General features: G+C 39.1%; 8 protein-coding genes across 8 annotated transcripts in view; all 8 read left to right on the plus strand.

Annotated features, from left to right (window-relative positions):
* hoxd13a (homeobox D13a) overlaps window positions 1-414 on the plus strand; it is a gene marked incomplete at both ends in the record, with an annotated part of 847 nt that extends 433 nt beyond the window's left edge. The window contains one exon of the mRNA XM_083682116.1: window positions 167-414. Coding sequence (XP_083538242.1) covers window positions 167-414 — 248 coding nt within the window. The remainder of the gene's footprint in view (window positions 1-166) is intronic.
* A 3,217-nt stretch (window positions 415-3,631) lies between these two features.
* hoxd12a (homeobox D12a) lies at window positions 3,632-4,702 on the plus strand (the record flags this gene model as incomplete). The annotated part of the gene is made up of 2 exons (XM_083682261.1): window positions 3,632-4,202; window positions 4,464-4,702. 2 exons carry the CDS (start codon window positions 3,632-3,634, stop codon window positions 4,700-4,702), a joined length of 810 nt encoding a protein of 269 aa, XP_083538387.1.
* A 4,091-nt stretch (window positions 4,703-8,793) lies between these two features.
* Window positions 8,794-10,472, plus strand: hoxd11a (homeobox D11a; the record flags this gene model as incomplete). The annotated part of the gene is made up of 2 exons (XM_083681341.1): window positions 8,794-9,588; window positions 10,240-10,472. Exons 1-2 carry the CDS (start codon window positions 8,979-8,981, stop codon window positions 10,470-10,472), a joined length of 843 nt encoding a protein of 280 aa, XP_083537467.1. The 5' UTR covers window positions 8,794-8,978.
* Window positions 10,473-14,869: 4,397 nt separating this feature from the next.
* On the plus strand, window positions 14,870-16,737 carry hoxd10a (homeobox D10a; the record flags this gene model as incomplete). Its single annotated transcript, XM_083682718.1, has 2 exons — window positions 14,870-15,726; window positions 16,463-16,737. The coding sequence occupies exons 1-2, from the start codon at window positions 15,000-15,002 to the stop codon at window positions 16,735-16,737; spliced, it is 1,002 nt and encodes a 333-aa protein (XP_083538844.1). The 5' UTR covers window positions 14,870-14,999.
* A 2,432-nt stretch (window positions 16,738-19,169) lies between these two features.
* hoxd9a (homeobox D9a) lies at window positions 19,170-20,421 on the plus strand (the record flags this gene model as incomplete). The annotated part of the gene is given in 3 exon segments (XM_083681702.1): window positions 19,170-19,232; window positions 19,234-19,786; window positions 20,103-20,421. Coding segments are annotated over 3 exon segments (861 nt in total). The 3' UTR covers window positions 20,348-20,421.
* Window positions 20,422-26,877: 6,456 nt separating this feature from the next.
* Window positions 26,878-46,769, plus strand: hoxd3a (homeobox D3a). The gene is made up of 4 exons (XM_083681443.1): window positions 26,878-26,965; window positions 42,295-42,357; window positions 44,311-44,848; window positions 45,159-46,769. The coding sequence occupies exons 3-4, from the start codon at window positions 44,407-44,409 to the stop codon at window positions 45,905-45,907; spliced, it is 1,191 nt and encodes a 396-aa protein (XP_083537569.1). The 5' UTR covers window positions 26,878-26,965; window positions 42,295-42,357; window positions 44,311-44,406; the 3' UTR covers window positions 45,908-46,769.
* Window positions 33,406-36,393, plus strand: hoxd4a (homeobox D4a). The gene is made up of 2 exons (XM_083681444.1): window positions 33,406-33,829; window positions 34,261-36,393. The coding sequence occupies exons 1-2, from the start codon at window positions 33,421-33,423 to the stop codon at window positions 34,560-34,562; spliced, it is 711 nt and encodes a 236-aa protein (XP_083537570.1). The 5' UTR covers window positions 33,406-33,420; the 3' UTR covers window positions 34,563-36,393.
* A 3,026-nt stretch (window positions 46,770-49,795) lies between the features above and the next one.
* On the plus strand, window positions 49,796-51,567 carry LOC310813639 (homeobox protein Hox-A1-like; the record flags this gene model as incomplete). The annotated part of the gene is made up of 2 exons (XM_083682701.1): window positions 49,796-50,360; window positions 50,462-51,567. 2 exons carry the CDS (start codon window positions 49,796-49,798, stop codon window positions 50,797-50,799), a joined length of 903 nt encoding a protein of 300 aa, XP_083538827.1. The 3' UTR covers window positions 50,800-51,567.
* Between the last annotated feature and the right edge of the window lie 20,522 nt (window positions 51,568-72,089).

A 72,089-nucleotide genomic window follows, 5' to 3' on the forward strand; every position in this document is an offset into this window, starting at 1 on the left:
TTATCATTTTATAATGACATTATAATTTTCGGCCTAACAGTTTTTCATATTCTTTTTGTTAGAAACCGCCTTGTTCTCAACATAAATTTCAATAATAATATCATCCCGAAGTGTTCCTCTCCTCCACATGCTCTTTTCAACTTCTCTTCCTTCTAAACGTCTGTAGACGAAGCAGTAATGAACCAGCCAGATGTCAGCACTTCATACCGACGTGGAAGGAAGAAACGCGTGCCCTACACGAAGCTGCAGCTCAAAGAACTTGAACGAGAGTACACCATTAGCAAGTTTATTACCAAGGACAAGAGACGACGGATAGCTTCTTCCACCAGTCTGTCTGAGAGACAAGTAACGATTTGGTTTCAAAATCGCCGTGTCAAAGACAAAAAAATCTGTATGCTAAGTGAAAGACGCTGAAATATATTCTTGATTTGTTTTTATATAGGAGTTGTCTCAGGAATCAATTTGAAATGTTTGTAAATATTTACTTTATTGTAGTCGCTGTTTAAAAACATGTTTTTATTTTTGTGCTTATCGTTTTAGTAGGCTATAGGCCCAGATATAATTTACCTGCTATGTTTTCTGTTTAAATTGTAAGGATTTTGTTATTGAAGATATTCCCAGGGTCACATGTTGGGTTATTTCTATGCCTTCCAAGTGTGTTCGAAGAATCACTGACATTCCCTCGCTAGGCCTATATATTTTGATGATTAGCCTATGATTTTGCGCTAGGCCTATATATTTTGATGATTAGCCTATGATTTTGCGCTAGGCCTATATATTTTGATGATTAGCCTATGATTTTGATAGGCTTAAAGGTTGTGCTCAATGTATTTTCACACATCTTACACTCAACTTGAAATTACGTCCAGAATACAAATGATATTATCTTAAAATGTAAATGAGGGAGGGGATTGATTAAGAGGGAATTTGGTATATGGACCTTGCAATAAAATACAACTGTTAAGACTAACATGTTTGAGCCAGTTATTTTACATTTGTTTTGCACCTCAGGATATATGTGCAATATATGGATGTACTATACATTCACAATTCTAAGTAGGCTGAATTGTACCATTCATAACAACAAGGTTTGTCTGTGGGTATGAGAGCAGCATGCACCCTTGACCAGAACTCTTCAGTTATACGATTATCCATTTAATCAAAAAGAAAAAAAAACTAAGCATTCACAGTAACATCACAAGACGGAAATTGTCTAACCGATAGCCTATACTATAAGCCATGAGCAGATGTCAATTTTCCGCCTGGACCGAGATGTATTTTTCTATGCTCACAAAAATAGTGACTGTTTGTATAGAAAGAAGATAATAGGCATACGGGTTGTTATGCCATCAAGAGGACCCTCGTTCCAAAAGTGTTCAGGCTAAAGTCGACAGCCACAATCATTTTCATTATTATTCTTCATGACAATTTTATTTACGTTATCCTTCTGAGCTTATACATTTACAGACTATGACCTCACTTTCAAGAAAGAATAATACAATGTCAAATGGTCCATTTATGGACTTGTTTCGCCATCTACTGGATTAATCATGCAACTACTGCACAGTGTTGGTTCATTTTCACATGCATTTATCAAGACTAGCCTAACATTGTAAAGTATGCGTTTATTTGAAACTCTGTAGATTATCGAAATCCCGTGTAGGCTTCTAACGTTTTGTACGGAATTATTTAAAAAAACTATTCTGTGTGAACGCAAAATATAGCCTTTAGCCAACCCACCCCACCCCACCCGTCCAGTCACTAAAGCGACAAGATTTTATATAAAATCCGCGTTACAAGAGCCATTGTTTTTTATTTTATTTTACGTGTGATCAACCCTCATTCAAATGTGTGTGTTTATCTTTCATAAAGGTCCAAATCAGTGCCGATTTCTTCGTTTTAAGAAGCGAACAAGCATCTCTGGCGAGAAACCCAAAACAACCTACTTAACATGTGCACTTGGACTTGTTTTGCTTAATCTGAGCTCTTTGGACTTTGACCTTGAACTATATCGATATTACACACTTACAGTAAGTAAAATGGTGTTTTTTGTAATATGCAGATATCTGATATTTGGTTCTCTAGTTGTCTATGTATCGGTGGCTAAAAGAATGTCGTTTTAGGGTATTCTTGTATTTACAGACTCGTAAAAGATGGGAGGCCATGCTGTCGCCTTTCTTTCCGGAGACGTAGGGTTAACAATTGTCCTTTTCTCTAGTCCGAGGATCCTCTCTCGATGTAGGCCTCTATATCTGGTGGTGAAACTTAAAGAAGATTTTTTTAGGTAAGATGATGACCCAAGATCCAATAAGATAAAAGTGATGACAGTACCGTAGGCTACGCTACAGAAACCAATACGCTATTTTGTGTTGTGAAATAATCAACAAAACAGTTCTCACTGTATTCCAGTTGCTAATGTAAAAATGTGAATTTTCACTCTGTTAAATTTACTATAAATTTGCTATATATTTTCATATTTTATGAGGTTATGATTGTCATACAAGTCGTAGTTGTTCATTTATAGGCTACATTTGAGTTATATTTTTCAACAATACATGATAGGCCTAACTAAAATGATGAAGGCTATCAAAAGGATTTCGTTCGTTATTGTACCGTGTTTTCAATGAGAGACAATTAACTAAAAGGAAGCCTATATAGGCTACTATTTTGTTGGACTATCGTGTTTTATTTAGTGTATAGCCTGTGAAAGATAAATTCGTTATAGCCCCTGACTTTGGATCTCTGAGAAACACTTCTGAAATGTTGAAAATGAGGACAGTGGGCTACATTTTCCTCTCTGGGGTCAGAAGAAAAAAATATATATATTTAGGTGTATTTGTGAATTGTTCATAAAGCTAGATTATGATCGAGGGGTTAATAGTTTGCCAATATAACTGAACATTGATTTATTGAGATTTCGTGAAAAATACTGCATGCATTTTTCTTGGTCGTTATTGCTTGTGGACTTGTAGCCATCATACCCCGTAGCGTGTGTTATATTTCCACATGTGAGATGTTTCATTTAAGACTACTTATTAAACAATGGTTTGATTCTAATGTGTATAGTTTTTGCATGATCATCTCAAAGTTGTAGGCTAGTCGTTTGACATTCCAAGAGAAGTAACGGTTTACTTATCTTGGAATGTCATACGACTAGCCAACATATTATCTGCAATAACGTGAGCAGATAATACCTGAAAAGACTGGCTTTTATTATAATAAAAAATATATATTTCTTCAACAATAATTACAAAGCAGCCTAATAATGAGCATCATCAAAATTATCTAAATAATTCTAGGCTAAAGTGATGATTCTGTATTGATATCGAAAGGGGTTTCTCTGATTTCAATTAAATCCTCTTGGGCAAATGTTCTTATATTTACACATATATATTCTCTAGACCCACATGGTGATATATACAATGAAATTCCCATATGATTCCCATATGATTTTTCTCTTTACTTCAGGTTACCTTATGAAATGTCTTGGTTTGCAGTATCAAGGGCAAGGGTGGGACTGAACAACATGCTTTGCATATCACGTGATGCTGTATTAACAAATCAACAATTACCTTGCCTTTATTCTTTAGGAGTAGCTAAAAGGGTTGTAAGAAGCGTTTGAGAGAGCTCCATGGAAATGTGTGAGCGAAATCTTCTAAATTCTGGCTATGTTGGTTCTCTTTTGAATTTTCCCAACCCGGAGTCGTTATATTTCCCGAATTTACGGGGCAATGGAGCCCATCTACCCGGGCTTCATCAGATCTCCTACAACCGGAGAGAGGTGTGCTCGCTCCCGTGGACTTCCCCAAGTTCGTGCACATCTTCGCAACAGAGCCGCGCTTTCAGTGGCTACTCTCCGCCGTTTCTATCCAATTCAGTGCCTGTAAATAGTAATCCCAACCACCACAACAAGGGACCACTGGACGAATCAAGTAAATACTATTTTCAGGACGTAAACCACAAGCCAGAAGAATCTGGTGGACACGCGCAGGCCTTTGCTGGTGAACATGGAGTTATAAGTTCCGGTAGCTTGAAATATGAATTTTCAAACTTGGACAGACGGTCGCATAATTCGACCGCACAACAGGGACTGAATTCCACTCACCAGGCAATTGCCGCCGGCATCAAGCAGTCGGCCAATTTAATTGCCCCAATTCAACCATCTTCAAGTAATGCATGTTCTAGGGCGTCTTTTTCTGATGGTAAGCAACTTCTTTCATAACGTTTTTCTGCTATTAAACTTTGGTGAATTATGTAGGGTAATTTAAAGATAATTTGAGTTTTGTGTATCCAGGACAATTGTTTTAGCCCCACATCAGTTGTTGTTGTTTTAATAGCCCTATTTGATCTTTTGCAAAGGTAATTTCAGACCATGCATGCGACTGTATCCGTCAGCTTGTTGATTTTCTTTCCAGGTTTAAGGCCCTCAAGTTTCTAAGGACATGTTTTTTTTCCCCTCTCAGGTGTACCCTGGTGCTCTTCACAAGTGAAACCCAGAAAGAAGAGAAAACCATACACAAAGCCACAGCTTGCTGAACTTGAGAACGAATTTATGATGAACGAATTCATAAACAGACAGAAAAGGAAGGAACTATCTGACAGGCTGGACTTGAGTGATCAACAAGTGAAAATTTGGTTTCAGAACCGCAGGATGAAGAAGAAAAGACTGATGATGCGAGAGCATGCATTCTCCATGTACTGATCATGACCTCGTGAGGCTTCCGTTCAGACAAGCACAACGATTTCAAGACTGCCTCCAGCTACTGAACATAAACATATGAATGATGAAAAAAATAATTGTTTATATTTTTCCAAATATAAAACCACACCGCTCATTGTAACTTTAGATGCACAGACTGATACAGCTGGTTTACAAAAATCTTAAAATGTATGTTTGAGCATGCAATTTCTTACAATTGTTAGGTTCGTAAGTATTAAGTGGAAAAAAACTATTTAATTATTTTCAGAAAATCACGTAGTAAACTTTGAACATGAGTGTTTTGTTAAGCATGCGGTTTTATTATTCTGTATTTGATGATTTTACTCAATCACCCAGTATTTCTGATGGTGCCCCAATAATAAGATGACATAGGCCTAAATGTCAGTTGAAACGTATGTAGCCTAAGCGTTCATTGAATGTTATTTATGATTTGATATTAAACGTTATGCATTGTATTATAGACCATGTATGGGAATGTAGTTTGCATTGTTGATGTTGATATTTGTGGTTTGGACCGGACAGTCCTTGAGAGCAACCAGAAATTCTCTCTCAAGCTCAAGTTCGTGTTTGTCGGTGGAAGGGTGAAACAGTGGAGTGCATTGGTGAAAATGTTGTTTGCATGTCTATTGCATGAACGTCTTAATACAATTTAATAAATTTCATTTTGTCTTGTACTTTAATGTTGTGTGCTAGTTTAATGCATTACTTTTCCACATGGTGTGTATATTATTTGAAAGTACTTGGGTCCATGTAGCCTATTGAAATATAACGGCATTCGGGGTCCAGTTGATAAATGTTGAGTACGTCATATTATAGGCCTACTTGTCCATATTGTTGGCATTTCCCTTTTCTTGAGAAAGGTTGGAGATTATCACATTAATAAATTCATGATTGAATTCCACGAAACACCTACAGTGCATTTTGTGTGCTTGAAACAACTAGGACTGTGGTCCTATCACAATAATATCTTGCCCAACAAATGTCTATGTAGCTAACATTCAAGCACTTGGTGTACTTATCATTCTGCTTTAGCTCTACATTTTGTTTGTATATTTTAGTCTTTCCTCCTTGCATACTTTTTTCTTTTTTTGTGAACTGGACCTTTTCTAGACGTTGTAACTAGACCAGTTTTTTAAGTTATTATTTTTCAAGGGGTATGTAAGAATATAGATGTTCATCCTAAATTACCGTGTCCAACATGATCGCTCGCAATCTTTTGTGCACCATCATTGGGCTAAGGTTGTGTTGGCTTGTTATAGGCTATTTGGAGGAGTTAGAAATGAATGTGTGGCAATGACGATATGCGAGGTTTATGTGAAAAATATAATAACAACGATACTGTTTTGATCTTTCGTTTAATTGTTTTAATACGGCAAACCACCATGGATGTGGTCACATGAAATGACTATTCAGAATGGCTAAAACATGTAGATCTAGTTCATTATGTTTGTTGAATTGCAATATTTTTTTAACGATCAAAGGGAATAATGTTGCTTTTTCGTCCTCCAAGGTCTTTTATGAGAGCTTGTGCGACGTCAGCTCACGCTCTCCAGATACGGGGGCGCCAAAACAAAGTTTAAGGTCAAAGTTAGTGTGTAATTTTGCATTCCAAAATGCGTACACAAACTTTAACAGAATAGTAGGCTGCACTGAACTCTCTTGTAATTGTCTTGTTTTGTGCAAGAAGGAATATAGCCTGCTTGATTATAGCCATGAGACAGGCGTGGAAACAAGGCCCAACTCGCCCATTTTGTCAACAAGTAGGCTATTGCAGCTTAGAGGCTACTCGTCTTGGCCTCCTTAGTAGCCTATAGCCTCTATGCTGGACATTTGAGTAGTCTATCTATATGATTTGTTCAGAGGGAATCCATCTTCCTACATTGGAGTATTTGAGATAGTTTTTAATTTATATTATTTAGACTATTGTTGTGTTTTTTATTTGGGAAATTTGTGGGCTTTTGTTTGTAATGTGTACTTAGCGAATCCTTTAACATTAGCCTATATCCGTTTCACAATTATCCGCCAAGATACACTGTCATAAAGGCTAATCGAATTTGATTCACATTCACTCCGAAGTGAAGGGATTTTTTAAATATGCTTTTTAGGGGAAATGCGTGCATGGGAAAAAAACAATGTTATAGAAAAACATTCACAGGTTGACCCGAATGTTCGCCCTCCCTATCAGTAAGTGTGTTGTTGTTCCCAGGACAATGGTGGGTGTCCACATATAGACTAGCCTATGGCATAACTACCATAATCAACCATATTAACTGCGTGCTTATAAGTTATCAAACTAGTTCCGTCCATATACAATCTTTCTGCATACATGCATAGTTGTTATCATGTTCCCGTAGAGATTTAGAAACGGGCATATACAAAATAATCAACAATATGTGACAACGTTGATTCCCAATCAACTACTGCAATGAAATATACGAATGTATTGGGACAGAAAATGGGACGGTGGGGCCCATAGCGATTTATTATCGCCTAGTTGCATGTAGACCTACCATTTACTTCCCTCACACGCTTTTAGATATCGATAACTATGTATCTATTAGTCGAAAAAGCAGGACATTTAGAAAATTAAACTATATAGTGTAAAACTTAGGCCTATAGGCCGCAAAGAGCTAGCTGAAGGAGCATGTAGACCTACCATTTACTTCCCTCACACGCTTTTAGATATCGATAACTATGTATCTATTAGTCAAAATAAAGCAGGACATTTAGAAAATTAAACTATATAGTGTAAAACTTAGGCCTATAGGCCGCAAAGGGCTAGCGTTGATACATAAAGTAATCACCTCCCACCAAAGTGTTTTTCTCTCCACCAGAGTTACACGATACACTTAAACTAGAACGCTTCCTTTTGTCTGTGCAATAAAATGATTTGAGTGCCGACGTTATTGGTGATTGCTTGGTGCACATCGTCTTAGACCACAGACGGTCAAAGCCAGCACAGTTGTTTTGTACTTGGCAGTACAAAGCTTCCTTTCAGTCAATCATGCTGTTGGAACTTCTGATTTTAACCGACATTTTGGATTATGTATCCGAAGAACTTCTTTCGGACGAGAAAATGAAAGGTGCCTGCGTTGGGGGAGAATACCAAGGTAAAGGAGCATTAATGATTTTCAGTGATTTTAATGTGCCATTTTGTTACATAGCATTTTTTTTTCAGATTGCAAAATAGCCTTAAACATTTGCCTGAACATTCTGTGAGTTGCCTAATATAGTAGACATTCAAAATAAAGTAGCAGTAGCCTACCTGTACATTTTCGACTACCGTGTCCAATATAACATTCAACCAAACTATATAAAATGGCCTTTGTCTTACGTTTTGCGCACCAACACCATCTATGGACTATCCCCCTCTACTAGTGTTTACGTTTATTACTTTCTTGCTTGCTTTCATTCTCTTTTTCGGCAGTGTGTTTTTCTGCCATTCACTTTCTCTGTTTTTGTCTTCAGATTTTGACGTCTACTATAGACGTCTACTATTAAGTGTGTACTGTGCGGGTTCATGTGTTGGTGTGTGGTATGGATTCGCTTGAATTAATGCACTAGGGTAAGAAGTAGCCTATATCGTCTATTTTTGTCCTGTTGTCCAATTAGGTCTACGCGCAACTTTGCGCGCAATAGTAGCCGATTGTGTAACTTAAATATAGCCTTGGTTTGAGGTAGGCTTATATTCAGCCTCATCAGTGAGAATTCGACAACCTTTAAGTTGTGTTGTAAGTGGAGGTCAACTTCAATGTTGCCAGTCTAACATGAAATTGTTGATGGAAATTAAATCATGCTTGTGCGTAATTCGCAAAATTGTATAACAATTCGCACATAAAGTCCACGGATTGAATACTGACGAATTTTGTTATTACTATTCTATGACGCTGCTTGTTGCACTACCCTTTGATTACATATTTCAGCGATTGTTTACTAATGTCTATTTCGCGAGCCAGGGCAAGCGGAGACATTTACATAGGAGTTGCTTCTAAACCCAGGCAACCAATGAACTGTCGTGTGCGCTCACATGAGTTTCTCCAGACAGTTCTTAATGACTGATATTGATATATGGTAATTTCTTAACCGGATCACATGACACAATTACCTCAAGAATCGATCAAGATGAATTGCACGTCAGCCTACGTTTCCGATTTTTTCTCCCTCGCGAATCCTTTCCACACGCCTATGGTGCAATAGATGGACAAAGTTTAACACACTGAAGCTGCCAATTCCTTTTTGCTATCGCAGAAGGGGAGATATGACGGAGTACGATGAGCGTAACAACTGCGCGTCAAATATGTATTTACCGAGTTGTACATATTACGTTTCGGCGCCTGATTTTTCATCTGTCTCCTCGTTTTTACCACAGACCACTTCGTGTCAAATTAATTTTCCTTATTCTTCTAACGTAGCTCAAGTCCAACCTGCTCGAGAAGTGGCTTTCAGGGACTATGGACTGGATCACCCAAGCAAATGGCATTACAGGGGCAATTATGCATCTTACTACTCAACGGACGAGATAATGCACCGAGACTTAATCCAGTCATCGAACAGGGCGGATATGATATTCAAAAATGATTCCTTGTATGGCCATCACGGCGGGACGAACTCGCCATGCAATTTCTTCACCAATGTTGGCCGAAATGGAGTTCTTCCACAGGGGTTCGACCAGTTTCTTGAGATCGCTAACTGTGAGAAGCCCAACCCTGAACACTCAAAACAAAAGATAGAGGAGAGTGTCCCCGGAGATGATGCGTGTAATAAACAGACTTCAGAAACCCCAGAGCAGCCTAAACGAGACTCAACTGAGAACATAGATGAGGATTCTTCGATATCAAACTGCGCGGGGGACAAGAACAACGGACCAAGTAGGTACAAGCATTAAATGTAGTTATAGTAAGTCCACTGCTTTGTCGGTCTGCTTTTATGTGCCGCTTTATAAGCACGCAAAGGTTTTATATATCCCAATAAGATTTACTTTACTGTTGTAAAAATATTTACGATGGAGACGCAGTTTAGGTGAGCTATACTCCAATAGTTCTGGCGTATTGTGTGTTTTCGCGTTAATGAAAGTGATCTGATTCTCGAAATTGCAATACATGTATGTTTGTGTGACCTATATGTTTGACAGTGATTGTATAATGCTTCAAGGGGTGCGATTGGGAGGGTTACGCTTTTCTAGCCTGTGGTAGGATATGCGAATATTTGGTGTGTTATTCATTAGCTGTAGTCTATGATTTTTACTTATATCCGAGACGTGGGTTTCAGGAGACTCCATATCCGCGTGTATGTGTGTGTATTTGTGTGTGTGTGTGTGTGTGTGTGTGTGTATGTGTGAGCGCGCTCACAAGTGCTTGTGCACGAGCATCTGTTTGTGTTTTTGCTTGTGTAGGCTATGTTTGCGGGTAGCCTACACGTAGGGTAGCAATAGGCTGTTTATCCAACTTGATGTACACTAACTTTAATCTGAACTGTATTTTGCTCCATCCATGTAATAAAACAGTCGTTTTTCTCTGTAGGTTCTACAAAATCCAGAAAAAAGAGATGTCCCTACTCCAAATTCCAGCTTCGAGAACTTGAACGAGAATTCTTTTTCAATGTCTATATAAACAAGGAGAAACGACTCCATTTGGCAAGAATGTTAAATCTAACAGATCGACAGGTGAAGATTTGGTTCCAGAACAGAAGAATGAAAGAGAAAAAGATCAACCGGGATCGGCTTCAGTATTTCACTGGAAATCCCTTATTCTGATATTTTGTTATTAGGATTTAGAACGGTTAAATTGTTCAATGCTTCACAACAGTAAAGATGTTTTGGGACATTTGATCCAACGTCCAAAAAACAAAATGCCGCACAAAAAAACAGAACATTTTAAATAGGTTGGATCTATCTATGCAAGGCTTTTGGTATCTTACACTTACCTCAGTGACTTTACATGAATCCTGTCAATTGAAGTAAAAATTCAATCCAGTGAAGACATCAGCAAGGAGACCTCAATATAATGTATATTTCTAGCGCAGTATGGTAAATAATTGTAATCTAGGCTATGTATCTTACTTTTTTTTATTTATTTAAGTTTACATGATAGGCTTTGAGAGATTCACAAACATTGCAGTTATAGCAACACATAGGCCTACTTTGATTACAGTAATCAGCCATGCAGTATTATAAGTAATTTATAACAGTAGAATTGTGTATGCACTTAGTAGATGCATGTGATGTATATTGTGTTATCAAATAAAGTACACGTGGAAAATGTATGTATGCGTTACTTCCTATAATTGCCGTCCCAAGAGCTTGCAGTTGTAGCTACATACGTGGTCAGTGTGTGTGACTGAAAATTGTTATGTGTAATTTCATACATTTCAACAAGTTCAATATTTTAAGCAGATATTGATGTCCAATCATTGATGTCCAAATTCAAATTGTTGCGTTTGTAAATGTACACATGTTTAGCTAGGCCTCTGCAGTGCAGTATGCCTGTCCGTTATTGTTGCTTTGGCAGTAGCGCCTTTCATTCCCTTCAACTTCAAAGTTTAACGTAGCCTATATAGACCTTGTATTTCCTTTATGTTGTCTTACACTAAGGCTGTTTACTAAACCTTGAACCGTCTAGACAGTATAATAAACACTAGCTGTAAATGTCTAAATTGGGGGCTATTGGACCCTCTGGCCACTTCAAATGCGTCCCTTCCCCCAAATAGTCGAGAAGGATGCTGTTGTGTTGTCAAAGAGGGTGTGGATTAAGCAAAATGTAGCTATTTGCAAATATATTTATCAATTTAATATTTGAATGAGATTTGCATGTCAGCTGGGGCAACCTCCTTTCAGAAAAGGCGTACTATGCTATAGCGTGATATGACGATGTTCCCACAAAAAGTGGTGCATTTCTTTATGGTACAACTTTGTGAATGGCATGTTAGTATTAAATATACTAAATCTGAACACAAATGTTCTTTTCTGTCTTTGAACTTCCCGTAATGCCAAGGTCGTCACCTTTCACCTTATCGTATAAGTATAGACGCCTTTTGGCTGAGAAACGACGCCCTCTGAATAATATCTGCACTGCAGCAGGATTCCAATATGGCTGCGAAGCTCTGGGGTTTCTTTAATTGAAAGCAAGCAGATATAAGGAAAGGGTTTCTTCTTGGAAATGTATATTCTTCCTCTAACCAATTCCTCTAACCAATTACATCAAAAGTCATCTGCAATATTCTAACGTGGCAGCACATTTGCGCACTATTTTATATAAGAATAAACCACAGTCTTGTTTTAATAATTAGACCAAAGCACACACTTTTCGTAATCAATGTTTTTATTGTCATCCGATAATTCTGTCTATTATGGCTACGATTGAGTTATCAAAGCAAGGCAGCAAATGCATGAATTCTGGAGTTAAAGACAGAACTCCTTAATTGTTCTTTGTTACTGTGTAAGTGCAACAGTTAACTTAATTTAGATAAATTAAAACAAAGTTTTATAAACCCAATTAATTGTGGGCCATACTGCAGCTTTTGTTAATCTTTCTCACGTTTGCGTCTCTCTTGTTATAGTGTATAATATCTGGTCACTCGAATTATGGGCTGTCATCTATAAGTAATCAATCAATGACAAATTTATAACTATGTTAGATTTTCACTATATTTTGTTGTTTTTGTTTAGGCTGTAGTTGAAAAAAGTGAAGGCCTATTGTTCTTTCCCATTCTATCCACACGAGGGCAGACGTGTAGCAAGTTTGGATCAGTCCATAACTAGAGATAGGCTGAATTACAGTTGTGATCTGAAATACAATGGACAGGAATTCTTTTTTTGTTGATTTTACCCTTGTGTATGACAGAGGAAATGTATGTGATCTCAAAAATGATGTCTCTTGTGTTGGCATGTTCTCGCTATAGTAACCAGTTTGGCTTTCTTTGCATAGTAGCCCAGTTGGTGCTCAACATGAAGCCTTATTACAACAAAGAACATGATCGCTGTGCCCTTTTTAACAGAAATAGGGAAACAATTTCAAAGTGGATTGAACTATTTTATGTAATATATAGGTATATATATATATATATATATATATAGTGTGTGTGTGTGTGTGTGTGTGTGTGTGTGTGTGTGTGTGTGTGTGTGTGTGTGTGTGTGTGTGATTTAATACAAGACTAGGGGTCGATTCCATTTATCTAGATTAAGCCTACCATTGGAATAAATTGCACTCTATTCAACAATTGCTCATTTGGTGTTTTGGACATGGTGTGAAATATTCCTGGGCTGTGGTTAATATTTTTGATATTTTCACATTTCCCCGAAATATGTGTTGTCCAAGGTTCATAAAAACATACATTTAGGTTTTTAGAAACTAAACCAGAATTAGCCTGTGGGCCTACTTCTGGATTCAGGATCTTAGTCTTTGTAGCCGGCACTTGGTTCTAAATTGTGGTGTAGAGCGATCATCAGTAACTGACTGATTTTGTTGTCTTACGGTCATTTCTGTCTGTTATAAAGGTACAAAGGAGGAGAAGATGCGTTGGTTTTGTTGTCGACGTTGAGAAAACGCAATGTAGGCTACTCCTTCCTTGCTTATGTTACAGAAATCTTCGCTCAGATAATGTCTATGAATTAATATAAATTATAAACTGATTCAACACTTGGTTGAACTTGTTCATGTGGGCCTATGTTCAAACATGCAATGTTCTTTTTGGATATATTCCTATCATAATATGTTCTCACTAAATTAAGAGCTATGGAATGCTGTACATTCGACATATTTAACCACTTTTTTAATTGCAGCCTTTAAGAGTTTTTAACTTTTGAAATATTTTTGGCCGAGCAATAATATTATATATAAATATTTCTATTTGATGTAGCCTACAATTTCTAGGCCTATGTCTATACAACATCCGTTTAATTCAAACGATATCATGACTTTTTCAGTTGAGAAATCGATTGTGTGATATCTCTGATATTTATCATGAAGTCTCAGGTATCGACGTGTTTTATTCCTGCAAAAACATATGCACATGATCTCCATAATCTATTCTGCACAGGTTTCCTGAACGCAAGCCTATTCTTAGATGTATTGTGTTTTCTATTAGGATTAGTCTCCTAAATGGTATGTAGTTTTTATTAAAGAAAACGGCGTTGTTTTTAACTTGAACATTCCTCATTTGAACAGTTTCTAAAATTAGTAAAAGAAAAACACCTTCTAAAATTAAGGTTTTAAAATAGTCTGGGTTTTGCCTTTGTACAGGTCTTTGTGCTGTGCCGTACATAAACCAGTAAAGGCATACGGACTCGTATCGTATTTTCAGCGTATGAGGCTGTTATTACAATTAATATAATTTAGTGTTAGTCTCTGACTGCTTGTTAAGTGGTTTGGAAATCATCTATTAAATTCAATGTGTAGGCTAAAAAGTGTCAACATATCCTGCTCATTCCCAGACCGGGGCTAGACTGCGGTGAGATATACGTTGAGAATACTTTGAGACAATTGTGTTTTCTTGATGAAAAAAGGGAAAACATTTTCCCCGTGTTACTCTCCCCTGAATTCCGCACGTCGGCTATAATACATTTGTGAAACAGTGTTTTAAACATAGAAACAGGGCAATCGATACCTCCTATAGTGGGTTTCTCGGGTAATTTTCATTAACTAGACACCATTTGGAGAATAACATTTCAGTGAAGCCAGACATAGAGCTATCTAAATAAGAACCACATTGTGTATCTACAAAATACATTAATTACAATATACAATAATTATTTATTTTGGTAAAATATATAGATATAGCCTGTATACTTCCTAAATTGAGGATTGTGCACGAGAACGAGTCACATCACATTATAATTAGATAATGATTCCTGCGTATGCATTTGATATGAGTTGGTCTAATATTTTTCTTGAACTTGAGTTGACACCAACGTGTCGAAGTGAAGGCATTAACGCTTGATACAACTTGTAATTTCCTTCTCAAAAGACCATGGCTATCTTTGTGGTTTGACTTTATTTATTGAGTTAAGCAAAGAGAGTAGGCTAAATGCCCAAGATGTCCTTTGTGAGTATTTGAATCAATTTCAAGTCCGTGTTCTAGGTGTCGCTGTTGACCACGTCTGCATCCTAGTCATGAGTCAACGCGTCCATGTGATGGGAAAAGAGGCTGCGTCTCAAGGCCATTTTCAAATTTCATTGGTGAGCTTGTCATGTGGTAGAGAGGCATCCTGAGTTGCACGGAGATTGTTTTGCTAGATATGTCAGCCTACAAAGGACATCTCTCTCTTCTTTAAAACTTCTCCAAAATGTCATTTCCCAACAGCTCTCCCGCTACAAATTCTTTTTTAGTTGATTCGTTGATTGGTGCTTGCAGGACTGACAGCTTTTATTCCAGCAGCAACATGTACATGCCGTCCGGTGCAGAAATGGGAACTTACGGAATGCAAACCTGTGGACTCCTACCGTCTCTCGGTAAAAGAGGGGACATCAACCACCAAAATATGGGTATGAATGTCCACTCGTACATACCTCAAATCGATAACTGGACAGATCCGAATAGATCGTGCAGAATAGAGCAACCATCTAACCATCTTACTTTTTCACAAAACATTAAAGAGGAGAGTAACTGCTGCATGTATTCCGACAAGAGAGCAAAGGTCAGCTCGTCAGATGTCCCCGCATATTCTAACATTATCCCCGAATCTTGTTCAGTCGATGGCCCCGAGATCCCAGTTCCGGGGTATTTCAGACTGAGCCAAACTTATGCGAGTGGGAAACATCAGGACTATGGCCATGAGACGACGAGTCCAAACACCACATTGATGCAGCTCAACAGAGTTACTCCCAAATCGCAGTTATCTTCCTTTGTCGAGGTGGAAAAGAAAACAGCCGACATACCGCAAAACCGAGAGACCACCAGGACACCCATACCCGTGGAAAGCCCAGATCCAAAGTCGAGCGCGCAGGAAGAGAAGAATTGCTCCACTGAAGCTTCAGTCTCCAGCCCAGAGTTGCCACAGAAGGAAACGAAAGGTGGGTACAATAAAAGGATTAATCGTGTCGCGGTGTAATACGAACGCTCCAGCATCATAAAACCCAATATAAAACACAAACAACCCTAAAGTCGTAATGTTTAATGAGAGCCTTACTCAGGTTGCAGTAAAAGGCTTTTACAGGAAACGGTTCGTCCACGCACCAGACATGTTTGCATTGACATATACTGTTTTGTTTTTACTTTTATTTTCATGCTTTGTTTCTTTGTCGACAATAGAACATTTATTTAGCTTTGAGAAAAAAACATGCTTTATTTATTGAAACAGGCTTTAGTAAAATGTAATACAAGATAATACCTTTGAGAATTAATCTTAAGGCAGTTTTCATTCATTCTCAATGTTGATAATTTCGTTTCTATTGTTAGGCTATACGCAATTGGCTTCACACGTTTTGCAATGTATTATGTGTCTAAAATATTATTATATCCAAAAGAGTATCTGAATGTTTTTCATTCTAGGTTATTTCTGTATAGCAGGTGGTATTAATTAAATGTAGCTTAGCTAGAATATATGTTTCACCTTTGATCATAGTGTTGAGGCATAACAGATTGCGATTTGCCTACAATAGCCCTAATACACACATGAAAGTACATTTGGATAATGTGTGTATTGTATTCTAAAAACCCTAAGAGATGTGTTTAGAGTGAAATCCTCTAAATTGGTTGCAAAGCATTTGCAATAGGAATTAATCATGTGTTGCTTTGTTTCAATTCCAGACTGCAAGACTGATCCTCCAACAAGCAATTGGTTGACTGCAAAAAGTGGAAGAAAGAAAAGATGCCCTTACACAAAGCACCAGACGCTGGAATTGGAGAAGGAGTTTTTATTCAACATGTACCTGACTCGAGAGCGCCGTCTAGAGATCAGTAAAGGTGTCAACCTCACCGACAGGCAAGTCAAGATCTGGTTCCAAAACCGCAGGATGAAGCTAAAGAAAATGAGCAGGGAAAACCGAATTCGGGAACTTACCTCAAATCTCACCTTTTCGTGAGCATGCATATGAATACCTGTTTTGTTGTCTATTTCCTCCTCTCTTCAAATTGATGATATGGGAGTATAGGACTTATTTTTTGTTTTTAACTGAAACTGTGACTGTAATTGCTACTTTATTTTATTATGTTATTTACATGGTGACTCATTATGTATTTTGAATATATGTTTTATCACAGGGTACAAGTAGGTCCTAAATTATTACATGTAGTGGACATTCATTATTGGACTGTTTGGTTGAGTCTGAAGAAGTCGCAAGAGCGACATTTTTGGAAAGTCATTATTTCGTATATGGAAGCACATTCTCTAATAGTGATTCAATAGTGAAACATAATTCGTTTAGAATTGAGCCCCATCAGTTTGCTCAATCGTAATATAAACATTTCTGTATAGTAAATGGTGTGAGCAATGTTAATGTATAAATCTAATGCATGTGTGTGGCATGTATCCTGCAATAAACTGATGTGAAAATATTCAAATATGTTTCTATTGCACTGTTTTTATCAATATTGTATATATTGTATACAATATTGTCCTAAATATGTTGACATTTTCTAACAAAACTATTAGGTCAGTTTAGCTTTGTGCTGGAATCTTTCAACAGCCTACGATATTAGGTCCACCTACATTTAATAAGTCGCCTGATTCCAACCCGATATCAGCGCTTGTATGCGTTAACAGGATGAGTTCACCGTAACTTTCTTTTCCTTTGAAAAATCACTTTACCATCATGATAGCAGCCTTAGGCCTCAGAATGTATGATGACGTAGAATATATAACATATCATAGGTTCGAGCAACTAAAACGCCAACCTGTATATTTTGATCATTATTAACTTAATAAACTAATTGAGATGCTTTCCCCCCCAATTACATTTTGCATTCCATTTTCAAGTTGATTAATAGTAAGCGTGTTAGACTATTATCAAAGTGTTCATATCAAGCTTAGAAACATGAGAAACATGAGAGCGACCATGAACTGTAGACCGGATAGAAGGCCTATCTGCCTCTGGTTCAACGAGAATTTGAATCAAACCTAACCTCAAAATGGGATACTACAAAACATTTGGTTATGATGTAGGTCTACTGATAGTTCTATGAGATGGTATCCGTTGGCCACTGGCCCACAATTACACATTAAAAACATTACTGACACACACACACACACACACACACACACACACACACACACACACACACACACACACACACACAAACAATCAATAACAGCATAGTAGGCCTAGTGTTATCAGTGTCTGCTCTGCCGCAGAATTTTGTTGATTCTCATGGGAACCAATGTTTCCCTTGTCGACAGTGATGTTCAAGCACAAATTCATTGGTATTTCACTGCTGATATGCCATCAAATAAACATTCTTCCGATAGTTCTGTTCCCTTTTTCTTTAAGATCAGGTTGGTGTGGCGGAATTTGTTTTCAGTACAGCAAGGGGAGCTAGCATTCACTGGCATAGGCCTAGAGCAATCAATAGGCCTACAACATTTCTGTATTTGTTTTCGTCTTTTTATTTTCGTCCTTATACTTTTTTATAAATCCGTTTTGAGGTCAATTCATAGATATTACCTATTTTTTATAGGTCTCAAAGATTTTTGTTGTGGTGTAAGTTTGCATTGTGATACCTCCATGTGCTTCTGTGAAAGGCTTAGCCTATAATACGTCGGTGTTCTCAAAACAAAGTAAGAGAAGACCGAAAAGGGCTCTCTAAAATCCAGTCTTTCAGACATCAATCTGCACAGATTCACTTTGTTACGCCAAGAGTCCGTTTTATTAAGGGCACATTGATGTATAATCAAACGCACCTCATAAAATGTTTATTGATACACATTAAAAAAGCATTATGGCTCTCTAGATAAATACAATCAGTACACAAATATGACTTCCTGGTTGTTTGGTTATAAGGGTAGCCAAACTAGTGAAAGTGACTCAACATTAAATAAACTCTAACAATATAAACGCACAATCCGTGCGGAAATGGTGTCTCGTTATTTTACAGCATGTTATTACTTTTATTTTACGAGGACTTACAACTCTGTAGTCTATAAAATGTTTTACAAGCATTGAGTGTATGACATACCTTATGACGATATCTTGTAAGAGTTTACTTACACTATAATGTGTTATGGCATCAATGTTGAGTGGTGGTTGTGAAATAAATGTGTGTATTAATCTCTCTACGTAAAAAAAATAGTCCGGCAACGCCTTCAGCAATGTGCATGTTTAAAATGGCTACTGTAACACAAAATGACCTTAAAGTTAGATATGTTCTGTTTTCAATAACTTTGTTTCGCTGGCATTCAAGAAACAAAAATGCAAATTAAACATACCGTTATCAGCGGACTGATTTACTCACTGTATTGGTAAATATGATCACGTGATTCATGTAACCAATCCCTGAAGATGAAGCCAGCAAAAATAGTATGATTGTTCAGAGGGAAGGTTTCCGTAACAGTGTAACCTTTTATATGACTACGAAGGGATCCAAAAATGTCGACCAGTAGCACTCTAAGTAACTATTATGTGGACTCTATAATGGGGCATGAAACGGAGGATGTGTACGGGGCGCGCTTTGTCCAAGGTCCGCACACTACGAACTCAAGACCATCAGGTGTAGGGGACAATGCAGATTTTTCCTCCTGCAGTTTTGCACCCAAGTCAGCCGTTTTCCCATCGTCTTGGTCCTCGGTTCACCCGCAGTCCACCGCCGCAGTGTCAGGGATTTACCACCCTTACGTGCACCAATCCCACCTCTCCGCCGCAGACAGCAGATATGTTCGGTCCTGGATAGACCCTATATCTAACCACGTCTCTTTTTCCGGTTTTCACTCCAACAACCGGCATTATGGAACAAAGCCCGAAAGTTTACCACCGAAAAGGACTGAGAGTGCCACTTTCGAAACAGAGACTCCGGTCGCTTCTGATTACGCTTGTGGAGTCTCCGAAAGCAAGGAAAAAGTAACCAAAGAGAGCATTGGCAGTGATATTTCGAGTCACAGCGAGCCCAAAGAAGAGAAACAAAAACAACAACTTGACCCAAGTAAGTAAACGAAATTGCCCCGTGATTTACAACCTTAACTGTACGAGATGGGTGTGTAAAACTGGAGGTTTTACTAACCTATAAAAGTGTCTAGTTTAGCCTACCACGGGACTAAAAAAACTGCTCACGGTTGTGAATTGGATATTAAACATAAAAGTACAATAATAGTTTCAACCACAAATTCAGTAGTCTATTTTCCAAACATGCAGTACAGTTATTTATCGTGATGCTCGTGTCGCCCTGCCCTTTTGTGGTTGTTTTCCTGATAGCATACGAATGCCAGGCCTTTAATTCTTGTGTGCTCTCTCTTTTCCAGACAACCCAGCAGCAAATTGGATTCAAGCACGTTCAACAAGAAAGAAGCGATGTCCATACACAAAATATCAGACATTAGAACTGGAAAAAGAATTCCTTTACAACATGTATTTGACAAGAGATCGGCGTTACGAAGTTGCTCGCATTCTCAATTTAACGGAAAGGCAGGTCAAAATTTGGTTCCAGAACAGAAGAATGAAAATGAAAAAGATGAACAGGGAGAGGGGCAGTAAGGATCAATTATAACTCGTACTGGGAATAGTCTTCCGCCCAGCTGATGTATGTGATATCATATTGTTGTGATTAGAATAAAAGTTTGGTTGGCCCTTGTGTTGACATATCAAAGAAAGGTTGACTCAACATGACCGAAAATGTTATTTCTTTCATATTTTAAAATATTTTAACCAAGTAAGTGTTTAGGCTTAATCTAATGGCAGTTAAAGGTTGGGCTTGACTGGGCTTTAAACCCCATAATGCCAGTGTATTCATGCTATGCGAACAATCTAAATAAAGCCATTAGGCTAAAAAGTAGGCTAGGTCCACAATTCCACCTCCCCCCCAGTGCATATTGTAATTCAGGGACAGAATCACGCAAATTCAAGGTAGAGGTCAATTATGTTTGTATGTATTTGCCTAGCACTAGAACTTGAATTGAAAGTGTCTGTGATAGCCTTGATAGCCTACTTCATGAATGGCTATTTCTGTGAGATTCTGAGAAAGAGAAACTAGGGCGTAGGCTTACAGTTATGATGCGTTCATTTTCATTATCCTCTCCAGACTGTGGGCTATATAACCTTAAAAAGTTATTACCACCGCTTTTGCAATAGCAGGCCTGTATCTATTTTGTTTTATTTTAATGTTTCTTACATTTTCTTTCCATTTTAGATGTATAACCATTAGACGCTCTGAACACGGAATTCATCAGCATTTATTATTCTTAATAAAATAATAAAAAGCAAGTTTCAGGTTTTCACGTTTTGGGGGATCTTATGTGATCCAGTGGGTAACCAGGAAATAAACTATTTTCATTTTATTGGTTGCAAAGGCAATTAGCTCGATGGTCGAGATTCAATTATTGGAAATTTCGTTCGTGAGATCTTTCGCAAAATACAAGTATTAAAGTTGCTGTGGTTAGCCTATCTGCAATTTAGGTGGTCTAGTTTGTTCATAGTATTAATTAGGCGTATGTGAGGGTGTCTGAATTTCACTTGAAACGTATACGGAGAGGGCTGCATTGTTGAAGGAGACTAGTAATAAAGTGTTTATGATTGGGAGAGGTGTTACACGGATTTCGAATTTATTGTCAGACCTGCACATATAATGACTTTAAAGCAGGAAGAAATGTGGTCCAATAAAGCCATAGAGATGGCTAGACGTCTGGTCTAAATGAGTTTATGGGCCAAGTCAGTAATCTCTCTCCTTTGAAACCTTCTTACTTGGGTGTTTGAGTCTGTTGCTGACAAACACAAATGCAGACACTTTTCTACAGGGTGTCTGGTAGATAAATTGTCTGTCTTCGTGACTGAGAGGAAATCACCCCCACCCAATGTATAGAAAGTCACGTTTATTCATCAACTGCATTTCCTATTGAGAGGGCAAAACTTCACTTTGACTGTTCAGAAAAAGCCGTTTGCTTTTTGGTATCGTTGGATAGTCGGAGCAATGATGGATTTTATACCTGAAATAAATGTGTAACTCAAATTTCTGTGTGCCTATTATAACGCAAAAACAAGCAAAGACAAACAAATGTTTTGTAACTGCTAGGGGTTTGTAAATATCTGATGAAGTTGGATTTGTATGCGTAGCCTATGTTTTGTTATCTGTTTGTGTAGTTTAATGAAATTAAATGATGACTGCCATATATTTATCGCCGCGCCCTCGGTATCCATCAAGTATTAGATAGTCTTATTGGTTATCAAAGAGACATTACTCTATCCTTATAAGACACCTTATTATTATTATGAGATTCGTTCTGTCATTACGTCTGTTGGACAGCAAAAGCGCTAGAGGGCGTTGTTGATCTACAGAAGACAGTTCCTCTGTACATGTTTCTCTATCAACAGTGATGGCATAAGGCTAGGCTTCTACGTTTGTTTCAAATATTGATATTCAATTTGATTAATCAAAGTCATATCTTGTGAACACGGAATAGAGTGGTGCTTTTTATTACTCCCATTCGTCTAGATGTAGATGGTTATATGGCATGAGTTTGACTCAATTTAGTATCTCAAAATTGTATCTTCAATTTCTCCTTCAGTTTTGTCTTGTCAATTTTGTTGCTGTAAGATGATGGTTAAGAAGTGAATTAACAGACAGGAAAAACTATAGCCTAAATTTAAACAGGCTGTAATTCGTTTTAATTCAAGTAATACGCAATTTAATAATATAATTTGAGGCTAATGTAGGCTAATGAATATGACAATAGCAACAACCATAATGATAAAAAATAATAATACCAGTTATGCAAGAATTACTATATCTTAATGCATATCATGTTGATTGTAAATGTTATCATTAGTTTGGTTGAAATAATTAGTGATAAAATAGTGATGAGTAACTTAATAAATTACTACATGTTTTGATATTATTTGTTTTTAATATATAACCTACATAATACCAAGCTCTTATCGGTAAATGAATACTGAGGACAAAATATCCTAACGTAGATTAAAATGTTTGTAATTATTAATAATCTAGTAGTAGATTATATCAATCGATTGAACACGAGAAGAAACGGATAGCCTATGTTTTCCTTCTCCTTCCAAAGCGTCTAACCTTAAAAATAATTTGTCTATCTTTTTCATCATTTAGGGGGAAATGTATTTGGTGATTTATATCAATAAAAGAGGAAACCTTTAGGCTATATTACTTTGCTCTATAAATGTAGTTAAGATGTAATATTATACTAAAGTTTGTGTACGCATGGTGTTAGTAACGGCTTTGTAATTACATGGTGATGGAGTAGAAGTGGAAAGTGGAACAGATAATGATTAACAAATAATAATTATAATAATAATTATAATAATAATTATATATATATATATATATAATGTCAATTCCACCAAGTATTTACGATTGAATTACAATACAGTGGATTTACTTTGTTAGTAGCCTACAACATGGTTAGGCCTACTGCAATGGGCTATGTACAGCTTTGAGCCTACTGCGCTAGTTGTATTTCGATAATAATATAACACAATTTAGCCCATAACATAAGCTAGGTCTATATAGGAACTATTACGAAGCAAAACATTATCCAGCCCACTTTCCTTTCATGTCCTGTGATCAAATGAGACGGCAAATGTGTGTAGGTGTGCTTGATATATGTTCAGCACTCCACCGTTCACTGACACAGCCTATAGACTGCTTGATGACAAAATACCTTAATAGCCTACTTTAAATAGATCAATTGGCTTAAAAAAACAAAATCAGACGGGACAAAGAAATTCGAATCGTTTTATTATCATAGAACCAGAAAACCCTATCCAACCAGAAAAAGCATTTCTTCCAACTATAACATAATCACACTTTCCAAGGATATATTGGCTAAGCAATGTTTAGGCCAGGGGCAACTTTGATGGGGCCGCAATTCACACACACACACGCACACGCACACGCACACACACACACACACACACACACACACACACACACACACTCTCTCTCTCTCTCTCTCTCTCTCTCTCTCTCTCTCTCTCTCTCTCTCTCTCTCTCTCTCTCTCTCTCTCTCCCTCTCTCTGACTGTTTCAAATTCCTCTGAATTGAAGTCAATGTTTAGATTAGAAAGATTAGATATGATGCAAACAACTCTATCGGATAGAACTTGAATGAATTGTGATAGTTAAAGCTGCTGTATCCCCCCCAAAAAAGTTGCCCATCCCTGGTATGATGCCAGTTTTAAACATTGCTCAGATCCAATAATTTATATAATCATGGTAGAAGGCAAAAAAGCGCGGGTTATCAACCGAATCCTTGTGGAATTACGTGTCATAGCGACTGCTCTAAATTTCACAGATACGATAACTTACAGAGACAGCAACTCTTTATGACACCGCAAGAGACCGAGCTGCTACAATACCCTGACTATAAATCGTCCGGTGGTAATACTGGCGAACCACCAGAGCGCCTAAATGAAAGCCCGTCTCCTCCACAGACGTTCCTGAGGATGAGACCTCAAGGTTGGTTGTCGTAAAATTAGCTTTCAAATCACGTATGTGCCACCATTTTAAAAAAATGTCCCTTTTAGTTGGTGCACACCCTTTTAGCAGACCATTTTAGCATGATGCTAATAGTAGGCCTACATGCTGGAGCTGAACTATAGGTTTGTCCTCCTCCCCTGGCCTCCAGCTCCGGTGAAGAGGATGCAGATAGACAATTTCACACTGGCGCTAGACAGAGAATTTCCCTTGACCCTATCTACATGATAGGGAAGAGAGGTCGCTGTTCCCCATACACACTGGCGCAAAGGCCATAGACATACGAGAAAACATTATAAGCTAGGCTATTTATTTGCCGACAAATAAAACTGCAAGTGTCTATCTATGTCCATAAGTTTCAATGCCGAAATAAACACACACACGAGCCAATTCCGTCATGCAGTTAATTCTTTCTTCTTTGTTGCTGCATACAGATACCACCTGGGACTGTGTTGCACTATGTTGTTCATCATGAGAGCGCTAATGCCAATAATTGTGTAACAGGCCTAAATGTTTCTTTTAACTGTTTTTAAAAAATATTAGGCTACACGTCACTAACGTTTGTTTTGGCTGTGAGTTATTTAAGGTTGGTTACAATTAAGAAAATAAGTTACACTCTTTTTCATTATGTGATGTAATGGCATAATCGGCCATAAACGGCATTATTTCCTGAGGTGTCTCGGGTCCTTTGGCGTGTGCAGGACTCTGCTGAACATGTTCTATCAGTCAGTGGTGGCCAGCAGTCCTGTACGCGGTGGTATGCTGGGGGGGCAGCATCAAGGAAGGTGACACCAAAAGTCTGAACAAGCTTATTAGGAAAGCTGGTTCTGTCCTCGGTGTCACCCTGGACACTGTGGAGGAGGTGGCCAATAGGAGGATGAGGACCAAACTCCTGGCCATCATGGACAAACCCTCCCATCCCCTATATGACACTGTGGCAGAGCAGAGAAGCTCCTTTAGCAACAGATTACTACAACCACGTTGCACTATAGGAGATCTTTTCTGCCTGCCGCAATAAAAGACTGTACAATTCCTCCTCCGGCTGGCTCGATCGAGGTGATCAGAGTCAGGCTGGGGGATGTTAAATCATACTGGACTGTTCTTATTGTATATAATGTTTCAGATGTCTGTTTTATTCTATTATTCTATTGTCACTTTATTTTGTTGTTGTTAGTGATGTGAGCTGCTGTAACGCCTTAATTTCCCCTCGGGGATCAATAAAGTATCTATCTATCTATCTATCTATCTATCTATCTATCTATCTATCTATCTATCTATCTATCTATCTATCTATCTATCTAATCGGACCTCTGAGTGGAAAGCATTTTAGATTTTTATTTTAATATGTTTATTAGGCTACAGCAAAGCTACATATATGACAACACTCTGGCTTATATTATGTATAACATTCTAGTTTCACAATAAAGACAGGCGGGCAATGATTCGCGATTGGCCAAAATGCTACGTTAAATGATATGAGGTCGACACACACACACACACACACACACACACACACGTTCTTTTCTTTTCAAGTAGCCTATGGGTATTTTGGTACCAATATTATTATTATTTGGACCTGATCCTTAACCTCATAGATAACATTACATGTGTTTGTTTTTTTGTTGGGAACCTTTGTTTGTTTTTTGTTATGAATATCTGTTTCTTAACATATCGAACATAGGCTACATAACATTAACAAGTCACATTTTGACCAACGCAAGACGTTTTCAGTCGTGCTAAATGTAAGCAGAAATGTGACGAATGAAAACTTGACTCAGCTTTCTGCAGATAATTGCAGTGCTCTTGTCCTGTGTTTATCCTATATACCGTTTTCCCTCTTGAAAAAACTATTGTGGCCTACTCGACATTTGTTGTTTTCTATTTTATATGCTATTATATTATATCTGACTTCACAAGCACATGCTTTATTTGTATATTAGCTATAAATGTGATTTACTTAACACATTATGGATATCATCTGATGCTGAAATTCATCAACAGCAGCAAGGCCATGCAATTACAATTGCTGTTAAAGTATTCTGTATCAGCACACCCATTTTCTCTATCGAAATTGTAAAACCATGTTCAAAACGAGGCAACTTTTTTTATTTGCTAAAGGCTAGTGTGCGAAATTCGAATGCTTGATAGAGGGGAATCATTGTCCGTTCTCTTTCCAACGATTTTTATTGCATAGCTTTCAAGAGAAGAATTGGAAATGGCCTCTGCTATTATGCGCAAAACCAGGAGGAATAGCTGCAGTCGAAATTCCTTTTTGTGAGAGGACAATTTACAACTTGGTAATAGACCTTTTTATGTGCCTCTATCGCCTGTCATTGGATGCCACTGGTCATGTGCAAAAGGCAAACGTCTTCATGGCCCTTTTCCTGATTTCCCAGGCGATTTTTTCTCTGCATTCGGCTTCTCTTGCGTCCCAAACAAAACGCTCTGTCTGCTCTCTCAAACATATTTTGTATTGGTTGAAAGTGTAAGTAGCACAGGGCTTCGATAACGATAGGCTATTCATATTTACTTAAAGTAGAGTAGAGCCCTGTGCATACCTGACTACATATCGAAAGGAGAGACTCCTCTGCATTAGGCTACTCTATTAGTATGTATTATTTACGCAGAGTCAACACAAAAAGAGAAATGGATTACCTATCAATGTCAGGTAAGAATTTTTATATGATTATAAGTCTGCTTGAATTATTTGCAAACTGATTCTATCTACTTCCTGTGTCGTTGAACTGGGGTAAGTCAGCAATAGACTAATAGTGACGACATGGTGACTGAATCTAGCCTACTGTAGCTAAAATAGACATGTTTAAGATTACTCATTCTGCCAGTAGGCCTTTAATTAAGACTTCAAAGCTATTCAATTTAGACGATTTCATATTGCCATCTGTACCAATCAAATAACGATGTTTCTATAAGAAATTCGATTGTTTTGTTCTATCTGTGACAAGTGTTAACCATGTTATTTTTGACACATTGTTAAATGCAATAATAACCTTAATCGCAATATTTGGGCTACTCACTTTGAAGTGCATGCAGGGTTTTTCCATTAAAGGTGGTAATGTTTGCGCAACATTTGCGCATGTTATGTATGCAGGTTACGAATGTAGCCTGTGTGTATGTTGTGTAGGCCTCTATCTTTATCATTGTTTCTTCATAATTGATAGTATGGTGTCACTGAGGTGATCCCTATCAGAGTTTTGAGGAGCCTATTCAGCTGGCTATCAGGAGATTTTGTAAAGTTTAGATTTATGAAATGAAGTGGAGGCTATTCATTTTATTATTCATCTTCTTGTGAATTCGTTTCATCATCGTTTTGACTTTGTATGGCGGAATTTCACTTTTCGTTCTGTTAGGGTAACTTGAGAATAAAGCAGCTGTGGGTAAAATATGAAAATGTATGAACAGTCATAATAATTGTGTGTATATCTTAAACGAGTTGAACAAAACAAGATGGCAGTTTACAGTCCTCATTGGATGGATGATCAACAATAAATTAATAGCCTACCTATATCGAAATAAGCGCCAGTGAGAAAATGTTAACATTGAAATTCTTAAATGCAATGGTTGTGTATTCTTGTGAGAGCAGCAGTTTTCCTAGCTGTTTTCAGCTGCCTAGAGATGAGGGCAACAGAACAAAGACAGTATTTCACAGTTGCCTGACAGGCAGCTGCGAAAGTATTTACAGCTTTACTGCAATGCGGCAAAAGAGAGAAAGCCTCGAACGAGGGCTCTGAGAGAGGGCCTCGGGATGAGAAGGAGTAGAACCTAAGCATTTAAATAGGACACACGATTATATTCTGTAATCTGCTCTTGAATTTGAAATTACCTAATCGAATATGGATAAAGTGGTCCTTAATTCAGTCCTTCGATATTAAAATATAAGACCCAGGTCAAATTGAGTATAATCAATATACTAGGTCTAGTGATATAAACAGCATAACCATCTATGTTTAAGACGTATGACTAAGTCCTATATGATACATATGATTAATTACAAACAGACCAACAGAACAGTTTTCTCTGACTGATTATTAGGGCTAAGTCGGAATCTGTAACGAATGGTGCACAATGAACGTAATTCAGTATTGCAAAATCATTTAAATACTTAGCTTCATATGCTATTACATCCATTTTAGCAGTCTGAACTAGATTCCTCCCTGTATCCAATACAGAGGCACAACTATAATGTGCATATGTATGTAGGCCAATATGAATACTTACATGAAATCATGATATAGCAGTGGTTGCTAAAATTCTGGAGCAACAAGTTGGCCTTGCGCCAAATGGCCCAAAAATAACCCTGAACGTCACGAAAAATGAAGTGTTCTTATATTCCAGCAGAAGGCGCTGTTGCCCAAGAGTCAATGATCCCACATTTCGTATTCCACATTCCGTTTACCTTGTAGGTCACAGAACTGTAATATGATTGGTTGTTGCACAATGTGACCAAAGGTTGCATTTTTCTGGAGAAGGCAGAATGGGAGGTGATTTATTCATTGAATTATCAATCAATTTATTTGTAAATTTTCGTAGGGCTAACTGAACACCTTTCCATTTCTTTTAAAATACAATTAAGTGTCCACTTGTTGACTAACCATATCTACATTTGTTTTGTTGTGTCCAGACGTACATAGCTGTCACGTTTATCCAAACAAAAAACATTCTGTAACACAACTGCATTTTGTAATAGTGAACACTATGGCATGTCTTGTTGAACTATGGAGTATATGCCCAAGATAAGAGTTGGAGGTTATTCATGTGCATAGGCATTCTGTACTATACATTTATTACATATGATTGCCATAACATGCCCTACTATTATGTCTGGGATGTATCGGCGAATTAATGATGTAGACAACTAACATTGCTGCAGGATGTGGGTGTCAGAGGCTCTGCCTCTAACAGGGATGTTTTATTGTTGTATTTCCTCAATCAAACACTGAGAAACAGTCGTGTGCACATTAGGGATCATGCATTGATGGCGTTATTAAAAGGGGTATATAGCCAAAATGCCACAGAGAGAAAACAAATTAAACAAATAGTTTGTTAGACTTTTAAATTATGTTATAGCATGCTAAAACATTGTTTCATTTTTTTTGTTTACAAAGTCAATATTTCATTCCACCAATAGGCCTAATGCCAATCTGATAGCGAACATAAACGAACATCGCTTCAATTTGATTATGCTATTTTTTAGACTAGTGCATAAACGTATCACATGGCAGTCGCTTTTATTTTATAGTGACATCAGTGTAATCGGCTTTATTGAATAAGTGCAACTTTGAGGGTTATTTATTGTACCAGTGCGGTGTCATGAATGGCTGTGGGGGAACACGTGATGCCATTAAACTTTGTTTTATGGCCTGGGAGTTGACAAGCCAAAATATAATTCTCATTGTGTATTAGTAAGACCGTCCAGATGGTTTGGAATCGAGCTTTGAATAGGTATAGAGAACCTCTGATTTTGTCTAAACATGGATACGTTTGCTCGACGGTATCCGATACATTGCGGTGGTCTTTACGGTAAGTTGTTTTATCATTTACCAGTGGCATGCGCGTGCTGATGTCATCAGGTATATAGTCTGCCTCATGCCTAGTTGTGTACATGCTTCGAAATACATGAGTATTAACACCATGATAAATAGTTTATGTTGATATATTTTGCAGTGGTAAATATGTACAGGGGGACGTGGAGGAATCATTTGAATAAGTCAGAGTACTTAGCACATACCGTTTATTTTGGTGCCAAAAGCCTAATCGTTCAACAGAAACCACAGCGTACAGCCTACTGAAGCATAGCTTGTGTGGTCTATACTCATATAGTTATATCTTATTGGATGATTTGTTGTGAACAAATTACAATTTCCATTTGGCTTATACACAGACTTACATTTGAAATATAATAGGCATTTTGAGTTTACCATTATGGGCAGGCCTGTTCAGACTTGGGAGGGGAAATATCAACCTGTTGTCACTGCAGACTTAATAGCATAGAGCATACTTTCATTAAAGGACGTTATTGTCGGCGTTGTGATAATATAGGTCTATTCATTTATTAACTTTAAATTCTCATCATCTGGTCTTTTGAGCCGCAACTCACCAAACATTATGGACGTAGTCATGCTCTATCGCGCCCCCTAGGATAGAATATTTCTTCTTACATCTGGCAGCATATCATTAAGTTGACCCAATATCACGATTTGCTTGAGTGATATATATTATAAATTGTGATATGGATTGTTTAGTTTATCATTTACGTGAGGTTTTAAGAAAATCCACGATTTCTGTTTTGCTTGGCCAATATAAAATATATATTTTTCTATGAAGTAGCCTGATTTTAATTAATTTAAAGTATATTCTCGCTCGATCTTTCTTTTCTGCATCTTCTTGGCCATTTTCATCAGTCCAGCTCAATGCATTGATTTAAGGCCTACAGTGAATTTAATCAATGCGATACAATATTTCATATTACATAGTATATTTAAAGTAGCCTACAATAGGCTTATACTTCTTGAGATTGTAATTGTATTTTGATTATGAGAATTCCATTGTTCTTAAGAGTTGTTGTCCATATAGGTTATAAATTCAGGTTCTGATAAAAAGTTTTACTGTAGCATATCTACAGATTATGTCAGTGCTGATTTGACACACATATTCACACATATTCTTCAATTATCCTATGATTCAATGATCTGCTTGCAATCAGCACATTTAGTTTCATACAATTAATTCAAAGATGTGAAAATGCTTAACAAATTAGAAAACATAGCAAGTTCAATTTTGTTTTAAGCGAAGTGCTGACTATATCATTCTTTTCTATCAGTTCCTTGGTATCCTATCTCGGCTTTGACCCGTTTGAACAAGTCGCAGGGCAAGGTGAAATAAAGGTCACGCTGTCTAACAAATATTAAAATGTGGTGGCACTTGAGAACGAATTTTGTAGTGTTTTATCCTTCTTTCAATATTCACAAATATTATATTTGCCCTTGAGATCAAAATATAAAAAATGCAAAAAATGTTTTGACTCTACTGTTTTGACTTGTGTGATAAAATGTCCCGATATTATTTTCTGATATTGCATTAATTTGTCCTTAAAAACAGACAATGTTTAGCCTTCAGGCCTATGTTAGGCTACTCGTTATACCAGACCTATTCAGTGAATAAAAATGTCAGTTACTGTAAACTATATGGCACTAATGCTGTTTTGACACAAATCAAGTTTTATAAAACGAAATCTTTAGTTTTATTTAACCAAATTCCAGTAAGAGATAAAACAGGCTATATAAGGTTTCCTCAGTAGCCTAACCATGACCTCAATACGCAAGACCAGCGGTGGTGGTTAGCTGTGGGTCATGTGGGATTCAGCTGTCGAAAAAATACAAATAATTGAACTTTTTGATATGTTTGTAAATGATTTAGTTTGACCTCGTGGCCTTTAGCCTTTTGCCTTATACGTCCACTCGATATTCAAGCTTTGGACAGTCGCTGACTGGTCGCACTGGTTACTTTTCATTATACGGAATCTTTCTAACGTGAGTAGCGTAATTTTAATTTCAGATTACCTGTGTTATTTGCTGCGCCTAACTCTAACCCTACCCCCCCCCCCCCCCTCCCCGTCAAAAGTCCATGATCTTTTTTTATAAGAGTGAATGCATTTCCGGTCTGTGAACTTGGAATAGAATACACTGGAATAGAAAAGCTTAATTTCATAATGCCTGAGTCTGTATCCTAATGCATGATTATGATGTGGCCAAGGCATGCAACCTTATTTTGAATCTTCGTGTTTATAGTTGTTTATTGTGATGATAATGTGTTGTAGGTGATGCTTTTTTGTGAGATTGAATTGATGATTGGACTCTGGTTGTATTTAAATAAATGACGGGACCCTTATTCCGTCGTCTATATATACCCTGTAGAACCGAATTTGTGTGATAAAATCACAGTCACAGATTCGATTCTAGGGGAGTATATGGTCGATGCAAAAACTTCGGTTTGGTGACCTTCTTTGACTTGTATCAATCTTGTGATACATGAATTACACTTCATTGAGTGCACCTCGCGTGATGCCATATTTTGAGTTTTAGGGTGACTACAAATAATATTTGATATATTGTCTTGTCAGTATGTAGGCACTGTAACCTCAAGTAATGTCACATTCCAAAACAATGGCACTTGTAATCTTATCTAATGATTTATATTGCTACAAAGTAACACATCATCAGAAAAGGCTTCATACTGTATTACCTTATAGCACCTAAAGGAAAGTTACTTTTTGCCTTGTCAGTGGGGACAGTCAAACTTTGTCGTTTTGATATCACTTGACATGAGATAAAGTATCTTTCCATAATCAAACGCATTTGTAGACCTAGAAATTGAATCATGGCATCAACATATTGCATTTTGCGATGTACATTTTCATTCGTTTTAACATTTCAATCACTAGATTATTGATTTTTTGGCGTTGGTTGCTAGACAAGAGACTCCTTGGATACTTTTGTAAGGGATAAAGGGATGAAATGATGAGATTCTTGTAACTTTTGGATGACCCCTTCTTGACAAAGACTGTCCCCATCAATTGTCCCCAGGCTTTATTCCAGTCTTTTTGTGCCAGGAGACGTTTTGTATCTTTTGTTTGTTTATCTGTCAAACACCATGGCTTTAGTTTGTAGAACATTAAACATATTAACCATATTTTTTGCACAAAACTATCAAAATGACCACATAGCTATGTAAAAACTGTATTTGTGGAATTCAGATGGTTTCTTATTGATTGTAGGATCACAATTAATAAAACGTCATTTACATTGAAGGCTATTTGAAACATAGACGCAAAATTACTCTTTGTCAATGGAGGACTACATGACTAATCTTGTATTGCAGTTGTGTGATGTTTACTTTTATTCGACATAATTGAGGTGTTTTATGAAGTTAGTGGAAATTGCTGCTAGGTGTGTATTTACCCGATAATGGACTAGCTTTACCTCGATTGGCCAATCTGGTCACATGGTTCCCTAACTTTATTCAGTTGACAGCAAGTAGGAGGGCTTTATGGAGGCAGGAAAAAAAGACAACTGGAGAAAAATTAGTATTTTCTACCTTCAGAAATTAATGGCCATGAGTTCGTTTATGGTGAACTCTAAGTATGTGGACCCCAAATTTCCTCCTTGTGAGGAATATTCGCAAAATAGTTATATACCTGACCAGGGCTCGGAATACTATGGTCCATCGCAGGACACAGATTTCCAGCATCCAGGGATCTATCCACGGTCAAACTACACCGAGCAGCCCTTCAATTGTAACTCTGTGCAGGGCTCTACAGTGCAGTCGCGGGGTCATGTGCAGGAGCGAGCCAACCAACCTAGCCCTTTCACCGCCCAGACCGAGCAATGTCCCCCGGTTCAAACGACTGGCCCCCGGACTTGTGGACAACAACAAAACACAAAGAACCAAAACGGGATACAAGCCAAGCAGCCTGCAGTAGTTTACCCCTGGATGAAGAAAGTACACATTACTACGGGTAAGATTCACTTTCTCCCTTACACGTCTCTTTGGGACCAGCTCAGGTCTAGTATTTTAGCCACTCCAAAATCAATGCGTGAAATATTTATGGATGTCTTTGAAGGAGCCGTCAATTACACTAGCCATAAATGTTTATTGCTCAGGAAATAGGCCGCTAGCTATAGCTGACCATCTCAGGGCTATTCAAAAGTCCACTTGTCCCATGACTGTTGCTTTTAATGTTTTTGTTTATTTTGTGTAGACGAAGTTCGATCTAAATTGAGTTCACATTTTACCAAAATGCATGAAAGGTTGGTCTTCAATTCATTCATTCGATTACAGCATCAATTGTTTGTTTTGTTTTTATCTAGAAGTTTTGGCGTCCCGTCTAAGGTGATGGTGTTTTGTTTACTGCTTCATTTGGTCACTCTCGTGTTTTGTCTCTCACAGTGAACCCGGATTATACAGGACCTGAAATCAAACGGTCACGGACAGCATATACAAGACAGCAGGTTTTGGAACTAGAAAAAGAATTTCATTTTAACAGGTATCTGACCAGGCGGCGTCGCATAGAGATTGCCCACACACTCTGTCTTTCTGAGCGTCAGATCAAAATCTGGTTTCAAAACAGAAGAATGAAATGGAAAAAAGACCACAAACTGCCGAACACAAAAGGAAGATCTGCATCGGCCTCCAACCAACATCTACAGAGTATTCAAAAGGATGACCAGACTAATATCACAACTTTATGAATACAATGGGAACATGTGGCTCCTCACCAGTGAACTGTACATACCAAACAGATCTGTATTTGACTTTGCATGGTGTCAAAACATGATATTTTGGTCATTGTCATTTAACACGAACCAGTCACACATGACAGTACACATTCAGAAGAAGCCTCAAAGTGTTGACTCTTTTCATTGAGTCAAAATCCACCATTGTGACATACGTACTCAGAAGAAATGAATGCATCATGCTGCTACAAAGAGGTACAGTTGATCGAACGAAAACTTTCCGTTTTGGACTTCTGCTTATTAAAGGCGTTTTATCCTCCGTTGATTCTATATGCAGTCTACAGTATTGTAGTCAGTCTCATGCTCCTCTCAGGTGCACCCACGCAGCTAGAACACGGCCTGAAAACTCATTGTCATTATTTAATTGTCATGATTAAATCGAACTTTAAAACCAACTCCATTTGATGCACACGATTGCTAAAAATGAAATGAGGTCTTGCACACACAATCCGTGCAATTACCGTTACATTATATCGTAACAGCTAGTGACAACATTTGATACTTTTGTAAGTTGTAAAGAAACATTTAGTTTTGGGTGCTAACTGGTGGAATTTTCTTTTAACTCATCATTTTTGTAAAATAGAACTTTGAAAAAGGCGTTCAATTCTATTTAGAAGCAAGACATTCCTGTGTGCAGACCCTTCTCAGTGCTCTTGTTCGGTTATAAATCTCTCTTGACAACTTTGTAAACAGTGTACATTTAAAGAGGCTCTCCCATATGGCATCTGAAACTCTTACAAGAAAGTTCCCTTGTTCCTGGCATCGAATTGATATTTGTTAATTATGCTTCACTATTAGTCCTTGGAATATATATCTAATCAGATGTAAAATTATCTGGTCAAAGATATGTTGAGGGATACAAATTATTTGTTTTTCCCCAATTCCTACTATAGCCTACTCAACGTGTAATATAGTGTTTACATTTCATTATGATTATTTATTTGATTAAATATTTGTACATTTTCTTAAGCCCACAGCAGTTTTAGACATGTTTAAAGAACATGTTTCAGACTAAATAAGTTGTAAAACTATTGTGGATTATTAGCATGGTCTCACTTTTTCTTATGCAAGTTAAAATAGTTTAGTCAATGCGCTGGTGTTAAAATCTAACCATATAGGCACTCATTTACACCCATCTAACCGGCATTCATGTCATGTTTCAAGATAGATATTCTTGTATTATTCCCATCATTGTCCTCGTGACAAAAAGCGAGGAGCTCACGCATTGCGAAGATGTCTTCTCTCTTGAAGTCTTCACGATGAGAAGTTGAAAAGGTATTCTAACTGAACTTCGACAAAGCTCCAGAGGCAGGTTCATCCAGAGGACACTGGTTCTATCGCCTTAGACACATTTCAGCCGCGAGGACTGACCTCTAAACCCCTTGACCCGCCGGACCTACAGCCTTTTCTCTCACAGGCGCTTTTCACATTGAGTTTCATCTGAGGACCTTTTCCACTATAGTATTGAGTTGCTATAGAATATTGAACGCTTGTATACCTTGTTTACCCTTATGTAATTTTCTAAAGCCAATATTTATTCGACCAGATGCACCTCAAATGGTACTGATCATGTCTCATCATGTCAATATGCAATCTGATTTTATTTTTGTACCCGCTTTTTATCCTGTACTGTTGTGCATACGTGCCATTCAAAAGTTTATTGGGAAAATAAAGATTTCTTGACATGCATTATATGGTGGCAAATACTTATCTTGTCGTAAGACATTTCTTTCAAACAGGAGATCCATTTTGAAGAATATAGGACAACAAAGGTTTTGTGACCACAGTGAGAACACACACAGAGCCTGTCCAATTGGGCTCTTCTGTTAGCTATGCCTTATAAAGATATGTTGGTAAGCTATATCTTAAAAACTTGGTCTCAGTAATAATTGAAATTGTCATTCTGTAAGATTAGGAATCATTTCATGAAATGACAAAAGGCTACATTAGATACACCAGCGTAACTCGAATCCAATATCCTTGCTGATGAATGCAAAGTTACGTATGGAGCTGTAGGATTGGGCCTATTGGTTAGATTCAGCTACATTCACATTGACAGATATTTTCAATTTTATTGTGCTTTTTATGAAACTGATGCCATTGTTGTTGACTTACTTCTAGTAATAGGCTATACGTTGAAATCCATTTTGCTAGCAGCAACTAAATCATATGCCTCTTCAATAGATTTGTCAGATTCATACCACACAGATTTATATGAGAGTGGTTTGAATCAACTGTCATCAAAACAGAAATCAGTGGAATCATGCTTGTATTAAAACGTGTTTAATCTCTTTACGTGTCTTTGTCCCCCCCCCTCTCTCATTGTGTGTGTATAGTGTAGGTGTGTGTGTGTGTGTATGAGAGAAAGAGAGAGAGAGAGAGAGAGAGAGAGAGAGCGTGAACGAGATAAATATGAGTGCGTGTGTGTGTGTGTGTGTGTGTGTGTGTGTGTGTGTGTGTGTGTGTGTGTGTGTGTGTGTGTGTGTGTGTGTGTGTGTGTGCGGAATCTATAATATAGTATCTGTGTCCGGCTTCAGCTGGGAAATCCTATAGCGCACTGTCACTCTCAGGCCGTAACACTAAAGCGTTTTCATCTTCAGTTTGCAAATGCATATATTCCATTGTATATGCAACCCATACTGCCCATATGAAATGATTTGCAGCAAATGCACTCTTACATAGAGACCTTATGTTGCCTTATGTTATTGTAATAATAAACACAAAGTCAACCAAGACACCATCACCTTTTGTTATGTCTGTGGATTTTCATCACACTTACTGTTGAATTTGTTTTTTTAATTTCAGAATGAGGTGCATCTGGAAGAACCTTTCAATGTTTATTATTTCCACAGTATGATGGTTAACATGTAATTAATTATTATAGTATTGTCTCCATATACTGACAAAATCATGGAAATCATCATGAAATTCCTTTTATGTAACATAAGGCAATCATAAGTCAGACTTGCCCTACAATGTGCAGTGTGCATTGACCTACATGTCTGAAAGCAATAAATGAGAGCCATAGGCAGTGCCATTTTCAATGACACTGCACCGAATGTAGGAATACACCACCGCCGCGCTCACAATGGCTTTCAAACGGCCATATTTGATTTCCAGCTGTTCGCAGAAACCGTTTTTTGCCAAGCGAGACAGCCCCTTAAGATGTATTAAACTGTGCTGTCTGCATTCGAAGATATAATTCGGAGACTATACCGCTCCTCTCTCTATTTCTTACCACGTGATTGTCTAAATAATTAATGCAGCACGTCCCCTAGAAACACGGCGTCGTCATTAATCGCGAGGACTCTATCAGACTTGAAAACTGAAGAGATCCCAAGAAAATAATATCCAAACGGTCCGATACTCAACGCAACTGTAGCCAGCACTTTAGCACAGCATCTGAACCAATGGAAGCTTGGTAGGTAAATATTTTAGCTTCTTTTTTTGAGTAAGATGGTAAATGACCATATCTGTCAGATATTTGATGAATAGCGCCCTTTGATGAGTGCGCCTTAGACAGACTGAAGTTGTAATGGTCTCTTCAATGCTGTGCTTTATATGAAGAAATATACCATGTAAGCAGTGCCTATTCTGGAGAGGCAATGTTTGAGATCACTAACAACACAACTATCATCACTGTGATGTTTCATATCAAGTGAGAACAAATCGAAAGATTTACAGCCACCTTTACTATTTTACATGGTTGTATTTGTGAAAATGTGGTCACAGAATGAATGTAGTTCTGTTGTCCAGTTATAGCTCGTTCTTGGGGGGCTTCTTGCAAGGGCCTCTGTGATTTATAATACTCGTATAGACTGCGATTTAACCATTAGTTTACAGACACCAAAATGCTTGTAGTAATATGTGACCAGAGCTGAGTTGATAAATAAAAAACAAGGAATTTCAAAGTGGTAATATATGTTATAATATACAATCAAATTCAATGTTACTATAGTCATTGGATAACAACGTACCTGCGTTATGGCATGCACACAAATCGGAAACAGTGACGCCTCATTTCTACCATTTGTTTTTATTGTTAATGGGGCATAATTCTAAATTTATTTCTGAGAGTAGTGGAAGTTGTGTTTGAGCGAGTTGACAGTTATCTGCCTCGTTGTAAATCATTCTCAGTAATTCCTGAAAGGGTGCGAGGCTGTTGGGGGGCCGGGCGAGGACTGTAAATCTTTCACTTTTATTACCCCATGAACATATGCTGCGACGCTAGTCCTGCATCCTTTCCTCAGTACATATTACCTCTCGGCCAGCTTCCCCACCTTCTTATATGGCTGTAAATCTCCATCTTCCAATTGATTTTTGAGCTCGCAAATTGTACCTAAAAGTATGTTTCTATTTACATCGAAAACAGTGGTTAAAAGGAAAACATTGCTTTCGTTCCTTGTGTTGATACTCTCAAAAGTGCCGTGCGGGTGAACACCGTAAGAAGATGGCCACAACAGACAAAAGGGGCTTAGAAAAAGGTTTATTTACATCAAATTCCAGAGACATCTTCGTCCATGGTTTTCAAGTTCTAAAAATGCATATCTCACACCAATTATAATAACCTAGTATTACGCTTTAGAGAGAAAATAGAGCCAAACAATATGGAGATGGGTTCCCATATAAACCGTGAATCCAAAGGCAACGAAAATGCACAATATTGTATCATAGATTATTTTTAAACCCTAATTTTCAAGAAATATATTCAGATATACATATCACCATATAGTTTATACTAAATGTTGTAATTTTAAGAATTCACAGATCTCTCAATGGTATTTTCTCTGAAATAATACACGTAATAAATAAATAAAGTAGTAAAACTGCAAAAAAGTGTTCCCACAAACATAAACAAATAACCTAGAACAAATTATATTTATACCCCTTAGATATTAGTAAATTAACGTTAGTACCATTACAATGACATGGCACAACTAAACCAATTGGTCAAATTCTATTTATCGCAACGGAATAGGGGAAAAAGAATGAAATATCGGGTAATGGAACATTTTCATCATAGACACAGGTCAGATAAGGAGATGTAAACGCTATCCCTTTTAAAAATGGATTTGTGAGGTAAGACTTGGTTGAAGAAGCAGCTTCAATCAGAACAATCTGGCATCTAGATCACGTGAACAAATATGCTTGTATTTTAAGGCAGTGCCTTTATTTGTCATCATAAAGGTTTCCGAAACACCCAAATCCTAATGTTAGCTCCAATTATGTGACTGTCTGAAATCCTGTACATATCAATGGGAGATTGATTGCCAGGGATTTTTTTTGGAATAAGGATACCTTCTTCGCTTTTTATTGGTAGCTGAATGTGAGTCTTTCCATTCTATCGGGAATACTGTCTGCATTGGTATATGGAAATGTCTGAAAAACCGCAAGATCAGGTTTAGGACAGTATTGTCTACAGACAAAGGGTGAAGGATATATTCTAGAGACTGCAGGGGAGAATTGAGACTGAGAAGCACCAGTATATGATAAATTGATTCACAGGTAAGCAATTGCATAGCAAAATGCAACCTTTAACCATGGGTTTACATAATGCGAGAGAATAAATATGATTTATTCCAGTCAAAGGAGGTGATCTTGCCGGTAACTATACGCATGTAGCCTTAGTCCTAAGGACCAGAGATACAATTTCAACATAAGTTCACAATTTTGAGCTTCTACTTTGAAAGGTTAGTTTGAACGGATGTATTTTGAAGATGTTTTTTCAGCTGATATTGCAATTTGATGAAAACTGACTAAAAGAAAAGGAAAAAGAGGCAGAGGAACTTTTCATTCTGACTCCAGATTGTTAGATCGTAAATCACATTAATTTGTTGTCTTATCGTCACAGTGATGTTAGACATGATTTATGTGGTTTCAACTATATGGCTTTGTTAACCTGCAATGTTACCATATTTTTTATGGATTCAATTGTTTGAATTTGGATTTAAGGAATATTTTTGCTATAGCTATGAGGACAAATGAAAATGTTTGATTTGAATGTAATAGTTAATAGTAAGGTACGCTATACATATGAAATCAAACACATTAAATTTTGCACTTTTGATATTCATGTTTATTCAATTTTGTGGGAACTATTGTATATATCTAACCTTAAATATATGTGTAGCCTATTGGAAATAAACATTAACTCACAATTAACAATATTATTCGGGCTGACTGTTTTTTTTATTTTATTTTTTACTTTGCAGGGCTATGATAAGTATGATAATGTAGCCTATAGTTTTTCAAGTAATTCTACATAATTTTGCTTCACTGATTTCTTACTAAAATGCGCTTGTATAGGCCTAATGGAAAAGCCTGAATATCCCCACAAATATAGGATGCAGTCAAAGATGCTCGAAACAATGATTTGAGAAACATGTTTAGGTTTTACGTCTTAGAGACAACATATTATAATAGTAACATGCTACTAACTGCTATTATGCAAGCTATGCAAGCTACATAGCCTACCGACCTGCGAAGTAAGCGATAAGATTCAAATTACTAATAGGACTACTAAAATATCCACTAATTCCTAAAACCTTTGCAGAAATTCAGCGTTAATGTTATCACATTCACAAACTTTGATAAATGAGTATGCAGAGCTTTTAACAAATGTTGAACAAGATATGGAATATATCCTACCATGCAGGGACGCGCAAGTGATGTTATTTTCCTCTACTATTTCTAAACGTTCGAGATGAAATGTTTGACGACAAAACGTTCGACCCAAAGCGCAGAGTGAGTACATAAAGATAACTATGAAGTAATAACAGATATCTATACACTTTAAAAACAACTCTCAGCATGACTATTCTTGTAGCAGTCCATTGTATGTACCAAACTTACCGTAACAATGCGTAGGCGAACAACATTGCTGTCTCAAAAGAGGGTCATGTCTCACAACAGAAACAACACTGTATGCTTTTAAACACACGTAAAAGACAACCTTAACGCTTTTAAGTGTTTTAATGTTGTCATTTAATCTAAACGTAACTACAGTGATTCAACGGGAAAAAAAATGTTTTTACCATTGCAGAGACATTATCCTCTATTCTCAAATATAGCCTATTCCATAACAGAACAGTAAAGAAGAACTTACATCAAGCACATACTAAATTGCTTATTTTTTAGGTATAACTCCTACATAAGTGGCCATGTGTCCCATCGTCAGGCAGTGTTTCAGCTTTAAAACACTGCTGAAAAGTTCTGTGGTTAGGATTTCACTGTGACTTAGTTGAACCCCTTCGTCTCGTTGTTCATTAATCTTTGAGTTATTGCCGAAAGAGCCAAAGGTCAGCCAAAAGGCTTATGACTGCTAAATATTTTGGCCAGCTCTTCTTTGTGTAGAATCGCTGGTGTAAGATTTGTTTCTATCATTATACAAACTGTTTCGTTTAAATGCAGGAAAATAAGGTGTTACACTTGGTGATTCCTGAGTAGTCCAGATTGTTTCTTCAAACGTGTTTAAAGAAACAATGATAAAAAATGATAAATGATGATAAAAAATAAATACGTGTATTTCTTTGTTAATTTCGTTGCCATGTTAGGTGCTGTTTATTATTCTCAGTGTGAAAAAAATATATAGGCTAGTCATATTATACAAATATTGATGCAACATGAAATCTCAAAAATGGTCATCCTATATAAAGCGTTTTGTGTAACGTACTGTTTTCTTTTTCAGGTCGAAGTGGACTTAATGGTAATCGCATAAAGTCAAACACAACACAGATTTGCAACAAATACGGTGAGTAGCATAACTTTATTTCAGGAACGGAGATGCAGGATGAGAAATGTCACACATAATACAATTCTTAGACCTATCTAGGCCTACGAACACGTCAAATATCTAACACTGATTAATTGTAGTTATTCATAGGTGCACCAAATAATATTCTTAGTAGGCTTTAGGTCCATGCAGTTGATAAACATTTTCTGTATTTGGCATGTGAATCACAGACTTTTAACTTAGTTCTGCAGACAGTGTTTACTTTGTAGTTAGGCCTACTGACCAGAGGCTCGCTTACAAAACACACTACCGTTTAAACATTGAAGAATGTTCGTCATGTTGACCTGCAAACATTTAGAGTAGGCCTAAGTCTCATTCAAGTTACAACAGAACATCATCTCTTTTCTTAAGCAGAACACGACATAGCATTAAGGAACAATTCCATACTCTATTTGGCTATGCAAGATCATTACAGCATTTAAGAACAAGCAGTAATTGTTTTAGAAATTGAAATTCACCGGTCATCACCTCCTTGTGAAATATGAATTCTGAAACAAGAGTATGTCCATCTTTGCGTTAATTCCGACGTTCTCCTTTATAAACAAAATTATCCCTCTTCTTTTTCTGTGGTTTGGACGATGTTTTTGAGAGAGCTTGTTTCATCAACGTAGAATGGTTTTTGAGGCTCGATTTATACAAACGGCCCCTCTATTGCTATAGGAGAACTTGCGGAGTATGGAATTCTTTTGCTTGCCTTCCTCCTACGCATAGAGTTTTACACTTCTGAGGGTGGCAAGTCTTGAACAGTGTTTTTCTTTTCATTCCTTTCTAAGGCGTTTACGACCATAACATTTGCAGTCATAAATTTTGCTGCGGTCCACAATGACAGGTGCATTGATATGCACCGCGCGGACACTCAAGCTGCCTCAGCTACTGTATTGGTTTGTCTCCATGCATGCATTGGCCATTCCATTGTGGTAGGCTACTCCAGGGCTGCAATTTGAAATGTACGTTGGGTAAAATGCCATTTGTGGTTTTGTATGTTGTTTGGGCTCTGCTATGCCACAATGTTGCAAACTGGCCTTCATATTCTGATTACAGACCATAAGGGTTTTGGTACCAGAACAAGAGCAAAGTTTTGCACCAACGCACGCAATGATTTTACGCACAGATTTATGAGATAATTAGCATAGGGAAACCCACCCATTTAGGACCAACCGAAGATTTGAGTGAGAACAAGGAGAGGAAATAACAGTCACAGAATAATATACAACTCTTATTCTAACGCATTTAAGATGGTTAATGAAATATCATGTAGCCTATAGTAATGTACATTTGAATGAAGTTACCTGAAATGACTGAATCTGAAAAATTCACAGCGGTGAAACATTCGCGACATTTAAGAGGTTTAAATAATGTGAACGTAAAACAAATAGCTGAAACAAAATATATTCTCAAGACATTTATTTATTTATTTATTTTATTTTTTTACATGTGATTTAAATTATATATTATATATTCATATTATGTTAAATTTCACATCGAGTAAGGGGGGGAGGGGGTTGTGATGAGATAGTGAAAGGGATATTGTGTGGGTCTCAAATGCTGATTCAGCTTAATTCACAATGATAATCTTTTGACACAAGTTAAACTTTAACTCTTTTGTGTCTTCAAAAGTGAAAAGAAGTGTATGGTCATTTGATTTAAGAGAATGAAGGCGGCAGTTAAATGCATTTTTGCTAGGCTATATAGACGTATTTATAACTTATAAGAAGTAATCTATAAAATAATAGTGAAATAGCGAGATATAATGCATCTAAAGAAAACCATTGTTCGGCTAATGCTTGGTGTTAATTACTAGAACGTTATTTCCAAACCAGATTTTGCCTTATATCATGATGCAGAATTCGTTAAGTGCCCATTTGATTCATATTACCCATACAATGTGCCTAAATACTCTTATCTTTTTAGGTCAAGCAATACAGAGGCAGTGGGAAACACCAATCACGTGATAGAACAATACCCATGCCATTGGATAGGGCTGCCTTCTTGGTTTGAATCCTCAAGATGCAGAAAGCTACTTACTACGATAATTCTGGACTGTTTGGAAGCTACTCTTACCCCAAATCCGACTCATACAGTTATGGCCCCAGTCATCAGCCGTACCCCTCTTCTAACATTGAAAATGATTATCAGGGTCCAGTTTGTCCAATACAAACCACAACTCTCCGACCACCAACCCATAAAGACAATGATATGAATGGCAACTGCCTGCGACCAAGTAGTAGCCAAGGTAACAGCCAACCAACGACTATTGTTGAACAGCAGCAAGCACCACCATTGTCAGCATCTTCGCCAAACTCCAGCAACACGTCATCTCAGAAGAAGAAGTCACCTTCAAACAATGGTTCTAATACTGCCACCCCAGTCATGACAAAGCAAATATTCCCGTGGATGAAGGAGTCTCGACAGAACTCAAAACAGAAATCCAACAGCTGCACACCTGCAGGTAGCCTACTGTGTGTGTGTGTGTGTGTGTGTGTGTGTGTGTGTGTGTGTGTGTGTGTCTGTGTGTGTGTGAGGGAGAGCGTGTGAAAGAGCGTGTGTGTTTTGTGTGTGTGTGCGTGCGTGAGCGTGTGTGTGTGAGCGCACGGGCGCAAGGGGAAGCATTGTATTCCGCATTATAAGTGGGCATTAAGTGTGCGTTGTGTTTTATATGAATGTCTCGTCAGATGTATACGTTTTTCAGCAGTTGAGTCTGTGAAAGCTATATGCGATGTATACATAATAATTTAATAATATTCACAATGTTTTCGCAGGTGAGGGCTGTGATGAAAAAAGTCCACCGGGACCAGCCTCTAAACGGGTCCGAACTGCCTACACTAGTGCACAACTTGTAGAACTTGAGAAGGAGTTCCATTTCAACCGGTACCTGTGTCGTCCCCGAAGAGTGGAGATGGCGAACTTATTGAATCTCACAGAGCGCCAAATAAAGATCTGGTTTCAAAATAGAAGGATGAAATACAAAAAGGATCAAAAATCTAAGGGGATAATGCACTCTCCCATCGGACACTCCCCGGACAGAAGCCCACCATTAAGTGGCCCAAATCACATTGGATATTCTGGTCAGCTCCCAAATGTAAACAGCCTCAGCTATGATGCGCCCTCGCCCCCGTCATTCGCTAAACCCCAGCAAAACATGTACGGCTTGGCTGCGTACACGGCACCATTAGGTGGCTGCATACCGCAACAGAAAAGGTACCCAGGCTCCGAATACGAACACCACAGCATGCAAGGCAATGGTGGCTTTGCCAACGCTAATTTGCAAGGCAGTCCAGTGTACGTTGGGGGAAATTTCGTTGATTCCATGCCAGCCTCGGGCCCCATGTTCAACCTCGGCCATCTTCCTCATCCCTCATCTGCCAGCGTGGACTACAGCTGTGCCGCTCAGATTCCAGGCAACCACCACCATGGACCCTGTGACCCCCATCCCACATATACAGACCTCACCTCCCACCATGCGTCTCAGGGAAGGATTCAGGAAGCGCCTAAACTAACGCATTTGTAATATGTGAGGATTCCATCTGTGTGCCCAAATTATGTTACGCTCTTTTATTACCTCACTAGTCTAAAGTAATTTATATGATTACACTCCAAGCGAGTCATGTGTATTATCCAGTATTATTATTGATATTACTATTAATGCTATTGTGTAATTATTTTATAAGAATAGCTGTTGTCCATTTTTCTTGACTGTTGAGGATGCGCAGGGGAGACCGTTTATCAATTGTTCGTTTTCTGAAGTGCAATGCGCAATATGGGGACTGAAAATGTCATAACATTACTTGAAGGTAAGTTCTGTAGATCTGACAGTAGACGCCCATCTTTATAGGGATGGATTTTATAGATAAAAAAAAAACTATCAAGCTTTCTGTTACACATTCTGTTCACATTTTCGACATTTGAGGCGTCTTATTTATTTTTCCAAGATTGTACTGCATTTATGTCCTTTACAATATTTATTATTTAACAATTTTTGTATCGCACATTATTTATAATTTACATTATATTAATATTTATATGGATAAATCTAGAATTTGAACATAGTTGGACAGACTCTGACATAATGCCCTTCAATAGGTAAACAGGTTTTGGTGAATGCTAGTTTTAAGATATGGTTTAAATGGCTGGTGGTATGTTGCTGTTGTAGGAACTAACTCCTAATTGTAAATCTGGAATGAATGGGGCATTTTACAGTATATGAACATAAGTTCATGATTAATCTTGTGTCAAAGTCTTTTTGAAAAACAACTACATCCTATCCTATCGAAATACTGAATATATTAGACTACACCAGCATGTCATTTCGTGTCATTCATTGCCAATTTTCATGTCACTATCATTGTTATTTCATTAGTTGGACTGTACATGCATACATTTATGAAACACTAATGATATGGAAATGTTATATTTTATTGTGTTTAACGTTTTGTAAATAAAGTGCTTACATTTATGAAATGGGTTAAATGCACAGTTATTTTCCAAATAAGTCAAACACATAGAAACTTGTGAAAACTGTTCAAATATATTTTTTTTTCAACTGCTGTTTAGGATTTAATGAAATTGCCTCGTCGCCATTTTGAAGTAGTCTAACAGTAGTCTAGGCTAAATCGAGGGCTCTGAAAGTAAACAAAGGATCTCTTTTAATTCGTTTGCCCATCAGCAAAAGTAGCTACATCAGAAGCACATTGTAAATGATCACATTCTAGGAATTGCTTGGAGCTGGCATATTTGAGGAGAATATGCATTTGAGCCACTGGAGAAACGTTACTGGACGTATTATACAGTATGTAGCATATGTGTGCACCTTTTCCATGGCTCACACCAAACACCCCAATTAGGCATGCAGTTAAATTCAGCAGACATATCTTATTATTCACCCTTAGATAAAGCGGGGGGCTTATTAATTTCCTTTTTATTATTTGTACAAAGTATGGGCCCCATTTCGTCTTAATGTCGCTGACTTACTAGCACATGAATCAGATCACACATCCATATCACTGTGGATTTTTGTTGTAGGCCCACATTAGTCTTCCACCACAATTCTGCAACATCGGTCTGATTCGTCCTATCAAGGAGGGCTGAAATTAAGCAACCAGTAGAACTTGTAATTTGAAGAAGAGGAAAAAAGTCCCCTGTGACATTACAAATGATGCGATAGATGTTGGGCTGCACACACAGCTAGCCATCTTTTCCAGTGTACCGCGCATCCTTTCTTGCTCCCGGAGAGCCATTTCAAAGCTCATTAATCAAAAACTCGTCGCTTTCAGATTCCACACTGATTCCACCTCCTTGTGAACAAAGCATTTGCATTCCAAATTTTGGAAACACATTTCAAATGGAGAGAGGCCAAACTCTGGTGGATGTCCAAAAAACACTCTGAGCCCAAGCTTGGGAATATCCACGGATGGGAGGTAGCCTATACGAAAGCGCGCCAAGCCAATGCATCCACCTCATTTGAGGCGTCAAGTGAAAAACGTCTGAACATTTGTTCAATTCTATTCAATTTATTAGAAAGCCAAAATACGTGGGCATTCAAATGACTAAATACAATTTAACAAGGTAATACTAAAGCAGTTTATAATAATTTGCCGATCTCTGAAATGGATAAGATTTCTCTTTAATATGGGCCTTTTAATTGCATTGTTTGCGTTTATCAGAGGCAGTAAAGGACGTCCCCATTCCCACTCCGCCCCCACTGCAAAACCGTTTTATTCGGCGCATAGTGAATGGCGGCCATCTTAACCCTCGATGAGCTGGTCCTTTCATCTTTCCTCTGGCTTTCTCATTCTGACGTTGTAGGACCTTGACATCATGGGCTACGCACACAGTTCCTACAAACGCTTGAGACATAGTGCTACTGGTTCCTTAAGCCTAAGCCTAATGATTAATAGGGAATTAAGTTAAAACGTAACCCCTATTGCAAGAGGACTCAGGTGCTTTTACGATGATACGTTATGAGACATTGGGTCACATCCAAAGATGGAACAAGAAGTGAAGTAAAGTACACTTTCCTTTTCCATTAAATCACGTTCCAGAGTGTCCATGGATCGGATTGCCAATGTGTGAGGGAACATACAGCATGTCTTCATGTAGCTTACCGATATATGATGCGCAGTGGCGCTTGGGTGGCCTGCCGATAATTAAATGATAATAACAATTGACATCCAATGATGCCCTTCAATGAATGATTAGATGGTTTAAATGCAGCTTCTAGGTTACAGAGGAAAATGAGGGAAAATGTATTTCTTATGATTGGAGCGTGCAGGTCTCCCCCCACCCCCCTCCTTTACCATTTAGGTTAAATATTGGGGGCAGTTGCAAGACGAACATTCCTACTCGTGTATTCACATTATTTGGTATATGACATGTCAGAAGAGGTTATCTATATGTATTTCAAAATGTAGCTAGGCTATATGTCTGATATCTTGTGGATCAAACGATAAATTCAGACATCTTGGGGAGCTAATTTCAGTTATCAAAAGTGGGTTTCTGGTGTCTATGGCTTGTAGAACTCCCACTATCCAGACTCTTCTTGAGCAGGCCTGTACATGCGTTGTGGTCACCAGCCCTGAAAACCTGTTTGTGGAATTCAGCATGCAGGCTATTAAAACAACAAAACGAATGCAATGTGTAAATGAGCTTGTTTGGAGTTGCCTTTAGCCTACTAGTCCAATAGACTATGTATATAACTATGTATAATTCACTAACCATTAGGCTACCTCAATTTCATAACCTAACAAGTATATTTTATTTATTTGTATCCCCATATTATATGATTGCAGATATGGCTTTACAGCTATTTTGTTTATTTGTCTTTTTCTATTAGTTGAAGGACTATTTCACCCAAAATCTGTGAAGTGCAGAGTTGCTATGAATAATGAAAAGTATGTATTATGTGCTATATCTACAAATAAATATAGAACTGCCATTTTGTCATAATTATTGTTATCATTGCAGGCTAAGCACCAGTACAGCACCAGTGGTGGTAATAGTGGGCTATGACCAAAACATTCTTACTCACTGTAAAAGGGAAGCTCCACACGCCATTATGACTGTATCCCTTTGGCCTGTCTATATAACCTTAAACATAATACACATTAACACAGACTTAACGTGGTTGTTATTGATCTAAGAAACTTAATGAATATACAGCTATTATTCAGAAAAACACTCACTTGGAGTTATAGTTAATTCACATCCTTGGTCACATCCAAGTTAGAATGCAGAATGGGAGAATGGGTGCTAGTTTTGTGCCCCTGATTGGATGAAAGAGGACCAGACCACGCCTGCTCAGCAGTGGGCAATATTTACATGTTGAGCTAGGAAGTACAGTAGGCTAACTAATGAGGACAAGGGGCGCTCATTAACCTCTCCAGGGTTTACAGGGGACAACATGACTTCGTATTTAGACCTTTTCTCGGGAGGCGACATGATGGCACTGTCTGCAAAATTCGGCCACGAGGAACACATACCCGGGGCACTTCAGTATCATGGGGAGATTGTAGGGAGACTTTCAACGTCAGGTATACTAGACCACCAGAGCAGCAGCCGGTCGATATCGGGCGTGCATCATCAAGGTGTGTTTGAGGTGCAACAAGATAGAGGCACATCTGTGCCTGATGCCAATTACGTGGATCAGGGAATTACTTATAGTTCAGTAAATGGATGCTACAACGACGTGGACGGGAGTACGATACATACTCAGAGCATGAACCCGGCATACTCAGGAAACTATTTTTTCCCCAGCCATCCCACCGAGTCATACTACCACGGTGTTGGCGAAACATCCCAGCACTGGCAGAACATAAAAGTATCGCGAGGATACCTCAGTGCAAGTCATCAGAATTCATCACCATCTCAGGAGAATTGTCCAAGAACCAGTCCGAGGCAAGGAGAGACACAAGTTATGGCAAATACATTTGACTGGATGAAAATCAAAAGAAGCAACCCAAGAACAAGTAAGTACTCAAGTGTATTCTTAAGAAATGTAATAGGAACATTCTTAACATTGAGTGGAGTGAAAAGATTTCCCTTTAAATATTTATTTTTTCGACTACAGGTAAAACAATGGAATATGGATTATCGAACGCCGGATCAACTCCAAGAACAAATTTCACAACCAAGCAGTTAACAGAATTAGAAAAAGAATTTCATTTCAACAAGTACCTCACCAGGTCCAGACGAGTTGAGATTGCCCATAGTTTGCATTTGAATGAAACTCAGGTGAAAATATGGTTTCAAAATAGAAGAATGAAACAAAAGAAGAGGGAGAAAGAGGGCCTTACTGGGCTGTGCTTACCTCCCATGACGAAGTGCTCGGACTCGTCCTCATCAGAACTCAATTCTCCAGTTTCATCTCCTCCCTGCTCTCCTATCACTCTCCCTAGCAGCCGATAACTGCTTGGAACAAGAGGTTGTACATGGGAATGGAAGTTATCTTTACTAGCCTACTCAGGAGGAGGTCAGTTGTCTGGAAAACAGTAGATAAGCTACTTGCACTAATGTCTTCCTATGTCTTATTAAAAATGTTTACATGTTGTGCCTTTTGTTTAGTAGAAGAAGAGGGAACCTTCCTTGTTAAATCTATAGATGAGGTATTCATCCTCGAATTATGCTATAAGAGTTGTGTGTTGAATTGTACATGTCTTATTTAACTTTCCATTGATGCCTGATAACAGTGTTACACTGAATTGACCAAATACTATATAAAAATGCCTTAAATCATCTTCAGATAACGTGTATATGACCAAGTTGTCTTCAGGAAAAGTTTTTCTGGTGTGAATGTTCCAAAAAGTTAGACTTTAGTGGATGAGATTGCTCATGAAAGTCAATTAAGGGAGGTTTTTAGTGTTCTCTTCATTGTTCAACTAGCAGTTAGAATGTTATTCATTCTAACTGCTAGTAACACATTTAGGATTATTTAATGTTACTCTGAATGAACCAAATATTCAAAATGCCTTAATGTAAAGATGACGAGTTGTCCTCAGGACAAGTTATTCAGTCTACTGAATCATGCACTAAATGTCTCAGGTGGAGAGATAAGATTGCTAATGAATAGCAGCATTGACACATTGAGTAACTGAGGTGAATACAAACGTATTTATTCCGTGGTATGTGTATGTATGTGAGATTAAAAAACCTTTATTACAAACCAAAACATTCCAATGCGTGTTGATGGTGTAACTTTTTAAATGTATATCAAACTGATTAAGTTTCAATTAAAGCCTCATTATCAGAATAAAACAACACTAAACGAAAACTGCAGTGAGAGGTGTTTGTTTTTCCTTCACGAAAGTGTCCTCATTATCTTCGCGATGCACCATTAACTCAAAATAGCCTAACATGTAGGCTTGCAATTAAAAGTTGATTTAGTGGACGAATTGTCTCCTATTGCCATTGTTTGGTTTAATTTACCAACAGCCCCCCCAAAAGCATAGGCCTATCAAAATAAATGTTCCCATATGGGCTGTTTTGTTTACACGCAGAGGTTGTGTGTGGAAAAGCACCAGAATACTGGGCCAATGATAGACCGACACCTCACCATGTGTTTTACGTTCACAGCACCTGATCCTTATCTGCCTTTGATTACACAGTTATGCTGAGGATTACGATACCTAGGATTAACATCCAAACAATGAAGGAAAAGTGATCTGCGACCCAAGGATTTTATCATGGCCACGTTTACTCTCTTTGATATCTTACGCACACATCTGAGTAACGGAAGAACCGTGGCCCAACGGGAGGAAGCGTGTGTAGATTGAACAGTGGGAGGTGCTTAGCTCTTAGTTGGGAGTACAGGGTCACCGCAAGTTCAGCCTTGGTTCAACCCAGTGAAAGAAAAAGTTTGTGTGGGCAACTGGGCATTCATTATAAGCAAGCAGGTAAAAACCCTGAGACTCTTCAAGGCTCTATGAAGTCAAAATAATATATTTAATTCCGCAAACTGACAATGGCAATTTGCATTGAAAAAACAAAGGAAACATGAGCTAGCACTGCCCCATGACCCTCATCAAGTAAACTGATCGTCAAGATCACCTAGACATGACATACGTCCGCTAGACTTTTGCCGAAGCATTCATACCTCCCATAATTAATAGGTAGGCCTACAAACTAAGCTACACCAGTGTACATTCAGCAAAGGTCATGCATTGGCAAAAATAATAATGACGTATGATGTAAAGAAAATATTTTCCTGGTCCTAGGTTGGATTCAGTAATTTGCAGTGCAGGTGTATAGAGTGATTAGACAAAGAGTGGATGTGCAAAGTGAATCCAGACCTGTTTGTTGAGAAATGCACTTTTAAAGTGATTTGTAATTGTGCTCTGGTGATCTTGCTCTGCCTGAGATATTTAACCTCAAGGGACGCCCTTGGCCCTTGAGGATGTTCTCTTGGCCTAATGGTGTATGTTTGGGTCTTCCATGTTGGAGACCCAAGTTCAAACTCCCTCTGTCACAAAAGCTCCCATCACCCTAAAAATCCAAATGAATGCTATAAACATGATAGTGTGAGTGATTAGTAACTGTACTGGGCCTTATTCCACTTGTGTAATAACAAAATAAGAATAAACTCTCAACTCCATTAAGATGTGCTGTATGTGCAGAGCAATTAATAATTTATTGTGTAACAACATGTGACAATGTAGCATTACTACAGCTATAAGGACAACTCAATGTATGTAAAGTGTTACCCAAGACACTTCAGATCCTTAATGCAACCTCACTCTGGAAATGGATTTGAAAGGAGCCATACTCTTATCTGGAGTATGTTTTGCTGGGGCACAGTAGATGAGGTAAGTGATTGTACTCCACAAAGGGCTGAGGCAACAACACATGTTGTGACTTTCCTTGGTAATACACTTCCCTTTTTAGAGAGAAATATACTACTGTAAAAACCGACTGAATTTGAGGGGATGAGCAGATCATTCATCATAAGATCACATTATAGATCCCATTTGGGCTGTGTAGTATGCTACAGTTACTGTCAGAATACTGAAAATAATGAAGACTAATACCACACCAAAGCCTGCTCGATGCTTTTATGGCTGAAAACCTGTCAGCCCTATATCTTTTGTCCATTTTGGACAAGGATTACAGTATGTATTAAGATGATGACACAGCAGCACTTTATCTGAGGTTGTTTAAAAGCTCAACTCATTGTGATGGCTGAAGTTAGCCTTTGACCATCAACTGTAACACTGAAGACTGTTGCATCGCTCATAACAGCTCATAATATGTTCCCCCTGAACCCCATGTCACTTTTATGGTATGCATATGACATTGAATTACTGACGGATTAATGCATATCCATGCCAAAATAGTTAGGTTTATAACATGAATGCATTTTCCAATAATATTTTACCATGAATAAAAATGTCATCGATTGATTAAATTGATTGTATATGCTACTCTCAGTTGATAATTTTAATATGACTATGCACATGATTAGTATCCCAACCATAAACACATTTCATCCAGACAGGTCTAATTTAAAGTAAAGTGCTTTACCAAAAAAGGCCATCTTCCCCACAGTTAACGGAGAGATAACTTACTGAGAATGCAGTAGGGAGATCATATATAACCCTAGCCTTGTCTATAATACTTGATACCAAAATATATTCTTAGTTCTTTTTCCCCTTAGCTGATACCCATATGGATCAGCTTTATGGCATTTTCTGTATGAAATTATGACTGAATAAATTGCATCTTCATTTATCGTTCAAACCCTTCTGTGCTGACTACGATACCTGGCTCTCAGCGCTTTACGTAATTATATTAGTCTTCTAGTACACCAAGAAATTGATTGCTTTGGAAAATGAACTTGGCTTTGCTATAAATTACACCTATGGATTCTGAGAAATGTGTTATTTTGTTTAAAATAGTACCTAATATAATTAGAGTTCTAATTCATCGAGAGCTACAAGTGTGCCTATTACAGTAACAGGGTTTGGAATTTAATCTGTCTGCTGGATAAAGAATGATCCTGTGTGGTTTTCATTTGTAATCCTAGACACATTATTTCTGTAAAATAGTCTGTTACCATTAGATATGAAAAATGGATTATTGTACGGACAGCTTTATTCATGAGTTTTATTTTTTAAAGTTAGGAGTCCATCCACGAAAGCAAGTGCATGAATGGGTAATCAAATAACTTATCATACGCTGGAGACACTGTAAGCATATCAGTCCCCTGGTTAGAGACCTTCCCTCTGCTCAGCCAGTAGATCTCTATCATCCTGATTTATCTACCCAGGTGGCCTTGCTGCACAAACCTTTTCCTCAGAAATAATTAGCACCACCATCCTTAAAGGCTTGATGAGGCCCAACATACTCTGTGCATTTTGTCATTGTATCTCATTTAGATAAAACAAAATCTATTTCAACAATCCTGTGCTAAAGGCTTACACTACCATTATACCTGGGTAGTAGCACTGCAATTACTCTGGTAACGTATTACACATTAATGGTAACTTCATAAACGATTCAACTTGTGTACTAACAAAACACACTCAATTACAGCAATGCTTAATACGAGTTAATTGCAGAGTACTACACAGTATATGGGTTGCCTGAGATATTTTAAAGTTTTTGTTCATCTCTTTGCAGCTGGCAACTGCCCCAAGTTTAAGATGATGGTTGGAGATTATAATGAAAGCAGAATTCAGAAATGCTATGGTTTCTCCCCACTGCAAGCCAATGACACTATTGCCCACTGCTCTCTTGACAATCTGTGGTTATTGTACCTTGAGGGAGTCTGTCAACATCTGAGTCTGAGGTTTGTAATTAGTGGTGGTGTGAAGGCTCCAGCCATTATCATCAAAGTCAAAAACATTGAAAATAGTCCTAAAAAACCGCATCCTTTAAAGGAGATCCCAAGAGTGTTGCCTTCAGTAAGAACATGCCTCCAAGCGCTCTACTTAACCCCCTCTGTGGTCTATGGGCATTTGAGTTTTTTTCGTCATAATGTTTGAATTATAAAAAGAGAACTGCAGCCATATATTGTAGAATCATGAATGGAGTCTAAGTCAGTGGTTACAAGGCATTATTGGTTAATAATAGCAGTGCTGTTTATTGTATATACTAAAGTACAGTATCATATTAAATCCAGGGTCGAGCAACAATGAAACCATCCTGATTCCCATTGTTCCCCGTACCTATGCTGTGTTTGAATCCAAAAGCAGCACAGGAGAAGCAGGGTTAAATAATTCTGCACCATTCAAAAAGACATTTGATTTCATTTGTAGTGTGTCTTGCGGCAGGTGGAGGTGAGCCCACCTTTGGCTGCAGGAGGAGTGGAGCGGCACACATATCTAGTGTTTGGAGACACAAAATTGACAATGCATTTATCTTTGAATAATGTAAATGTCCTGAGAATACGGTGGCAGTGGTCCTGGCGTGTCCACCGAGGGCGCAGGGCTGTCAGGCAGCGAGCTCCCTGGCCCTGCTGCAGTATAATGTGGCCTCCGGCTCCCCTGGAGCGTCCCACTGCTCTGCTCTGGCTGCCTCAGGCCCACATTCCTCCTCCGGCACACTGCACCGACTCCCCACTTAATTTACACTCCTGTTGGAGAGGGAGTTAATGCGGGAGAGCCTGCCAAAATAGGATCTTATCTGCTCTCTCTTTTAGGAGAAAGTAGTGCAGAGTACACACAGATTAGAGCTGTAACATTTTGCAGTAGATTTTCTTCAGAGATGCAGCGTTTTCTTCAATGTAAAAACAAACATTAGCTGTTCTCGTAGGTTTCCTTTTGATAAATGATAGATTTTATATGATGTGTGACAGAATCCTAAATGCAATAAACGTACTTAATGCGAGTCCACATGTCCAATATTTGAGGAGATACAAGCATTTCAAATCCATATATATATATTTTACAGTCTTTTCTAAATACAATGGCCAGGTGCCTCCACAAATATGTTGGGCTGAGTGAGTAAAACATGTATGGTTGAGAATGGATGGTTCCTGGCAGGCTGACAGTGCTGTTCAGTGAGGCAAAGTGCCAGTAAATTGTTTGTCTTCTGCAGTGCAATCCTATAATTCTTCTGGGAACCAACGACATTGTGTTTGCCAAACAGAATAATGATAGATGGGCTAAAATCAAACTGGAGGATTTTGGGATGCGTCCTAGCCACCAGGCATAATCTGAATACATTTGTTGTCCCCAGGAACCGTGCTGGCGATTGTTTTTCTTTTTAAAGTGTCTGACCTGCAGTTTTATTTTAGTACCAGATGGGACAGATCATTTTGTTTTGTGAAATCATGTCTCCGAAATTGATTTATTTCTCTGAAACAATGAACGGCACACATTTTCAGTCAATGCATTTGTCTGTGGTGATGGGTGATATCACATTCATTGCACTAATATTTCAATTTGTGATGGAGCAACTATTACATGAGCACCTAACCAGAAACGTCAGTGAATAAGTGACCCCATTTAAGATTCATGCAGCAACTGAACAGGCTGCTGTTGAAGTTTATGGTGGATGCAGCAAAGCGTGTTGCCTGTATCCATTTGATTTGCCAGTGTGTGTCTCCAGCTCCGAAGCGTAAATGTAAATGTGCAATCTGCCAGACCAAGTGTCCTGTTGGCCCAACAACGAGAGCACGTCCCCATCTGTTCTCTCCCCTGAGCACCGTGGCAACACGATTCCACCTTGCCACTGCCAGACCCTCCCATTTGCCAGAGCAGAGAGAGGGCTTCTCTGCAGTTTCTAGGGTTACAGGCAAGGTAACAGATACCACAGTGTGTTCACTGTTCCTGATCTGGAGTGGTTAGTCCTTATTTGCAGACACAGCTGGGCTAAAGGCTGAACCTGATTAATATTTAAATGTGGCGTCCTCTTCTCAGAGGCCTTTTTGTTGTTGTTGTTCCACAGGCAGGGGCCAGCTTTAGAACATGGTCGTCGGCCGGTGGAGTGTGATTTGTTACAAGCCCAGCCTTGTCAACTGTGAGGCACTGAGGTGTGACCACAGAGATGCCTAACATATCCACTCGCCTCAGGGCTCGCCAGTCAATTACACAATGCAGTCCATTCTCTGTGCTGATATGTACTACTCAATATCAGGCTTGAAGCTGAAACTGTACCACCTCAGACAACATGGATGGTCTCTACAATATACAGTATATGCATGCATTGCCAATATGGCCTTTGGATTTAATCATAATAATCTTTAAGAGCAAAATTGTTGGTAGATGGTCAAATTGAATCAAAGGCAGTACATATACTGATGTTGTTACACATTCTACCGTTTGTCAAGGAGTAATATATAATCTCCTATCCACCCTGTGGTAATTGACTACAGTGTGTCTGGTTTTTTCAGGTCTATGTATTCAGTAGCCCTGGAAATTATTAATTTTTTTGGACACAAGCCAATACCCAGGAAGTCCTCTTAAGGTTTCATGATAAAATATGAAATAGCATCTCTCCATTGCCGTGTTTTGGAAGGGTTACCTTTGTGTGTTCCATTGACACTGGCTGTTTATAAGGACCATGTGTGAGAAGCTCTGAGAGAGTCCTTGTTCAAAGCAACCTGCCTTTCCTTTGTAATACACTTTATCGTGTGGATGCAGATGAGCTCTTTGTTGAAGCCTTGCACCTCATCCATTACCCTAGGGCTGCCAGAGAGATAGTGGAGAGTGAATCCATTCAAAAGGACCATGACAGAACCTGCTGTTCAAGTGAACTCTCTGTGAACTAGGCTCAACAGCAGGGCCCATGCATCAAAAAAATATGTAATTTCTCTTCTCTTCTCTGCTCTGCCCTGCGTTCCATCCAGCCTGCTATTATCAACACACTCAACAACCCCCATGTATCAATCTGTCAATCTCAACTTGTCTGAGTACTGTATCTGTCTTGGCACATGCCATCAAACCATGACAAGGAGTAAGTGTGGGATTTCAAGGTGTTCTTGTCTTGCAGGGCTCTGACTCCAGTTCCCACTGCAGAGGTTGTAAGGAAACCAATACAATCCCTTTGTGTTTTGTTTCATATATCCTTCATTAGATATGGGCGAGTGTCTGGCAGAAGCAGTGTTTTTAATGTAGTATCCAAAATCAAATTAGAGTTTTGATTTAATTTCCTACTAGGAAGTATGAGCACATTGTTCCAGCCCTCATTTGGGATAGGTCATCGTTCATAGGCTATAAAAGAATGTTATTCATTTCTACTCAAGAGAAAATAGATTTGCTGCCTCAGAGATCTAGTTAACTGATAGGGAAGGGCATTGGTGAGCTGCAGAGCAACCGGTGTGACACTTCCTGATGGAGGTGGGGAGGAGGACACTGTCGGGGAGATCAGGGAGCCAGAATGAACCAGTAGGAATCACAGACTATGCAGCACAGATACCATTATCATATAATATCATAGCAAACCTTTAAAGACTCTCCATATAGTGAATGGAGTAATGTGAAATGTACAGTTTTATTCAGAATGTTTTCAAAGACTTGTGCTCTTGCACATTTAATGAGTTTTTTCCTGCAGATTGTTGTTGAGGAGGAGAAGAATGTGAAAGCACCAACAGAAAGGGGTTTGTGCCTGCTCAGTACTGGTACCAAGGCCCTGTGGCAATATTGACACAGACCTTGTGCTGTTATATAAAAAGTCATTGGACACAATTTAATTTCTGTCAGCACTAAGGCTGAGCAGCTACAATGGATTTCTTTTATACCCCAGCCTCTGCCTTTTACTGAGCATCTTTGTGAGCTAGAAATGCAACCACTCTCTGCCCCCCCTCCCATCCTCCCGTTCTCCCCCCCCCCCTCCCCCCTCCCCCCTCTGCCCCTAAGGTACTCTTCATCCACATAGAAAATCAAGTTGTATCTGAACTTGGACCAATAGTCTGGCTTACTGAGGCACTGCTGGAGACCTACCTCCATATGAAAAGGCAGCAGAGACTGCACACGGCAACACGACTTCATCAATCTCCACACACACTGGAGAACAGATCGATCTGACTTTTATACATCAAAATACATAATGACTGCTCACAACCTCCACCCAGCTTTTCCATTTGCCTTGCATGACAAGATTGGTATGTAGTGTGTTATCAGTTTTAGATGATAAATTGGAAACACAGATATTATTGTATTTTGCTTACTGAGGAATGACCACAAGTTTTAATGCGATGGATTCCAAAATGTCAACATGTTGTGTTTTGAGGGTATGTATGAGCAGTATAAGACACAGTATACCATTGAACAACCATTTTCATATTGTCTCACCACAGAATTGCTGCCAAAACCTGAATGCTATGGCCCACACAATCCCTTTTATTGATTTGATTTTAGTGTGATTAAGCACTGTTTAACAAAAAGGTCAGTCCAGCGCCTGCAGTAAGGTCACTGGCTCTCCAGCGGAATCACAACTTGAGACTACGGTGTATCTAATCAGATGGGGATTCTGTGGAGCCTGCTTGTTTCTCTGTCTCAGCAGAGCCCTCTCTCCCTCTCTAAGCTAGGACCTGGACCATGTCCAAAGAGCCAAGAGGAGGTCCCTCATGAAAAATGTGCTGCTGACAGCCTAGGCACACTAACTTTGCAGTTTTGGACCCACATGGTAAGCAGCAGAAGAGTGTCTGACACATCCTTTATGGTTCCTCTGCTACCAGTGATTGACACGACTGTATTTAATCTTGACAGACAGTGAAACAGATGAAATGATTTTCCCTTGCTTGCGGTACTGAGACCTCTTAAGGAGGGAATGGGTGGAGGGGGGCCTCTAAAGTGCTTCTATATGACTCATCCACAGAATCCCCCTTGTGTCAGTGGAACATTACATTATTCTGTCTCACTTAGCTAAAGTGTTCCATATATCCTGTGATCTTTGCAGGCCAGTCAGATGAAAAATACATATCATAGAAAGGGTCTTCAAATGCAATATGAAATATATGTACCATCATGATGATAACCAATTGACTCACTATTGATATATGTATGTATTTATTAAACCTGGAAAAAAACATTTCCTGTGTCCAATTACTCATGGCATTGTGGAATCTTGTTAATGAAATGTTGGTAACCTTTTATTATTCCGACCATCCTATCATAAATCAAGGAGACCCTCTATGGAGTGTTTTCTCACACACTACTGTCCCCCTCTTTTCCCTCCTCTGCTTCCCCTCCGATCCTGATTATAAATCTGTAGCTTTATAAGATACTTACATATCTTTTACCTCATCTGCTCTTCCTTTATTTCTCTACCTCCCTCCCTTACTCTCTCTCTCTCTCTTTCTCTCTTTCTCTCTCTCCCTCCCCTCGCTCTGTCTCTGTTTGAATGCTCATCTCCTCTGTCTGTCCTTTGCAGTTGTGTTGTTACATCCAGCGACGTTGTGGAGCTTCCTCAGAGAAGGTGTGCTCTCTCGCAGCATTCATCTTAATTAACATTTAATGAAAAGGGTCTCTCTTTACTATTGTGTCTTGCGGCTCATAAATGATACATGGTACTTTGCAGCATTAGTCACACGGTGCTCCACACACTGTTCATTTACTGCACCCACACATACATCTTGGAACAGCCACTTGTCACTTTCTCTACCTGCCATTTCAAAACCCCTTAATATACTCTACTAATGTGCCTTTTCTTGGGAAAAATCCAGAGAGAGTTCAAAATGCAGTGTAGACTTTTCAGTTTATTTTTGCATCATGCATAGTATTGGACAATGTGAAGAACATGTGTGGCCTGGAAAGCAGAGACCCCCAAAGACCAGCAGCCACCTCTCGCAGCCTCTGAGGCTGGCGGGCAACAGCTGAAGGTCAGAGACAGAGTGTAGGCTATCCACTGGGCCGGTAGCAGCCTGGAGCTGGCCGTTGCTGGCTGAGGTTTCAGTGCCTTCCCCCAAACATGCAGCATGTTGCAACGAGGTGGAATAGACATATTTGCTCCCGCACTTTCTGGTCTGTGAGGATATGAGCCAGTTCTGTCAAGCTCTGTCACAGAGGGATAGGACACTAGCCTACTTCTTCAGATGGCAGCACTGTTCACGTTGTGCCTTTGAACACACAAGACAAAATCAAGGCTCATCATCTTCATTCTCACCAAAAGAAAGGCATAAAGTATAAAGTATAACGTTTTTACTGTGCAGCAACGGTTTATTGTCTTGCTTTTGGTTTGAAATGGGTTACTATGTTGAAGTGTTGTTCTAACTTACCAACCACTTGATGTCAGTTGTTTCTACATGATGTATTCGAAAAGTCTTTGGTGTTAATTGATATCAATCTGTATCATGTCATTGATCAAGGCAGGCTACTCTCATAGGCCTACTCTCATACTGGGATGGGGTCAGAGGGGGAGAGTCAGAGTCACCCCTGCTTGGGATGGGTCGGTATAGGTCAGCCATTGAGGGGAGGGGTCCGTACAGTAGGTGAAGTAGGGGACACGTCTCGGCCCTTCACTCTCCTTTGATTTCGCTGTCATGTTTATTTCCATTTGTTTGGAGCACGCCACAAAAGAGCTGGGGCCAAAGGCGGCCTCCATGTCAACTTCATGTCGGTCCTGTCGGGTCTCCTCGGCACATGAAAAGCCCAGAGGAGATTCTCCCGTTTGAAGTGCAGCCGTCCCTCTGAAGGGGAGGGCTTTGTTATGCGCTGTGGCTGCAGGGAAGACCTCAGGAGCAGAGTCCCAGTTCCTTTATTTCATTTACTTTCAGGAAGGGTGAAGGGTAGAGTCTCTGGAATGATGAAACGTTGTTACCCAACTCTCATTGTTTTTTAAGGGGGGGGCCTGTACTCGCATTTCTCTTTAACTCTGAGCGCAGGGGAAAATTATAATTAATCTGTTAATGACAGTCGGGGCTGTCATAAGCTTGGGGAGTGTATAATAAATTGCTGTAATAAAAATTAAGATTGCATGCATCATTGAGGCCTTTGGAGGGTTTGTTTAATGTAGTTACAAAAATGGCAGCAGCTGATGTGGAGTCCACTGCTCTACCAGGAGAACGCTCATTTCTGACTGACACTTAACCTGCTGTAGCTCACCCACGGCTGAGGGGGGATGGAGGGAATCTAATGGCTTTTTCTTCCTCCCGGTTCTAGAACCAGTGAACTGGATGGCCTGGTTTGTATCAGAGTGGCAAAAGTAAGAACTTGCATTGTTCAGAGGAAATGAATTAACCCCCCCTAAAAAATCTAACGAATTCCAAAAGCAGCCAAAGCAATTCATTATTGTGGTCCACCGCTGTGGACAGTGAATGATTGGTCATCATTTTTTTGTGCTGAAACTCAAGACAAATTGCCGGGTACTCCGAAAAGCCATCTGGGGGTTAGAGGTCACGTTGTTCAATTGTCCGTTTTTTTCTTAATTGGGACTTGAAAGATTCGGGCCTGTCTGGAACATGCATACTGAGGGGCACGGCACAGCTACAGCAAAGGAGCGGAGAACTTCCTCTTCTTTGATGAGGGACAAAGCTTCCTCTGTGGTGCAGAGCACTGACACAGGCGGGCAGGGGAGAGCCCTCGACTTCTGCCCTGCAGGAACAAAGGAGCCAAGCGTTTGCATCACACATTAGAGGATTATCATGTTAGCTGATGTAGCCCCAAACTGGTAAAGCTGCTCCTTTCCCAGGACTTGACAAGGATACCCTCAAAGCAAAGCTTTGTGATTACAAGGAGATTAGCTCCTTGTTGTACATTACCATCCCAATGGTGGCTGTCCTCTTGAAGTCCGCTGTGAGCTGCTGACATGGTGGAGGGGAGAGGGGGGTGGTCGCCTGACCAGCTCTGTCTGCTCACTACCTGCTTAGTCACCAGCAATGGCTCCTTCATCTAGAACCACTGGCTATGGAGGACACTTTTATCCCTATCTCTGGCTGGAGTATTTGGGATACAATGAGCTTAGTTTGGGGCTTAGCCTACAGGCAAACTGGTGGATGGCATATGCAGCCTGACACCAATTGACACAGGATGGTTTTCCAGGTCATCTTGTAACAACATTCCCCCCTCTCTGGCGGTAGCTGACACACAATGGGGATCTTTTAGTTGACAGACAACCCTTTTCGCTTTGAGAGATTGAGCCACAGCTCAATTAGTTAGAAAAGAGCGATATTTTGCCATGAGCTGCGAAGCAATTAACGGTCATCCTGCCCTGCTCCTAAACTTTGCAAAGGTCACAGTGTGTTTTGGTGGCGGATGAGGAACCAGGTCAACAAGAGTATGAAGTAGTGTTGACCTCCAGATTTGACAGGTATATTCATTGCTCTGTCAAGTCAGTCAAGTCAGTGAACTTACTCAACAGTAAACCCCCTTATATCATTGCTTACTGATACATTGATGAAAAAACTGTGATATCTATTTAGTGCCGATTGTTGAGATACAATTGCAGACTAAGACCTATGATATACATGTTATTTCTTTGCTTCATAGCAGTTACAGTTTGTGTATGCAGGCTTGGATATTCATAACATAAACATAAAGCCAGTGGGCCCAGTTGGTCTAATAAGGCCTCAGTGGAAAGCAGAGCTGCAGTCCCAGTTTGATTCATTTCCACTGTTCCGCTGTTTTATTCCCTCTTTCCAGCAGAGCCTATAGCTCCCGTGGCTCCCACAACAATTATCACCCACTTGTCTCCCAGCGCCGTTGATGGCGCCATTGTTTTGTTCTTGTTTTCCCCACTCCTTCACTTTTTCTTTACCTTTTTTGGTGTGCTATATTAATCATATCCCACGTTGTTATTTTTCACCTGCTGGTCCAGAAATTATAATTTTGGCCCAAGAGGAGCAAAGGGCCAGGCGTTCCAAATGAAGTAAAACATCTTAACACCCACTAAAATCATTTATTTGATTAATGGGTTCTCAAAGAAAGGGCACAACAATGTAGTGTACACACTGGTCAACGTTGTGTACAACACCGATAGAGTTATCTTGCATTGTAGTTGACCAGTTATGTCCACAGTTTAATGCTTCCATACGGTTTAATCCTGTAAATGTGCAGATATCAGGCATAAGGAGAGTCTGAGCTCTTTGTCTACTCTGGCACCATGGCTGCACTAGCCCCATACATTTCAAGGTCATTCTTGCGCATTGCCATGACTTCATCATGCTTTAGCACTCAAAAGTTTCTTTCTCAGGGTTCATGAAGAACAGATATGTAATGGTCTAAATGAGACCAATGCCACTCACCCCACCCCAGTGGACCCCTCCTTTTTTCATACATTTAGGGAAAATATAATCATTATTTTTAATTACTGCTGCTAGGCACTCTATTAAAATTCTAATTCTCCTCATCCACCCCGATTGATCTGGTCACAGTGGGCGGCTGTGGTGAAATGCAGTGTATAATATTCACGCCGGTACGCCTTGGTTGTGCTGTGTGTCAGAAGCCATCTTGCAGCGAATCCCTCACCCACCTTGTAGTGCAGCCTGTGGAACTGATGAGGTGAAGAGCATTGCTCTGCAGCTCCATGCTAGTAATCACGGGACTGAAGAAACACATACATCATCTGCCACACAGGTTGGCATGGCGAGTGAAAAGCCTTCACATCGCGTAAGATGTTGGACAAATGATGGCCATACGCGTGTTTGTCTCCTCACAGATGGCTGTGCATCTTCAGTCAGGAAAAAGCTGAGCCTGGCACTTATTTCCCTCCCCCAACTCCCCTCCTCTCGCTCCCTCTTCCTCTCTCTCTCCATCCGTCTTTTGCAGCACGTCCCTTTTTCTGCTTCTCCTGTGCAGTGGGGGTTTAATATTGGCAACACGGTTAGTGCCCTCCGCGGAAATAACGGTGGAAAAGATGACATAAATTATTTGCCAATTGTTTGACACATGCAGGGCATTGTCCTTGCAATAATCATCAGCACTCTGTCAGTTGAAGGTATGAATGGTGCCACTGCTGCTTTGTGTCTCTCTGGGAAGCCTCTTGCCTGCTCTGGGCTGCTGTACTCTCCAATATAGACACACCACAACCATCTACACAACACTGGGCCACATCCAGGCTACCTTTGGCATTTCAAAACCAGTAGCCTTCAATAAAGTGATGCATTTAGAATCACTCATGCTCTATAATTGTGTCTTTCAGTAATCATTGTAATGAGAAATTACGTGCCAGAATTAGTGAGAGTAGAAATTGAGGAGAAAAACCCCATAGCTAGCTGTTCTAGTTTTGAATATGCTAATTAAAAATACATTTGCATACTCTAATCATACTTCTACATACGTTACGTATATGTCAAGGGTGCACTAACCGCGTCCTTTAGCACATGGACACTGCTGAATGAATTAGTCAAGCACATCAGTGATCTCATTAGCCATATAGGAAGCCTACTACAATAGTATTTGTAATTTTTTGCCAACAGTGATGCAAAAGTGAATGAGTTGTTTAGTTTTTATTTGTGCAGATATAATAAATGATTGGTATGTTATTGTAACACCAAGGCGGTGCTACTGTTGGGAAGCTTTGAGCATGTAGCTCATCCACCTGGTAATTGTACAGATGTCACTCCTCACTCATGAAAAGCATGCCATTCTGTGTTTCTCAATCATCAGACGGGCTTTTTCATATTCTTCAGGTTGGACTGGTTGTGTAATGCCATTAGCAATGCACCAAAGACTATCTTCCTCACTTATTCTACACTTCAGAATCTAGGGAATTGTAGCTGCACACCATTAACATATTGTAGTAGGCGTGTAACCTCTCTGAGTCTGTGCGATTGTGTGTGTTTGTGTGTGTGTGTGTGTGTGTGTGTGTGTGTGTGTGTGTGCGTGCGCGTGCGCGTGTGCATGTGTGTGTGGTGTGTGTATTTTGTTTATTTTCCAAAGACTCACCCCTGTTGGTTTGGAACACATTTCCGTTAGCAGCCCATGTAATGATACAAGTGTGCTATAATTGGATGGTTTTATAATATATGCTGTGGTTGATGGTGCACAGAGGCTCTACATGACTGGGTCTGCATGGGCATCAGCAGAGCCAAACAGCCCTGAACAATAAACAAGCAGATTCCCTGTTTTGAGTGGCTTTATTCACAGTTGTGCACAAATGTACATTTGAATAATGGACTGGGTGGGATTTGGTCAGTAATACTATACAACATGAAACATAGAATGACACAGTGAAATTCAACATAATGATAAGATGTGTGATCGATAGATGAATTAGATTAGGAATGATGCGTAGTGTAGGATACATACATATAACACAATAAGAAATGGTCCTGTTAACCCAGCCAGCAGCATGCAAAGCTTTGAAAAACACCCATTATCGATGGAGGAGGCGTTTTGTCAAGATGTTTTGAGATAGTGTCATACAGCGATGCAGTAGGGAGCATCCAGAACCACCCCTTCACAGCCTGTGCCATTCCATAATGTCCTTGCCCTTGATATCAGTTCACACTGGCTGCAATTGTGCTCAAACCCATTATGAATTAATCACCTCGTCTTTCAATTTGCATAAAATACACAGTGAGATTTCTACCATTCACCTCCATCTATGAACTGGATTAGAATAAACTATATTAAATGGCACATTAAAAAAAACCGGAGCCAAGCTCAGACGAAGGGCAGTAAGTCAGAAACCATGGCAGGGTAATTCCTGGGAGCAGCATAATTAATGTATGCCTTACAACCAGACACTGGGAATGGCTCAGTGGATTTAGAAAAAAAAAAAAGAATCTGCTTCCACCACTTTGGTGCATTGGAATAATTATTTGGAATAATTAAATTAAGCTGGTTTGGTAAAAAATATTGTATGTCATGGCCTCCAAAAAGAAGAGGTGTTCAGATCCTACAGATTTGTAAGGTCTTGTTTGTGTTTGTTTGGGTTGCACAAGGCAGTGAGACATGTACCTGCTTACTCATGGTGGGACAGTTTTGCCCTGGAGTGATGAGGTAATCAGCTACCTAAAATACCTATAGTCTCAGACAACCAGGAGCCAGTCAGGACAATAAACTCTACTGAGCAACTGAAGATTGATCACAGACCGCTTATTTAGACAAACATCACTTCATGAAAAAGGCAATTCATCTGATACGCCCTTTCAAAGCCACTGATATATCTTCCTTATGAATCAGCAAAATACAAAGATGCCATCCTTTGTCTCAGATTACAGAAACGACATAAATCATCTAATTATAGTGTCAAAACAGCTTTTGAACCTTGCACATACACACTTTTGTTGACAAGGGAGAAAAAAACAAACCCTTTTCATCCTTCAGTTTGGCTCAGAGGTTTGTAATTAATGTAGTCTTCACACTCCCCCAGCACTGTAGGCCTGCTGATTCACCATCAGATAGCTCTCAAAGCTTGAGGGATCAAACGTTGATGAAATTCACAACCGCGTTTCCAATCTATATAAACACACAGCAACATAACACTAAGCAGTAGTAGATGGTGACATTCAACTGTAGCATAATTGGGGTGTTGACTGTGTGAAAAGGGATTGTAATGTTTGTTGTCTGACAACCCAGTTTGGCAGCAAGGTACCTGTATTAGCAGCACAACAGCAGTTACTCTCACAGTGCTTTCCTAAATGCCACAGTTTGCATTTGTCAGATCGCAATGTATCACTCAGAGGGGGATGATGGGAAATCCTCCAAGTGTGCCCTTGAACGGCGGCCAGTCGGCTCGGGACCAAACTCTCGCCTCCCTCGTCCACGCTGCATTGCACTGCTACTGGGCTCTATATTTAAATACATACCTTATTCAAATCACAAACACCTGGAGAGAGAGTGAAATAGCATCTGACCCCCTGAAACAGATTCTCTCCTCAGTAAGGGAGAGGGAAATAGTTTAATGAAGATGGATCATCGTGATATATATATTTTTTGAAAATACATTTCATTTTCTTTAACAGCAAGCATATGGTTTTATTACAGCCAGTTCTCACCTCTGCCCTCTCCCTTTGAGACAGGGAGCTCAAGTGTCTCTGTACGCTCCCTATTGTTTTGGTTTGGGTGCTTTTTATTTTATTTTGTTCCCTTTTAAATGTATGCTTGACAAAAATCTGCCAGCATAGTGGTTCTTGCCTAGCTACCTATTCCTTTGGGAAATGTTGACAATTCAGCCCAATTCCACGTGGCCACATTCTTCCTGGTCTAGCTGCTCTGTGAGGTCTCCTGTGAAATGATGTCCTCTATCAGCGCTGAATGTCACTAAGCCTACACCATTATTGCAGACTAGGATCCCCAAAGACTTGATGGAGAAAAAGGAATTCAACGTTTGTTATTCCGCTCTCATTTGCAATAGTCTTTGTGCTTCCACACACTTATGCATCGCAAAGAAGAACGGAGAGAGTTGTAATGCCATATGATGCATCATAGGTCTTTATATCTAATCTGCTGGATGAACAGAAGGTTTGTCAGAGAATCCCTTATCTTTAACTGCCTGCCTGTTGTACAGAACATTGGGTTTTACTGCAATAATACTGAGCGGAATTCATAGTGGGCTAAAACATTTGCTCAAGGAAATAGTGTTAGATTCTTCACTCAGCATGGCAATGAGAGACAAAATTACTTTGTTGCTTTGCCACATTGGATTTAGGCCGTGTCGACTAAAATAGAGACATAAAATGTTGAGGCAGGGCAGAATCACATTCTCCTCAGAGCATGGAGCTGCCAGAATAAGAGCCACCTGTCATATGATATTGACCCGCGATCCACATCGATTGAAGTCGTACCAGTGTTGTCACAGCACATGCTGCTTTCAGTGTCATCAACTTGAAACCCACGCTTCAAAGGTGGCAGTAAGAGGAACTAGCTCTACTATGGCTATAAATAGCGAACAGGCAGCCTTGACTCGACTGCTATGTACTGGAGACCAGCTGAGGCTCATTCCAACCTCATACAGTCTCAGCGCTGCCAAAGGTGTAACTCAGCCAAACAGCTGACATGCCAGATCTGAAGGCCTCATTTTAAACAGGCTGATACTGTATATCTGTCTGAACACACTTATGTCAGTCATTTTGAGCTTGCGTTCATTACATTCAATGGTGTGAAGCTGTGAACTGCCCCTCTTATGGGCCTCAGAGCAGTGAAGCTGAGAGGGCAGTGGTGGAGAGATGTCTGGACCTTTGACCAAAGGTCAAGGGTTCGAATGGGCGACTGGACCCTCAAGGCAAAGTGTCTCACCCTTACTCACCTAAAGGGACACAGACTGAAGGGTTTCAGCATTGTTTAGATTCATTGACTGAGCACACCCTGTAGTACAGGAGGCTTCTAGTATTTTCAAATGTGAGTTGGGTGGATTGTAGACAGATTAAATTCAAATCTAGGGGGTAAGCATTTGTGTCCCCAAGCATTTTAAGGTGATTTACCATTACAGATGATGTTCAGCTCTAATATAACCAATCCCAATACAGGCCAAAAGGTGTAATTCCTCATTTTCACCTGGCATGTAATTGCTGATGGACATGGAGGTCTATGGTGTTCCCTGGTAGCTAGTGTGTTTTTAATGGAAGTTAATGGAAGTCTTAGCCATCAAAAAACTCTAAGCACTTGCTCTGGTCATGAACCAAGGGGAGCACTTGTCTAGTATAACAGAGATATATGGTTCTTGAAGTACACAGCTCGCTAGTCTTAATTAGATACTGTAATTTCAAATGGGAATTGTATCATCGCATTGGTAAGTGTACCACAACATGGTCCCCTAACCTTATACATTTATGAATCTCAATACGAGCGAGGGCGCAGAGCACTTAGCGGAATAATTAATGCAGGAGTAAATTGAGTTTGAAAAGCCTGTGGTTTAGTGTGTCATTGGTGCCCACTGTCAGCCCATTGCAGGGCTGAGGGATGGGGAGGGTCAGTGTGTAATGTCCATGCGATGAGTAGCACTGCTTTATGACTTCCATTTGCCCCAGCGTAAGCACAGATCCCACTGGCCCTCTCTAATGATACCTCTCTAATGCAGCTACAGTAGCAGGATGGTAATGTGACTACGGGTGGGGGGAATCGCTTGAGTAAAAATTAAAGCATAATAATTGATAATATTTCAGTGTAGTCTAGGGCAACTGCTCAATATCGTATCATATAAGAATCAATGAATATGCAGTTTTCAAAATTTATTGCAATAAGTACATCGCTGAATGGCTCAAGCAAGACTCCGTCCCCTACTGTGTGGACAAATTAAGTGTTCAGTTTTCTTTATAATGAATTGAATGCATTTGCTATTATGAATTAATACTGCTGAAATGCTATCAAGCGTCACCTATAACCCATCTATCTCCTCTGTCCATTTGCCCACATCTTATCTTCCATCACCACACAAACTATGGATGTGCAGATTAGAACACCATCACCTCTGGTTGCTTGACAACACGCTCAGTCACAATGGTTGAGTGCAGCGCACAGTGCAAAGTCTCTCAAGAACATGTATTAATGCATACTGCTGTGGCTTAGCTGTTGTCTGGCAACACTGCCCCTTTTAACCCCTGGGCTATTAGTGGCCTATTTGGCTTGCATTGCAATGTTGTTTTATAGGTGCAAGATCCAGTGAGTGGGTGTAATGGGTTAATAGTTGGCCAGGCAGAGATGAGCTGGAGGAGTCATTAGTGTCGACCCCACAGTGTCACGGCACCAGGCTCTGGCAGTGTTGTGCTTCGGAAGCAGAATAATCGCAGGAAGCCAGGGACCCAGCTAAATCATGCCAGTCTGGGGGAGAGAGGGCAGTCGACAGGAACTTGACCATTTGCCCGCGATGCGTAAGCTTCTGTTTCCTCCAGCGTGCCCCACCCCCCTGCCCCCCGATCCAGCTGTCCCTTATATCAAAGATGCTCTGTTTATGCTCGGAAATCAATTGATGCCAGTGTGCTAAGGCACGCATGATCGATGGGCTGCTGGCAAACTTGTCCTGTCTGCTGAGTGGTGTCAGAGGTGGCCCAATTTAGTGGACGGCTTGTTTGCTTGACAAACCCACCACGTGGGACAATACTGCAACATAAAGCATATAAATGTATTGAGGGTATTCTTAGATAAGCAATATTTCATGATATGTAAATACATGGACAGGATGTAGACCATAATCTCGTCCCTTCCACCACTCATCCAGCTCTCAGGAGGACAGTATTTATCTTGGACTGTCTCTACTTGAACTTGGGAAATCATACATGAAAGTGGGATCAAGAGAGAAAAGCATTGGTCTAAGTGTCCAGGCAGTATTTATAGTTGAAGAAAGAAGTAAAAGTTGGGAGAATCTTGGGAGAGTAATAAATTGAGAAGGCAGTAAATGTGTTTGGAACTACTGTTCAGGAAGACCCTCTGTGATTTGTAGCGCAGAGAAACGTCTTCCCCTACGCTCAGCGCAATGTTTCTCAGTCACAGATGTAAATGACACATTTATTAGTGTTCAAGGTCATTGGCTTCTAGTAAAGCTCCCTTTAAGGCCAACTCATAGTTAGATTAAAATGAGATGTGGCACATTTTTTTCATGCACTTTCTATTGCTTCTACTGTCCCTTCAGTGGGATAAGTAGGTAGACAGATAGGTGGCCTAGATTAGATAAAGCTGTGTGTGTGTCTTCCCAGTCTTACACAAATACAGAGAGCACAGTAATAGCCAGAGTCTGAACGTGCACTTTCATCTGGGTGCTTTTTCTTGCCTCCAGCGATGGGAGCGGATGACCTTTTACTGTCAACTTCCAACATGACAAATTACGGAGCCTGGATGACCGTGTTTTTTAGGAATGCTAGAGTTCAGCGCCTGGTCAGACTGCTAGCAGGGCAGTGGACCCCTACGATGGAGACAGATGCATTAATTGATAGATAATGGTCA

The sequence above is a fragment of the Argentina silus genome, assembly GCF_951799395.1.
Source record: "Argentina silus genome assembly, chromosome: 12".
Classification (NCBI taxonomy): domain Eukaryota; kingdom Metazoa; phylum Chordata; class Actinopteri; order Argentiniformes; family Argentinidae; genus Argentina; species Argentina silus.

Coding starts and splice junctions, on each gene's coding strand:
- hoxd4a (XM_083681444.1), top strand. CDS start 33,421: ATGGCCATGAGTTCGTTTATGGTGAACTCTAAGTATGTGGACCCCAAA. Junction 33,830..34,260: donor GAAAGTACACATTACTACGG/GTAAGATTCACT, acceptor TGTCTCTCACAG/TGAACCCGGATTATACAGGA.
- hoxd3a (XM_083681443.1), top strand. CDS start 44,407: ATGCAGAAAGCTACTTACTACGATAATTCTGGACTGTTTGGAAGCTAC. Junction 44,849..45,158: donor CAACAGCTGCACACCTGCAG/GTAGCCTACTGT, acceptor ATGTTTTCGCAG/GTGAGGGCTGTGATGAAAAA.